Source organism: Panicum hallii, chromosome 5 (genome assembly GCF_002211085.1).
Source record: "Panicum hallii strain FIL2 chromosome 5, PHallii_v3.1, whole genome shotgun sequence".
Lineage (NCBI taxonomy): Eukaryota > Viridiplantae > Streptophyta > Magnoliopsida > Poales > Poaceae > Panicum > Panicum hallii.
The window spans coordinates 18945218-19017306 of record NC_038046.1 but is presented as its reverse complement, the minus strand read 5'-3'; the positions used below and the strand labels follow the sequence as shown (position 1 = coordinate 19017306).

The 72089-nt window shown below is 45.7% G+C and overlaps 1 long non-coding RNA gene across 2 annotated transcripts; it reads right to left on the bottom strand.

Moving 5' to 3' along the window:
- Positions 1 to 46538: 46538 nt before the first annotated feature.
- On the bottom strand, positions 46539 to 48732 carry LOC112894128. Of its 2 annotated transcripts, none has more exons than XR_003228955.1 (3): positions 48171 to 48732; positions 47548 to 48051; positions 46539 to 47107 (listed from the first exon to the last, which is right to left on the bottom strand). It is a non-coding gene; the product is annotated as an uncharacterized LOC112894128 (long non-coding RNA). The 2 variants fall into 2 exon arrangements; XR_003228956.1 differs by having other exon boundaries at positions 47548 to 47624; positions 48171 to 48727.
- Positions 48733 to 72089: the final 23357 nt, after the last annotated feature.

The window sequence follows — 72089 nt, the reverse complement described above, 5'->3', positions numbered from 1 at the left end:
TGGAAACCTCCAACGTCAGTCCATCGAATCCATAGTTTTCTTGGTCTAGCTGGCTATTATCGCCGTTTCATTCCTGACTTCTCCAGAATAGCCAAACCTCTGACCGTGCTACTAAAGAAAGGTGTTAAATTCTCCTAGGATCAAAAATACGAAGATGCATTCCACACTCTCAGAGACCATCTTACGACCGCCCCAGTTCTAGCTCAACCAGATGTATCAAAACCTTTCGACATATATTGTGATGCTTCAGGAATCGGACTTGGTTGTGTGCTTATGCAAGACAACCGAGTAATAGCATATGCATCCTGAGCACTCAGAGCTCATGAGCAGAACTACCCTACCCATGATCTTGAACTCACATCTGTCATCCATGCACTTAAGATCTGGATACATCATCTGATGGGTACGAAGTGCCATATCTATACTGACCATAAAAGCCTCAAGTACATCTTCACGCAAGCAAATCTGAATATGAGGCAAAGGCATTGGCTAGAGCTTATCAAAGACTATGATTTGGAAGTACACTACCATCCAGGCAAGGCCAACATCATTGCGGATGCACTTAGTTGCAAGGCACATTGTTCTTGCTTATTTGTAGAAGCTTTCAATGAGACTCTTTGTTGGGAAATAAGAAAACTTAATCTAGAAATCATTTCCCAAGGTGACTTGAACCATCTCTTAGTTGAAGCCACGCTTAAAGATAGCATTGTTCTAGCACAACAGCGCAATAAAGGGGTCAGGATCATTAAGCAGAAGATAACACAAGGAGAGGGAAAGTATAAGTGCTTTCGAGTGGATCGTGAAGGAGTTTTATGGTTCAAGAAACGTATCGTTGTACCTAAGGACCATAAGCTCCGTAAACAGATATTGGACGAGGCCCACCTATCCAAATTCTCTATGCACCCTGGCAGTACCAAGATGTACCAGGATATGAAACAGAACTTTTGGTGGACTCGTATGAAACGAGAAATTGCCAAGTATGTCTCAGAATGTGATATCTGCCAAAGAGTCAAAGCCAGTCATCTAAAAACTACTGGTATTCTTCAACCTCTATCTATTCCCTCTTGGAAGTGGGAGGATATCAGTATGGACTTTATTGTTGGCTTACCCAATACTTCTCTAAGGCATGACTCCATTTGGGTAATCGTTGATCGATTGACCAAGACTGCACATTTCCTTCCCATGAATACTATGTATAATGCCAAAAAGTATGCTGAGATCTATTTGGATCAAATCGTTCGTCTTCATGGGGTACCCAAAACAATTATTTCTGATCATTGAGCACAATTCGTCGCTCGGTTCTAGGAGCAACTTCAACATGCTCTTGGAACTAAACTAATCCGAAGCTCCGCGTATCATCCTCAGACAGACGGACAAACTGAAAGGGTAAATCAGATTCTGGAAGATATGCTTAGATCCTGTGTACTTCAGTATGACAAGAATTGGGACAAATGCTTATCATTGGCAGAATTCTCTTATAACAACAGCTATCAAACCAGTCTCAAGATGGCCCCGTTCAAAGCAATGTATGGTCGCCGATGCCGAACTCCTTTGAGTTGGTCACAAACCGGCGAGCATAAAATCTTTGGACCGGACCTTGTCACTGAAGCAGAGGATAAGGTGAAGACTATACAGACTAATTTAAAGACAGCCCAATCTCGACAGAAAAGCTACGCTGACATACGAAGAAGACCATTACAGTTTCAAGTCAGAGACTTCGTATACCTTCGAGTATCTCCTACCCGGGGTGTTCAAAGGTTCGGCGTAAAAGGGAAACTTGCTCCTCGATATATCGGACCCTTTGAAATTCTTAAAATCTGTGGACCCGTAGCTTACCGTCTTCAACTTCCTCCTCAACTAGCGGCCATCCATGACATCTTTCATGTATCTCAACTTAGGAAGTGTGTCAAAGTTCCTACTGAGGTCATCGATTCCCAAACCATCAAAATCGAACCTGATCTAACCTATACAGAACATCCAATTAGAGTATTAGACACCAAAGAAAGAAGTAGTAGAAGAGAAACCATCAGGATGTTCAAGATTCAGTGGAACCATCATACGGAAGAAGAAGCAACATGGGAAACCGAATCTTATCTTCAACATAATTTCCCAGACTTCCTTCAAGCCAACTTTCAAACCTGATCATCCAATTCCATCTTGTTCCGGAATCTCGGGACGAGATTCTTTTTAGGGGGAAGGCTGTGACACTCAGGTACTTAGTGTTGTTATACACTAGATTTTAGTATGAAGTTGTGTTCAAAATACGATGAAAGTGTGTTTAAAAATTTAAATGCTAAGAAAAAAGGGTGTTTATAAAGTTATAAATTAATAAAGGTCCTATAGTGTTAAATGAGTGAACATGGGAGGTAGAATCCAAATACATGAAGGTTATTTTGGCAAAAGTCAAAAACTTGTGTTTAAATCGCAAATGTAGGTGAAACTACACATAGGATGTATATGTAGTGTTTTTTTAAATAGGATTTATATAAAGTTTAGAGACTTTGCTAAGTTTTATATTAATTACAAATTCTTAGCTTTTCTGCAAATGAACCTTAAAACAAAGTTGTAGATTTTGGAAAACCCTACACTTTTGCTTTTGGGCCCATTTCCATTTGAGCCCTGGTTTGAAAGTTACTTATACATTTCAGTGAGGTCCCTGCATTTTTAGAAAATCACAAAACAGTCCTCCTTCTTCCTCCTCCAACCCCTTTCTCCTCTGTTTGTCTCTGCGCCGCGCCGCCACCGCTCCTGCCAGCCATGTGCCGTGCACCGCCGCCCCCGCGCTGCTCAGAGCCGAGCCACGTGCCGCCTCAGTCCAACGCCACCGCTCCCCCGAGCCGCGCTGGCTTCTCCCTGCCTTGCCACGCTGCCCGGCCATCTGCCGAGCCACCCTCCGCCGCCGCTCGCCGTTGCCGCAAACTGATCAGCGCCACCTCCTGTTTCCCGGCAAACCCCACGCGTCGCTCCCCGGCCCGCCGCCGCCTTAGCTCTCCCCGCTGCCTTCTTCTTTGCATGCTACGCTACCCCGTCCCTGCCCGAACCCCGTCCGTGGCCGCCATGCGCGCCGTCGACCCCCAGCACTGTCTCTCACCCACGGTGCGCTCCCTATTAACTTAAAGCATGCCTTGAGCTCCCAATGCACCTCTCTTTTGCTCCTGCATCCACAATTTTACTGCCATTTCTCGTTTCCGACCCTACGCCTCACCGGACCTCCGCCACCGCCACTGCCCACCGTCGTCAGCCGCCCACATTGTCTCTGAGCCCCGATCCGTTGCTACCAGAGCACCACCGTGACCCACTGGTACTCCTCAGCCCGTCCAATTTCATTTTCCCGCATCGTAGCACCACCCTCCGCAGCGCCGGTGAGCTCCTGTCCCGCCGCCGCTCGGCCTCACCGTCGCCCCACCGTTGCAGAGCCGCTTCACCCCAGCCAAGGGCACCAGCAGCACCACACTGACCCGTAGAAGCTCTCTAGCTACTCCTCCACCGCCCTCAAGCACCCTGACCAACAGATCACCGGCCACCATCACCGCCGGTGAAAGCCCGAGATCCAGCTCACCGTCGACTACCCCCTTTTGCCCCGTCTCCAACCAAATTGAGTACGGGAAATGCATCTCCACACTCCTGCGGTGCTCATGCGCGCCCTAGTGGTCCATGTTCGCCGGCCCCTCGCCGGGAACATGTGTGCGCCGTCATGGCCGCCGCCATCGATCATCGCCGGCCATGCTCCGTCGCTGCTCCTCGAGCACATCACCCACCCCTAGCCTCAGTAGGTCCTAGAGGTCGTATAGGACCAGCTCTTCCCCGGCCAAACCCTCGCCGCCGGCAAGAACACGCCGGGCAGATCCACCGGCTACCGTCGGGGAGAGTCAAGGGCATATCTGCGAATACTTTTCCTGTTCTAAGGGCCCCTGTGCAAAAACCTAAGGGTCCCTCTGTAAATGTCTTTGTTATTTCATGTGGGCAAGCTGCCAACTTGTAAAATTGATAGAAAATTGTAGGAAACTCCAAAAATTGTCAAACCAATTTTTTTGGAAACTAGAAGTCAAGCTCTACAACTTTGGTTAATAAAGTCTGGTTGGAAACTAAATAATTTCCAAGTTATTTAAAAGTTAAGGAAAAGGGTATCTTGGGCATAACTTTTGCCTGCAAGCTTATTTTCTTATGATGTTTGGTATGTAGCTGTCACACCCAATTTATAAGAACATAAATCGAGAAATTATATATGCGCCAGGATCAAGTCACGCATATATACAACATGATCATCAAGATATCACAACACACATCTCGAAAAAAAGCGTATAAATTGTAAATGAATATCTTTATTACAACTGAATCAAGAATCAGTTCAAGGAATGCGGAAGCGTAAATGAATACATGAAGAGCACGGCGCCATAGGGATGTCGGCTGGGAGACAAACGCCTAGAAATCGTCAAATCCGCTGATGTAGTCCTCCACGTCGCCTGGTACTGAGCAGCAGTCGAAGATATCCCAAAGAGGACAGAAAGGTAGAGAAAACAAGTGTGAGTACACAACTTGTACTCAATAAGTATAACACGAGTTATGAGGTTCTCCGATTAGCTGACTCAACTGCATTAGTTTTTAATCTTGGCAAATTTTATTTAAAGCTATTTACTACCAGTGGATGAATTACCATAACCCAAGTTGCATGATAATTAATCAAAATTAATCATGAGTCTACTGAAATCCAAACCAAACCACCAAGGATAAACTACACTAATTAGACGGAGGATCTGGGTCGCTCATGACCGTAAGCACGGCTAGTATACCAGTTTTACACTCTCGAGAGGTTGCACAACTTTACCCACAAGTCGTGAGCTACGCTAGTTGTTCATCGCACTTCCTTAGGTGAGATGACTAGCAAGCGCACTACGAGACCGTTACAAAGGATCACGTTAGTAAGGTGTAACCGCTAAAGTTTCTGGATCAGCGACGATGGGGCCCACCTCACGGGGGTACAAGCACACATGATAGACCAAGCCGGAGGAGCAGGGACCATTGAAGCTTACCACCCCTCTTGCCCCGCAGGTAAGTTACTCCCAAACCAAAATGACCTAATTAGTAAGTCAAGACCGTCCCATTCCAGTCTTGTGGTTGTACGGTTGTTCCAGGTTGCTGCTCTATAAACCGGTCCTTATGGAGAGTGGCCAACCAAGCACTAAGCACCATGCTGGCCCCCTAAACCATGTTTCTAATAAAAACATCTTTTAACGAGACTAGAGTCGCTCAAGCACATAGCACAGAGGACCACTCCCAGAATCAAGTTGCATATACCATGAATCATGTTTAAATAAAAAGGACCATTACATGTGAGAGTGCAGCACCTAGCACAACTAACCAAAATGCCACCCAAGGTATTATATAAAGGATAAAAGTGGCTAGGACATCCTTATAGGTATGCAGTATTAAAATGCAGTATGAAATTGTATTTAAAAGTGATAGGATATTCATGTTATACTTGCCTTCATCAAAGTTCTCCTGCTGCTGCTCAAAGGGCTCTGAAGGAGGTGGCTCCTGGTACTCCTCCGGTGGCTCAACGTCTACTCACAATCATAATGTCCAAGCAAGGTCCACACAGACACATTCATGCAAATAAGAGCAAAAGATAAGAAACAGTACAATAATACAATAAAACAGCACACAAAACTAAGGTAAAACTATTCTACGCGTTACAACAATCGTGTGAGCGCGAAAACCACCTAAAACGGAGCTAAGACGCGAAAATTGGGGCTAAAACAAGCTCTAGGGGCTTAACTGCGGGAAAAACCGAAGTTCCAGGGGGTTATGCACAAAAACTAAGGACTTATACACAATTAACCTATAGACTTTGGGGTTAGTCTGCAAAACTACACATCCAGGGATGGCGGACCCTATTTCTGGAAAGCTCAGGGGCTTCGGTGCAAAAACAGGGGCTTAACTGGCATTACTTTTGAACTAACGTGGACTGCGGGTTGATTCCAAAGAAACTCAGGGTCTCTTTAGCAAAGCTGCCAGAGCGAAGGGGTACCTTCTAATCTGGACCGTCGGATCTAGATCGGATGGTTCGGACGCGTTCCAGTTCGGATGGTCCGATCTGAACGGGGGGGGGGGGGGTCCAGACGGTCCGATCTGCACGGCAGATCTGATCCGCTGGATCTAGATCTAACAGCTCGGGTTGAAGGGGTACGCTGGATCTAATCTCGACTGCTAGCTTTGGATCGGACGGTTAGGGTTAAACGGGAGCGCTGCCGGCGGCGGAACTCACCGGCGACCTTGTTCCGCGGCGGAGCGCGGCTCCAGGCTCGCCGGAGTTCATCGAAATCGATGCTCCGGGGGTCAAATCTACCGGGTTTTGGGCTAGGAAGGTTCAGCGTGACACGTGTGATCGACCTAGGGCTAAGGCGGGGCTCGGGGGTGCTCTGGACTGTGCGCACGGCGGCGGAGGCGGTCCGGCACGGCGGCGCACACCGGCGTGCGGCGTTCCGGTCTAAGCAAGGGCCAAGATCTACGACATCTAGCACCAAAAGGACCAGGGGAACATGTTGATGCCCACTGAGGGCTTGGATTGACCGGAAAGGCAGCGCAAGGTGGTCGGCGATGAGGTCCGATCAGCGAAGACGGGCGGCGCTCGTGGGGAAGGCTGCTGCAGGGGTCCTCCGGGCTTCTGATCCCCACGGGTCGGCTCGGGTTGTTCCTGCGGAGGTAACACGGGGGTCAGGGGGATCTGGGGACTAACGGCGGTGAGGAATCGAGGTGGTAGAGCTTCTCACTGGTGGCGGGTCTCGGTCAAATTCCGGCCACTACTGGCGTAGAGGTCGAAGCTGGAGGCCACGGGAAGCTTCCTGGCATCAAGGGAAAACTACTGGGGGTTTGGCCGGGGCTGAGGTGCGGCGGAGTGGCCGGTCCACGGTGAGGCAGAAGGCTCGGAGTGGCGGAGCAAGGTGGTGACGGCGCTGGAGCTCGGTGGCGGCTGCGGGTCTTAGGGTTAGGGTCCCAGGAGGTCGGGGATCGTATTTGTAGGGCGGCGGGGTGTCCTCGACGTGCGGGCCTGGCGTGGAGGGCTTGCAGGAGATCTCGGGGGCTCGGGCGCAGCCGGTGATGCGAGGGAAGAAGAAAGGAAAGGGGAAAGGGGTACCGACGGGCGTGCCCGGCTGTCAGAGGAAGGGAGAAATGGGGCGCGGGAAAAGCTGGGCTGAGCGGCAGGCCGCGTGCAGGAGAGGGAAGGAGGGTGGGCCGTGGGAAGAAAAGGTGGGCCGCAGGTGGACTGGGCTGCTGGTTGAACTGCTACTCTATTTCCCTTTCCTTTTCCTTTTTCAAACCCAAACTCAAACCTATTGAATTCAAATAAATTTGAATCCAACCCTAACCACGCAATCAAATAAAACTTATACACCAGCATGAATGCACAAAACATGTTGAACCTAAAATAAATTTTAATTCTTTGTGTAATTTAATTAGATTAAATGCAAGCTAGGCAAAATAAATCCTTAGAAAATTAATGGAGCCAAATTAAATCCATTATAAATCTTGGAATTTTACATTAGGGTGTTACAAACCTACCCCCCTTACAGGAATCTCGTCCTGAGATTCAGATAGGCTAGCTAGCAAAGAGATCGGGGTATGTCTTCCTCAGCTCATCTTCTCGCTCCCAAGTAGCCTCATCCTCTGTGTGATGACTCCACTAAACACGGCACATCTTGATCTTCTTGTTCCTGGTAACTCTCTCAGACGTCTCCAGAATCTTCACCGGATGCTCGGTGTAGGTCAGATCCTCCTGCACTTCCAACCCTTCCAACGGTGCTTGCTCTTCCGGCACCCTCAAGCACTTCTTCAGCTGAGATACATGGAAGACATCATGCACTCCTGAGAGATTGGGAAGTAACTCCAAGCGGTATGCTACCTCACCCTTCCGTTCCAACACCTTGAACGGACCAATGTATCTAGGGGCTAACTTCCCCTTCACATTAAACCTGCGGATTCCTCTCATCGGTGAGACCTTCAGATACACATGATCATCCACCGCAAAGGTCAAATCCCGATGATGCACAACCGCATAGCTCTTCTGACGAGTCTGAGCGACCCTCAAGTTCTATCGTACCTGCTGTACCAGCTGTTCGGCATCCTCAATAATATCCGGACCGAACACCTACCTCTCGCCAATCTGATCCCAATATAGAGGAGTTCTGCACTTCCGACCATACAGGACCTCAAAAGGAGATTTCTTCAGACTGGCTTGATAGCTGTTGTTGTATGAAAACTCTGCAAATGGTAGGCATTTATCCCAGCTGGTACCATACTGAATAGCGCAGGCGCAAAGCATATCCTCCAACACTTGGTTGGTTCTCTCTGTCTGCCCATCTGTCTGAGGATGATAGGCGGTACTGAAGCGTAGCTTCATATCCAGCGAATCATGCAACTGCCCCAAGAACCGTGAAGTGAACTGGGATCCTTGATCAGATATGATCTTCTTCGGAACACCATGCAGACAGACAATTCTGGAGATGTACAACTCTACGAGTCTAGCACCGGAGTAAGTAGTGTTCACCGGAATGAAGTGGGCAACCTTCGTCAACCGATCCACTACTGCCCATATGGAGTTGTACCCTTTCTGAGTACGAGGCAATCCAACAATGAAGTCCGTAGTGATCTCCTCCCATTTCCACTCTAGAATCTTCAACGGCTGCAATAGACCTGCTGGCCTCTGATGCTCTGCCTTGACACGCTGACACGTGTCACAGATAGCCACGTACTCTGCAACGGAACGCTTCATTCCATACCACCAAAATCGTTCCTTGAGGTCATAGTACATCTTCGTGCTGCCCGGATGAATGGAATACGCTGTATCATGAGCCTCACTCAGAATCAGCTTCCTGAGATCCTTCACATCTGGCACACATATCCGACCCTTGTACCACAAGGTACCCTAATCATCCTCTCTGAAATGAGGTGCTTTGCCAATCTTGAGCAGTTCACGGATCTCCTACAGCTTCTTATCTTCTTTCTGATGCTGCCTAATCTCTGCTTCCAGAGTGGGTTCTGCCTCAAATGATGCACTCGAGGTGTGATGCAAGAAACCCAGACTCAACTGCTCAAACTCCTCGCATAACTCCTGAGGCATCTGGAAAGCCACGGCCATATTGACATAGCTCTTCCTACTCAGAGCATCTGCTACAACATTGGCCTTGCCCGGATGATAGTGAATCTCCAGGTCATAATCCTTGACCAACTCTAGTCATCTTCTCTGCCGCATGTTCAGCTTACTCTGAGTGAAAATGTACTTGAGGCTCTTGTGATCGGTGTAAATGTCACACCTCTTCCCAAACAAGTAATGCCTCTATATCTTCAGAGCATGCACAACTGCGGCTAACTCCATGTCATGAGTGGGATAATTCAGCTCGTGCTGGCGCAACTGCCGTGAAGCATAAGCTATAACTCTGCCTTCCTGCATCAAGACGCAACCAAGACCATCCATCAAAGCATCACAATACACTGTGAACCTCTTGCTCTAGTCTAGCAGAGTAAGGACTGGCGCCGTAGTTAACCTCTTCATCAGCTCCTCGAAGGCCATCTGACGCTCATCGGTCCAGGAGAAATCCACACCCTTCTCTAGCAAGGAAGTCAAAGGCTTCGCAATTTTGGAGAAATTCTCAATGAACCTCTGATAATATCCTGCTAAGCCCAGAAAGGAGCAAACTTCCTTCACTGTCTGCGGCACCACCCAGTCAAGCACATCGTTCACCTTGCCGGGGTCCACCGCAATACCACCCTTGGAGATGACATGACCGAGGAATGGAACCTCGTCAATCCAGAATTCGCACTTGCTGAGCTTGGCATACAGCTTGTGCTCTCTCAGCCTCTGCAACACAAGCTTCAGATGCTTCTCATGCTCTGCCTCTGACTTGGAAAATACTAGGATATCATCAATGAATATCACCACAAAGGTGTCCAGATAATCCATGAAAACCTTGTTCATCAGATGCATGAAGAAAGCCAGAGCATTGGTCAAGCCAAAGGACATGACCGTATACTCGTATAGCCCATACTTGCAGGTGAATGCCATCTTCGGGATATCCTCGGGACGAATCTTCAGGTGGTGATAACCCGAACGCAGATCAATCTTCGAGAATACACAAGCACCCTGAAGCTGATCAAAGAGATCCTCAATACGAGGCAATGCATGCTTATTCTTGATGGTGACTGCATTCAGATCCCGATAATCGACGCACATTCTCTTCGCGCCATCCTTCTTCTCTACAAGCAATACAGGAAAAGCCCAAGGAGAGAAACTGCGACGGATATAGCCCTTGGCTAGCAACTCGTCGACGGTCTTCTTAACTTCCTCATGCTCAACGGGCGCCATACGATAGGGCCGCTTAGCAATAGGAGCTGTGCCAGGTAAGAGATCAATAGAAAACTCAATGTCGCGATCGGGCGGCATACCTGGCAAATCATCCGGAAAAACATCCGGGAATTCAGACACCACGCGAATACCATCCGCAGGTCTAGCCTCCATCTGACAAAGAATTCCAGAGGGCTCCGAAGCACTAACTGTGACTTCCTGTCCATCCGGTGCTGACAAGTGGATAGTCCTCTGAGCACAATCAATCCTGACACCCCATCTAGCAAGGGTCTCCATCCCAAAATCACATCGATACCCTTGGTGTCTAGCACCATCAAATTTGCACTGAACTCTACCCCCCTTATGGCAACACTGACTCTGGGACAGAAAATATGAGACCTCAACTGCCCTCCCGGTGAAGATACTAACATGCACCTCTTTAATGTGCTAGTATGGATGCCATGATGCTCGACAAAAGATCAAGTAATGAAGGAATACGTAGCACCAGGATCGAAAAGCATTGTAGCAGGGTGGGTATTAACCATGAACGTACCAATAACCACGTTGGGAGCCTCGGCCGCCGACTCGGCCGTCACGTGGTTCACCCTGCCCTGTGATGGCGCCCTTGGGTTGAGCTGGGGGCCCCTGCTGTCCAGACTGCGCCTTCCGGGGATAAACGTTGGCGTAGTGTCCCTGCTCGCCGCAGATCTCGGGGGCTCGGGCGCGGCCGGTGATGCGAGGGAAGAAGAAAGGAAAGGGGAAAGGGGCGCCGACGGGCGGGCCCGGCTATCAGAGGAAGGGAGAAATGGGGCGCGGGAAAAGCTGGGCCGAGCGGCAGGCCGCGTGGAAGAGAGGGAAGGAGGGTGGGCCGCGGGAAGAAAAGGTGGGCCGCAGGTGGACTGGGCTGCTGGTTGAACTGCTACTCTATTTCCCTTTCCTTTTCCTTTTTCAAACCCAAACTCAAACCTATTGAATTCAAATAAATTTGAATCCAACCCTAACCACGCAATCAATAAAACTTATGCACCAGCATGAATGCACAAAACATGTTGAACCTAAAATAAATTTTAATTCTTTCTGTAATTTAATTAGATTAAATGCAAGCTAGGCAAAATAAATCCTTAGAAAATTAATGGAGCCAAATTAAATCCATTATAAATCTTGGAATTTTATATTAGGGTGCTACAGTAGCTTGTTTGGATCATGAGTAAGCTACTATAAAAATTTCATGCTTAGCATAGCTTTGTAATTTCAGTTCCTTTAACCTTTTGCAAATCAAATTAGGAAAGGTTTAGATTTAAATAAACATATTCCTAAGGCTCTTTTGCCTAGATCTTTTTACCATAACCTAATCTATTGATGAATAGTTCATAATTAAATTTTCAAGAATTTAAAGTTCTGTTTGCTCAAGATTTGAACTTAAACTTGAAATTTGAATTCAAATCAAATGCTTTAGTTTCTGTTTACAGAAAATTAAGAGAATTTCACAATAAGCTTATCTATTGAATATAAATTTGACCACCAAAAATTCAAGGTTAGAATCTTCATGGGTTTTAAAATAAAAATCAAACTTGTCAATTACTTCAAAGTAATTCCATGACTTAAGTGTGAATAGTAGTTTGGGATCAAACCTGTGGCAGAACCGCCTGAATTACACCGGCTCAAATACGCAAGACCTCATTCAAGGGCTCCAACATACTTCAAACGGTGTAACCCATTTGTCTGTTAGGTCTCCGCCCGATACAACCACGGTTCAACAGGATCGACGCAGGTTTTCCCTCGCACGAAGGCGAGTTTACAATTACAACACAACTCATCACATTTAATTTACACACATGTAAATATTATTACAAACCATGTTCAACTGCAATAAAATTTATACAAACGATGTTTAAACTGATAAGCTGGACGGCTTGCCTATGTTCGCAGCGGAAAGGAAATAAACACGCGACTATTCTCGTCGCAAAGGTGGACACCATGCTCAGCCCAAGGCCTGGTGTCACTCCGGAGGGTCACTGCCAGCCGGGGACGGATCCCATTCCACGGACCAGCCAAAAGGTACAGAAGTTGGCCATGCAGAGAGATCTGTGGGACTCTCGAAGGTTATACCTGCAAATGGTACTAGCAAGACTGAGTATTCTAATACTCAGCAAGGCTTACCCGGGGTTGGGTATACTTTAGCCCATAACTAGACTCATGAAGGCATTTCAAGAGTTCTGGGTTTACTTTCAGCCGAAAAGCAACAAAGAGTATAATCTACTTTCAAGTTTTAGCTTTCAGATTCTAGCTGGATTAGTCATTCTAGGTAAGCACCTATACTAAATAAGCAAGGTAGTGATTATCATCCATCAAGATTAACCATCATTTGTTACACTTCTTACTCTATGTGGCAGAAGGGATAAGCAGTCTCAATCTTTGTGAGAAGCGGACGATTCTGAATCGAATTTTAAACCTTGCAAGGTAAACCTAACACACACGCTTGGAACATCCATCGATAGTTCCGAAGCAACCGTTTGCCTCTCATTCCGGGTCGTGGATCAGGGCCACCACAAGCGACTGCAGGACCGTACGCACACCCAATGTGTACAGGACATACGTCTGTAGCGCGACTACAAAACCCGTATTCCTGTCTGCCATGCAGAACGTACTCCCACACGTCGGTGCGTGTGAACATAAAATAAAGATCGAGTAGTGGGAGGTATGTCCACTTGCTGGGCCGATTGGTTACTAGGCTTACCGCTTACCATATTTCGCGGCATGTGGCTAGTACTTTCAAACGCTTAGCCACCACTACCACACATTTCGACCTTAAAACTTTTATCAAAACAGAGAGGGTAAACTTCCAGGAAAAGACACAGCACATGACCCTGCCCGTCGTCCTTATAGTGGGTGCAGAATTGTAAACAAGCAACTCCTATATCGCGTGAGTGACAGGAAATCACCCAACTTTTACCGGTCCTATTTAGCAGATCATCTAAACGATAAGGACTCGGGTGCAATACATTGGATTCCTAAGATCTTATGCAACTAGGGTTTCATCTCAACTCCTAGACGTAATGCAAGATATATAATATAATAATGAAATTGTAATAACTTGAAATATTGGGATGTGCACCGAGGCTTGCCTTCTTGAGTGGGATTGGGGGAAGGAAGATCAGAGGCTTCCGAACTTGGGTTCGGGGCTTCAGTTAGTCCCTCGACGACTTGCGCTGGGTCTTCTAAAAAGCCTTGGTCTTGTCCTAAGACCAACTCGTAGTCCCCGCCGTCGAGCGTCGTTGGCTCTATATGAGATGCAATAAATTAAGTAAGGCAAGATTTAACTTTAGGACCTTATATTACAAAAGTTGTAATTCATCAAATTAACACACAAGAGTTCATAAAATAAAGAGAGTTTAGGTTTGAAACACTATTTATAAAGGAATCATAAAGATATTGCTGAGTTTGTTGCAAACGAGAACTAAAATATTTAAATTTGAATTTGAAAAGAACCACAATTTAATTTCAAAACTTTAAATAAAAGATCATAAGGTTTTGGAAATTTAATTATACATTAAACATTAAACAATATCACATTAGAGAATGACAATAGATCTTAATTAGAAAGGGTTATACAACAGGTTTAGTTAATATTTCAAATTTGAATGTCCAAATTAAAAGAAGTTAAGTTTAAAACAAATTTGAGTTTGAAATTTTACACCAGGCTACATATAGTTTATAGAACATACATGCCAAAAATTCATAAGCAAATAAGCAAGAAATATAAGAGTTAAACACAAACCACCCCTTAATCTTAGGTTTAAAATAGAGGTAAAAGTATTTTGTTTCAAACTAAACTTCATTAGCAAAAGTTATAGAGTTTGAAATCTAGTTTCTAACAAAACTAATTTTGCCATCTTTGGATTTTTCTGTGAATTGATACAAATTTTGTAAGACAGGACATTCACCCACATGAAATAACAGCTACCCTGTTACAAACTGGTCCCTAAGTTTTACAGATAACCCCCTGGAAAGAATTCAATCAACGCAATTGAGTCCAATGGCCATGGCCGGTGGTGGGGGCTCGGGTCCGGCCAAATTCCGGCCACAGGGCTCGCCGGCGGTGAGGGGCAAGGGGAGGGAGAGCACGAGGGGACCTTAGGCTACCCACCGGTGCTCTTGGAGGGGCTTGAGGTGGCCGGAGGAGGGCTGCCCACGGGAGACCGAGCCGGCGGCCGGAGGTGAGCAGCGGCGGCGGCGCTCCGACGTTAGGGGGAGGGAGAGGCCGGGCTGGGGAGATGTAGTGGGGGATGGGGAAGCTGAAGGTGCTACCGGTTTGAGGAGGGAGAGGGCGGAGGGGAGAGCTCCACGGTGGACCAAGCTTTACGGCGCTAATGGAGGGGCGGCGGCAGTAGGGCGCGCGCGAGCAGGTCTGGGTGGCGTTTTATAGGCAATTGGGGTGGAAGAGGAAAGCACGGCGAGCAGGGCCTCGGCTTGAAGTTGCTAGGGGGGGTGAACCAAAGAAGCTCGGCAGCGACAGAGGCACCGGCGGCGGTGCTGCAGTGCCGCAGGCATCGTGGCGCGTAGGCAAGGCGCCAGCAGGGGGGGCTAGAGCGGTGGAAGAGCAGTGAGACGACGCGTGGACGAGGGAGGAACAGGAGGTGGGCGCCGGCGACCAGGGGCGGTTCACTGTGCCGGCGGCAGAGGCGCTAGGAGGGCAGAGCAGAAGAGCAGAGGCGCAGGGAGGAAGAAGGGGGAAGAATAGAGCCAGGGACTGTTTTGCAAAATCAAAGAAACACAAGGACTTTACTGAAAAGAGCTTATAACTTTTAAACCAGTGCTCAAATGGAGATGGTCCAAAAAGCAAAAGTGCATAGTTTTTCAAACTCTACAACTTCTCTTTAAGGTTTATCTACAGTTGAGCAATAGTTTTGAAGATACTATAAACTTAGTAATATTTTCAAAATTTATGTAAATCCTATGGATAGAATTACTTTTACATATATACCCAAGGGTAATTTCTCATATTTTTGCAATTTAACCACAAGTTACCATCTTTTGCAAAAGAACCCTCATGTTTTTAAACTTTCCCTCCATTTCCACCCATTTTGCATAAAAGGACCTCTAGTTAAATTTAATTACATAAATATCACTTTTTCCTTAACATTGCACATATGAAGCACACCTTTGCCATACTTTACACATAAAAGCATATCAAAACTTTAGGGTGTGACCATGCTATTTACCTGAGTGTCACAAAACCCCCCTTACTTCATGAGTTTATGTTCATTAATTTATTGGATTGCAACTTTATCGTGAAGTGAAATCCTTAACTTGAGAACCATCTCACTCAAATCGTTGCATATCATGTAGAGTCAGCAACGCTCGACGACGGAGACTACGAGCTAGTCCTGGAACAAGACCAAGGGTTTTCTGAACACTCGATAAACGTCGCCAAGACTCTAACTGAAGCTCCGAACCAAAGTTCGGAAATCTTTGACACTCCTGCCCCCAACCCCACTCAAGAAGGCAAGCCCCGGTGCATAACCCAGTATTTAGTTTACTACAATGTTATACTTATATATATATATATAATATCTTGCATTAAGTCTAGGAGTTGGAATGGAACCCTAGATGCATCAATCCTAGGAATCCAATGTATTGTACCTGAGTCCTTATCGCATAGATGCTCTGCTAATAGGACCGGCGGAAGTCGGGTGATTTCCTGTCACTCACGCGATATAGGAGTTGAATGTTTACTATTTTGCAATCACTATAAGGATGATGGACAGGGTCATGTGCAATATCATGACTCGGAAAGACTACCCCGTCTGTGTTGATAAAAGTTGATAAGGTCGCAGTGTGTGGTAGTGGTGGCTAAGTGTTTGAAAGTACTAACCACATGCCACGAAATATGGTAAAGCGGTAAGCCTAGTACCCAATCGGCCCGAGGAGTGGACATACCTCCCACCACTCGTAATTTGGTTTTTCTCATGCACCGACGTGCGGGAGTACGTTCCATGTAGCGGACAGGAGTACGGTCATGTAGTCGTGCTACAGACGTATGTCCTGCACAATTGGTGTGCGTACGGTCCTACAGTCGCTTGTGGTGGTCCTGTTCCACGAGTCGGAATGAAAGGCAAACGGTTGCTTCGGAGCTATCGTTGGATGTTCCAAGCGTGTGAGTTAGGTTTGCCTTGCAAGGTTGTGAAATTCGATTCAGAATCGTCCATTTCTCGCAGAGATTGAGACTGCTTATTCCTTCTGCCACATAGAGTAAGAACAGTAATTATTATGGAATAATCTGGATGGATGTTAATCTCTACATTGATTATCTAGTATAGGTGCTAACCTAGAATGGTTAATGAAACTAGCACCTGACAGCTAAATTATGAGAAATTAGTTCATATTTTTGTTGCTTTTCAGCTTAAACTAAACCTAGAACCATTACAAGCCTTCATAAGTTTAGTTATGGGCAAAGTATACCCTAATCTCGGGTAAGCCTTGCTGAGTATTAGAATACTCAGTCTTGCTAGTAAAATTTTCAGGTACGACCTTCGAGAACCCCACGGATAGCTCTGCATGGCCAACTTCTGCTCCGTATGGCTGGTCCGTGGAGTAGGATCCGTCCCCGGCTGGCAGTGACCCTCCCGAGTGACACCAGGCCTTGGGCTGAGCATGGTGTCAACCGTTGCGACGTGTGTAGTCGCGTGTTTATTTTTCTTCCGCTGTGAGCCTGGACAAGCTGTTTAGCTTGTCACTTTAAACAATGTTTGTATAAGTTTACTCAAAGTTTGAAATAGTTTGTAACAATATTTAATATTATGTAATTAAAAGTTGGTGAGCTATTGTGTAGTTGTATACTCGCCTTTGTGCAAGTTAAACCTGCTTCGATCCTGTTGAACCGTGGTTGTATCGAACAGAGACCCGACAGACCAATGGGTTGTTCCGTTTGAAGTGCGTTGAGTTAGTATCGGCAGTGTAGCGATGACTAGCGCACTTGAGCCGGAATAATTCAGGCGGTTCTACCACATGACCCTCCTTCGCCGGGCTGTGCGGGCTCTGTTCCTGGGCCTTCATGCCTCACACTTGGTGTCATTTTTGTCATCGGCATTGGCTGTGGCCTCGTCTTCGGATATCATATCAAGTGCGTCGTTGGGTGAAATGCCATCATCCTCGCCCTCTTCTGCCATCAACACTTGGCGTGATATGAGCTCATCGGAGCTCGCTTCGACTAGCTTGGTCGATTCTTCTGCCATGGTGGCTAATGGCTTGCCCTCCTGAAAAGGCAAGGGCTTCAGGTGTGCCATGAGTCGGTCTTTGTCCTTGAGTAGATCAGAGAGTTTCATGCCCTTCTAATGCACGAAATGGCCTTCTGGAGTGGAGGTGATCATCAAGCCATTGTCACCAAGGCAACCCGTAGCCCCCCGACGTGCGGTGGCTTTGGGTTTTCTGATTTGGAGTAAATAGTCCAAGTCCTTTTCCAATGTGGAGAGGGACTCGGAATTGTTGGCCTCCTGATGTTCAGTGGCCAAATTGTGTAGACCGAGTCGTGATTGGTTACACAAGTTCTTAGATTGGAGCGAGTCCAATCCGGGCGTGGTTGTTGCAGCGCAGGGCAGAGTCGCGTTGAAAACAGACTCCTCCTCGGTCTTCCTAGTGGAGCCATGGGTCAACAAGTCATCGAGATTGTCGATGAACTCATCGAGCTCGCTATGAAAACTCGCTGCGAGAGTTTTCGGCTTCATGACATCGATGGTGAACTGATGAAAATCGCCCGCACCGTCTGCGACGCAGACCCACGAGCCAAAAATGAATGTCATGCCCTGGGGGGTCATGACACTGGTGAACTTGAACAAAGCCATCGAGTTCGCAGGTGGATCTTCGATGCGCACCCCTACCTGGCGTGCCAGCTGTCGGTGTTTTACCGCCTGCCCACCGAGGGGTATACCCGAGGTGGTAAGTTTTAGGTAGGGTGACGCCGAGATCAGGAACTCGAAGGTGCAAGTAACACAAGGTTTAGACAGGTTTGGGCCGCGATGTGCGTAATACCCTGCGTCCTGTTTGGTGGTTTGTATTGCCTTGGGTGTTGATGTGTTTTGAGGGGGTCCCTGCCCGCCCTTATATATCCGGGTGGACAGGGTTACATAAATTCTAGTCCGACACTAGCCTAGGAATCGTACTCGAGTACAACTCGAATAGCTTCCTTCTGTATCAGCTAGTCGTACTTCGCATGCGAGTAGAATACAACATAGATAAGGTATAGGACATATCCTATCCCCTATTCCTGTATGAACTATGTTATGTACGCAGTCCCGTAGTCCCGGGTCTAACATAGAGTACTAGTTGGAAACTAGTAAACGGAGCATTACTGGAAGTATGGGAGCAAGGCCCCTTTAGTAACAGAGACTACTAGTCAGAAACTAGTAAACTGAGCGTTACTGGAAGTATGGGAGCGAGGCCCCTTCAATAACTTAGAGTACTAGTCGGGAACTAGTAAATGGAGCATTACTGGAAGTATGGGAGCGAGGCCCCTTTAGTAACATAGAGTACTAGTCAGGAACTAGTAAACTGAGCGTTACTGGAAGTATGCGAGCTAGGCCAATAACATAGAGTACTAGTCGGGAACTAGTAAACAGAGTGTTACTGGAAGTATAGATAATCACGTAGATGCTTTATTTGGTAAGTAACAGGTTCCACTAGTCACTTCCAAACAAGGCGAACACTTTTGGCAGTGGCATGGCTCGGCTGTGACAGGGTTCTCTGAGGTTAGCCTTGAAAAAATTGAATCGTTTTCTTCTTTCCTGAGCCCATCCCCGCTGATCTTATCCTTAGCCCAAGAGCGTTGGTAAAAAAGGCTCGTGACATGAGGAATAGGTGACAAGAGATTGGCTGGAAAAAGGTTGCACTAATTAAGCTGGACATTCATTAGGCATGTCTGAGAGTAGTATAGCAAGGAAGTCATGATTAACCTGAAAAATAAACATAAATGGTGACCCTAACTAAGTGGTAAAAGGGGTGCTTTTAGGTTTATGGAACCCCTTGTTTCAAGATATAGTCCCAAAATAATGGTTGAACAAACGAAGCACCTAAAAGACTCAGAAAACCTCCTTGAATTGGGTACTTAATTTATGAATAAATCATTATTCGGGAAGTTTCGTCGCCTTTCTTCGTAGTCTTTGTTGAGTGGCGGAGCTCCCAAGGCCCTCCGAAGGGTTTGACATTTGAAGATGGAATGCTTGCTCTTCGGGTGCCATGAGCATCACTTGTGGAGAACCTCCTCGAATCGTTCCTTGGAGCTGAGGGTTTTCTTTCTTCGGGCTGGTTGTTTCCTGACTTCTGGCTTGCATTTCCAAGTTGTACCCAGGTCGTCGAGGGGGACATGATAGTTGGTGGGGCTGTAGGCTTCCACCTCATCGCTCTCCTGCTGCCTGGCGATGATGACATTGCGAGCGTCCCGGCTGGAGTAGAGGTTGCCAGGCTGATGTTGGTGTTGTTTTGGTACGTGCTGCTTGCATGCGGCACGCTTGGTGTTCCTGAGCTTATGTCGCTCTTTTTGGATGTCATATTCATCTTCGATCTTCACGGTTCCCATAGTGTCGAGAGCATGTACAAGTAGATCATGATGGGCAAATGCCCCTGCTGCGTCTGGGTCTAGACCAGGTGTGTCGGAGATGTAGTCGTCATTGTTGATATAGTAGTCGTCCAATTGAACGTACTCCGATCCTTCACTATCTTTGTTGATATGAATAAGGAATACCTCACAATCTGGTGCGAAGCGTTTGGTAATCGCAACCCAACCTTGTTCATCGTTGGAAGAAGTGAGAGGTCTGCCTTCTTGGAACGGGAGTCCACCAGAATCGATAATGGATCGTAGTGGGCTTGATTCGAGAAATTTGGAGGGCTTTCTGCCCTTCCAACGCTCGAGCCTACTCGACCGAGTTGATCCTCTTGCCAGATTCTGGCGGCTGCCTATTATAGGTATTGCGTGAGTAGCTGAATCCGAATGGTTGTCATAAATGGTAACTGATGAGGACATCACTTATTTGGATGTACACAACACTCCTCTGCTGGACATTCAAGTTCTAATCACTAGAGCTCGTGCACGACAATTGAATTTAGAGGTGAGCTCGTTCCTAAGCACTTCAACTTATGATTTTGAGAATAGATTGCTACCTAATGATTATATTGTGATTAGGAACCAAGGAGAGGACCAGGAGATGCATGTAGAAGGGCTTGGAGGTGTGGAGGTACAGCAAGGGAGTGCAAGCCAAGTTGGAGATCCAATCCAAGTCGACTTCGAGTCCACCTCGGAGTCCAGGAGCAGTCTGCCTTGAATTGGACGCCCAGGCCACATAAGGAGTCGGATTTGGATGTTCTATATATGGTTGGAACCATAATTTCATAAGGCTTGCAATGGCACCATATCCGCCTCAAAATTCCTTCTGAGTCGATGAAAATCATCAAAATAAGTGGACATCCAGAATCTATCAGGGTGCAGCATCGCATTCTTTTGGGCCGCTGGCCCGTGTATTATGTTGGAGCCCGTTAGGGTTGCGTCCAGGGGACTTGCATGCCCATAACTCCTTTTTATTTAGTAGCCATCACCACTTTAGGGTTTGGGTTTTAGTTAGATTCAATCTATCATCGAACAGTGTCATCATTCATCGGTTTGTGAGACCCCAACTTGTGAGTTTAATCATTCATCTGCAAATTGGTTGCATTCTTTCTTTTTCTTGCTTGTGTTCTTCAATTCGCAGGCACGGATTAGCCTTCTTAGTGAGGTTGACCGAGCACCGCCGGTCGATAACCAGAGGAGACGTTGTGCTGCGATAGCGGCATTCAGAACGTGTTGTTCGGAAGCCGGATCGAATTGTGTAGCGACTCCACCAAATCAAGAGCTATCAGAATCTTTTGGAAATGGTATCCATAGATAGGTTTACCATCAGGTTCATCTTACCCTTGTTAGATTTATTTTTCCTTCATCCTAGAGTCCACAAAAAAGCCAAAAAATTTTATATCCTTCCTACACCGTGTTTAGCCGTTTGCATAATTCTGTTTCCGAGTTCATAGTGTTGAGTTTGTGTCCTAGTTCGTGTCTTTGTTGCTGGTTTAGTTCATGTTTTGGTTCATGATGGGAACCCGCTAGGGTTTGTTCCTAATTTTTCGATGAGAGGTGTGGGATAACTCAATTGATGGAGGAGACGACGTTCACGGCCAGACTATAGCCTTCCAAAGATGTGGCGCCTTAGCAACCGATACACCACCTCCTATGGTCGCCGCGATCTTGTGGAGCACGACACCCGGCCACTAGGTCACTCGTCCTGCAAGAAATCAAAGAACTAACAAGAACAAGTAGAACAAGTACTGAAAATATGAGATGTAATTGAAGGTCTCAAACTGAATCTCAATTATGGTGGGGTTTCGGAAACAAGTAGACGGGTGGCTGGATCAACACTCGCGCCTACGAGGAAGTAGCAAAAGCTAAACTTGCATCTAACAAAACCCGATTGCTCTTGGCGGTGGCTAAAGGTTATAAAGAAGTGGGAGAACAACCACAGGGGTGCTGGGGTTATGTTCCAACCCTAGAACGCGTCCGAATTAGACTCAACTTGATATACGGCCCGTTGGACCAAAATAGGGTGACGCAGCACCATGGCTGAAAAGGACTCTATAGTAAATCGATGATTGCGGTTGACTCCCAACAGATATGGAGGTGATTCTGGATTCTTTGGAAAGTAGATTTGATAAGCTTTCCAGGAAGTACTTGAACGACCAAACTGGAGTCCGGATGAAGTCGTGGCAGCCGTCACAAGTTGTGTCAAAACTGCACATGTCTCCATTATCTAAATATGATGAACCTGAGTTTAAGAGTGAACTTACTTGATGGGTAAGCCAACGAGCACAAGCGCGAGTAATAGGACCAAGTGGTATTGTCAAAATAGATAATGGTGTAGGTGTGGATGTATCGTTGGTGGCGATGTCCTCACATCCTCCCCTTCTTGCATTTGAGTTGTCCTCGACTCAAGCTCATCGTCCTCTCCTAAGTATGGTTTCAAATCTGCAATGTTAAATGTGGGACTAACCCCAAAGTCTACAGGCAGGTCCAGCTTATATACATTATCATTAATTCAGTCTAGCACTTTAAACGGTCCATCAGCTTGAGGCATCAATTTAGACTTTCGCAAAGCAGGAAACCTATCTTTTCTCAAGTGCAACCAAACCAATTCACCAGGTTCAAAATTCAATTGCTTTCTACCTTTATCACCAGCAAGCTGATACTTAGAATTTATGCGCTCTATGTTTTCTTTACTTGTTTCATGCAATTTTAACATCAGTTCAGCACGTTGCTTAGCATCAAAGTTCAATTTTTCAGAAGTGGGCAAAGGCATTAAATTAATAGGAGAACGAGGTATCAAGCCATAAACAACCTCAAAGGGGCACATCTTTGTAGTAGAATGCATGGAACAGTTATAAGCAAACTCAACATGAGGCAAACATTCTTCCCACAACTTAATATTCTTCTTTAAAACAGCCCTTAACATGGTAGACAAGGTTCGATTAACAACTTCAGTTTTACCATCAGCTTGGGATGACAAGTGGTAGAAAATAGAAGCTTAGTTCCCAATTGTGCCCATAAAGTTCTCCAAAAGTGGCTAAGAAATTTGGCATCACAATCAGAAATAATTGTGTTTGGCATACCGTGCAAACGAACAATTTCTCAAAAGAACAAAATAAGCAACATGTGTAGCATCATCAGCTTTATGACATGGTATAAAGTGTGCTATCTTAGAAAATCTATCCACAACCACAAAAACACTATCACGTCCCTTCCTAGTTCTAGGCAATCCCAACACGAAATCCATAGAAATATCCTCCCAAGGAGCACTAGAAACTGGTAAAGGCATATACAAACCATGCGAATTTAAACGTGACTTAGCTTTTTGACAAGTAGTGCAGCGTGCAACAAATCGCTCCACATCTCTTTTGATTTTTTGCCAAAAGAAATGACCAGCAAGTACATCATCTGTCTTCTTTGCTCCAAAATGCCCCATCGAGCCACCTCCATGCGCTTCCTGTAACAACAACAAACGAACGGAGCTAGCTGGAATGCATAGCTTGTTAGCTCGAAACACAAACCCGTCATTGATGATGAATTTGTTCCATGCTTTTCCATCCTTACAATGCAGCAAAACATCCTTAAAAATCAGCATCATTCACATATTGTGTTTTAGTTGTGTCCAAACCAAAAATCTTGCAATCAAGTGGTGTCAACAAAGTATATCGCCTAGACAAAGCATCAACAATTACGTTTGTTTGATGACATAAAGAAAAGATTCAATAAATTCAACCCACTTAGCATGTCTACGGTTCTGTTTTCCTTGACTACGAATATGTTTCAAAGATTCATGATCAGAATGTGTAACAAACTCTTTGGGCCACAAATAATGCTGCCATGTTTCTAATATATGCACAAGAGCATACAATTCCTTATCATAAGTAGAATAATTCAGAACAGGTCCGCTCAATTTCTCACTAAGATATGCAACAGGTTTACCATCTTGTAAGAAAACACCATCCAAATCAATTCCACTAGCATCACATTCAAGCTCAAAGGTCTTATTAAAATCAGGAAGTTGGAGGAGAGGTGCATGTGTTAACTTATCTTTCAACATGGTGAACGCATTCTCTTGTGTGGTGCCCCAAGAAAAAGGCACCCCCTTCTTCGTAAGCGCATTCAACGATGCCGCAATGGTGCTGAAATCCTTCACGAAGCGATGATAGAACTTAGCAAGTCCTAGAAAACTCTGCACCTGTGTGATGGTCTTTGGTACAGGCCATCCCTGAAAAGCTTCCACCTTCGCTTGATCAACTTCAATTCCCTGTGGAGTAACGACATAGCCAAGAAAAGATACTCGATCTGTGCAAAATACGCACTTCTCAAGGTTACCAAATAAACGTGCATCACGTAAAGCATTAAAAACAGCACGTAAATGATCAAGATGTGCCTCCATGGATTTGATGTAAATCAATATATCATCAAAGTAGATAACAATAAATTTTGCAATGAAAGCACGCAGAACCTCGTTCATTAATCGCATGAAGGTACTAGGTGCATTAGTTAATCCAAAAGGCATGACTAGCCACTCATATAATCCGAACTTAGTTTGAAAGCAATTTTCCATTCATCTCCCAATTTCATGCGAATCTGGTGGTACCCACTACGCAAATCAACTTTGCTAAACACAACAGCACCATTCAATTCATCAACCATATCATCCAAACGTGGAATAGGATGTCAATATCGAATTGTGATATTATTAATAGCTCTACAATCGACACACATACACCACGTTCCATCTTTCTTGGGGACTAAAATAACCTGAACAACACAAGGACTAAGGGACTCACGTCCATAACCTTTGTCAAGTAGTTCTTGCACTTGTCGTTGAATCTCTTTCATTTCTTCCGGATTGGTCCTCTACGGTGCACGGTTGGGCAATGATGCACCTGGAATTAGATCAATTTGGTGCTCAATCCCTCGTATTGGTGGCAGCCCCGCTGGTATTTCACTTGAAAACACATCAGTAAGCAAATTTTGGACGAGGCCCATCTATCCAAATTCTCTATGCACCCTGGCAGTACCAAGATGTACCAAGATTTGAAATAGAACTTTTGGTGGACTCGTATGAAGCGAGAAATTGCAAAGTATGTCTCGGAGTGTGATATTTGCCAAAGAGTTAAGGCCAGTCATCTCAAAACTGCTGGTATTCTTCAACCTTTACCCATTCTCTCCTGGAAGTGGGAGGATATCAGCATGGATTTTATCGTTGCCTTACCCAACACTTCCTAAAGGTATGACTCTATTTGGGTAATCGTTGATCGATTAACCAAACCTGCCCATTTCCTTCCAGTGCATAATACTTACAACGCCAAAAAGTATGCTGAAATCTATTTAGATCAAATCGTTCATCTCCATGGAGTGCCTAAGACAATCATTTCTGATCGTGGAGCACAATTCATTGCTCGGTTCTGGGAGCAACTTCAATATGCTCTTGAACTAAGCGAATCCGAAGCGCATATCATCCTCATACAGATGGGCAAATGGAAAGAATAAATTAGATTTTAGAAGATATGCTTAGAGCCTGCGTACTTCAGTATGACCAGAATTGGGATAAATGCTTGTCGCTGGCAGAATTTTCCTACAACAATAGTTATCAGACAAGTCTCAAGATGGCCCCGTTCGAAGCATTATACGGTCGCCGATGCCAAACTCCTTTGAGTTGGTCACAAACCGGCGAGCGTAAAATTTTTGGACCCGACCTTTTCACTAAAGCAGAGGCAAAAGTAAAGACTATTCATAATAATCTAAAAGCAGCCCAATCTCGATAGAAAAGCTACGCTAACATCCAAAGGAGACCATTACAATTCCAGGTTGGAAACTTCGTATACCTTCGAGTATCTCCTACTCGGGGTATTCAACGGTTTGGTATAAAAGGGAAGCTTGCTCCTCGATATATTGGACCCTTTGAAATCATCGAAGTTTGTGGACCCGTAGCTTATCATCTTCAACTTCCTCCTCAACTAGCGGCTATTCATGATATCTTCCATGTGTCTCAACTTAGGAAGTGTGTCAAAGTTCCTACTGAGATCATCGATCCCCAAGCCATCAAAATCGAACCAGATCTAACTTATACCGAACATCCGATCCGAGTGTTAGATACCAAAGAGAGAAGTACTAGAAGAGAAACCATCAAGATGTTCAAAATTCAGTGGCATCATCATACTGAAGAAAAAGCGACTTGGGAAACTGAATCATATCTTCAGAAAAACTTTCTAGACTTCCTTCAAACCAACTCCTAAATCTGATCGATCAATTCCATCCTATTCCGGAATCTCGGGACAACATTCTTTTTAGGGGGGAAGGCTGTGACATTTAGGTATTTAGGGTTAAAACACACTAGATTCTAGTATAAAGTGTGTATGTTTGATTTTATGTATGTGTGTTAAAACTTTAATGCAAAGGCAAAAGGATCTTTTTATAATTCTGGAAAATTTTGGTCCTTTGGTACAAAATGGGTGAGAATGGGAGCTAAAATCAAAACATATGAAGGTTGCTTTGCAGAAAGTCAAGAACTTACTTTTAAACCACAAATAGAGGTGAAACTACCCAAAGGATGCAAGTGTAGTGTAGATTTTAAACAGAATTTCTTTAAAGTTTAAAACTTTGCCAAGTTTTAAGTTAAATTCAAATCAGCTCCCGGTCTTCCTCGCCACCGGCAGCCGGAGCACACTGCTTGAAGCCGACCTCCTGTCCGGCGAAGCAACACAGATTTTTCTCGCAGTCTTGTGCCGCATGTTGAACCCGACTTGCTTTGTAAACGATGAACGACCTGACTAGAAAGCATCATCGGATACTAAGGGATCTAACACCACAAGAACCAGAGCCCCCAGACCACCGGATGATGATGAACCCCGAGGGGAAACAAAACCATCACGGAAGGTGGGACACAAATCCCAACCTTGGTAAGCAAACCTCCCCACCGGCAGCTCTAACCCTACGCCACCGGGAGGAATAGACCTTGTAGAAGGTCTAGAACTCTCACCTCTAAAGAATGCCAAAATCTGCCTGGAGGAGACCTATTCTCCTTCGATCTTCGCCGGAGAAGCGAAGAGGAACATCTAACCCTAACCAGCGATATAAAAGTTGCCGGCGGGACATATTGAGCTTCTGATGAGGACATCCCTATCATTGTTACAACCACGCCTACTACGTAGCAAGGACCAATTCCTCAAGCACGAGCACGACAACTAAATTATCAGGTAAAGTCGTTCCTTGCTATCCAAATAAGTTATTCACCGAATGGGGTGATACTAAAGCCTTGTGATGACTTTCTTATGATTAGGAACTTGAAAGCCGAATCATATTGGAGAAAGGACTACAATGACAACAAACAAGTGGAAGGAGGCATGAGGAAACGAAGGATCAGACCAAAGAATAAGACTGCAAGTTCGAATAGCCTGTTCGGACCTCCTGGAACTGACAACTTCCACAGGACATAATTCTTTGCTCCGAAGGGTGTTGGAGGCTCATGAGCACTTAATGGGAAGCCCTTGAAGCCTACTTTCAGATGGATTAAGAAACACTGCCAGATTCCATCGGAGTCGCCCAGCAACTGCAGAGAGATGTTTGGACCTCCAGTCTTGGGCTAACAGCCTTGTATCAAGTGAAGCCCACTAGGGGGGCCATTCTATGTTAGGGTTTCCACCCTCCCACGCCTCCTGGCTGTCTTCATGTATAAATACATGCTCCAGCAGCTAGGAGAAGCTTGAGTTTTGTTTTGTTGTAAGTTTAGCTTCAGCTACTTCCTGGTGAGCGCGTGTGTCGATTAGACCACCCGTTTGCTTGATTCAAGACCCCAACTCATGATCCAGTTTCAACTTTTGGCTTGATTTTTGTGAGTTATTTGCTTGTTCATCTTGTTCTTGCTTGTTCTTGGTTGCTAGCAAGTTCAAAGGTGTTCTTGGCACAGCAAGAACATCACAATCGGAGACGGTGTACCTGTTGCTAAGGCGCAGCCCTTGTGGGGGTTGTAGTGGGACAGCCAATGTCGAATCCACCACCAAATCGAGTTATCCCCAGCTCTCATCGAAGATCGGGAACATACCCTAGCAGGTTCTATCATGTGGTAATCAGAGCAAGATTTTCAGTGAGAGTTTCTACCCATACTTTACATTACCTACAGTCCAAAATCTCAAAAACAGGTTAGATCCGAAAATCCCAACAACTAGTTTGAGCCTCTGCTGTTCTATGTAGTTTTTTGCTTGTTGAGTTTTCAATTGCATTGTTTGGACTAGTTGCTGGTTCCTAGTGGTTATTCTTTAGAGTTTTGAGTTCTGGTCATATTTTTAGTCACCACGAAATCCACCAGAAGCATTCATATTTCCGCTGCCATTTTGCCACCACGAATCCATCTTCCCCAATTAAGCACCAGAAGAAAATAGCCATATATTTTGTGTATGATGTCCAATTCAAGAGTTTAAATACAATCTAGAAAGCCTATCTTGTGGTCTTTCCAACGGATCTAACCTCGTCCCCAAATTCCTTTTGAGCGCTTCACAATAGCGCTGGATATTTGTGATCTGCTGTGTGAAACTAGATATGTCAATCTGATTCCAAAGGGCTGTGTGTAGCAATCCCCTTATTTTGGTTGTTGCAATACTGAACAGAAGAGTTTAGGCTTCTGAAGAAAAAGAAAGAAAGAAAGAAAGAAAGAAAGAAAGAAAAAAGAGTAAAGCTATTGTTTCGTTGCACTCATTTGCTACTTTGGTGTGTGACAACGCTTGCGTTCAGGTTCATGTCTCTAGCATGATTTAGCCCTAGGACCAGCATAGGACCATCAATGAATGCTTACTCAACATGCATTGACTAACGTGGTTCTAGCTGTACCTTGATTCGTTTTCCTTGCAGTGACCTTGTCACACCCGATTTATAAGAACATAAATCGAGCAATCATATATGCGCCAGGATCAAGTCTCGCATATATACAACAGATTATCAAGATATCACAACACATGTCGCGAATAAAAGCGTATAAATTATAAAATGAATGTCTTTATTACAACTGAATCAAGAATCAGTTCAAGGAATGCGGAAGCGTAAAATGAATACATGAAGAGCTGGGCGCCACAGGGACGTCGACTGGGAGACAAACGTCTAGAAGTCGTCGAAGCCGCTGACGTAGTCCTCCACGTTGCCGGGCACTGAGCAGCAGTCGAAGATATCCGAAATAGAACAGGAAAGTAGAGAGGCAAGTGTGAGTACAAACTAGTACTCAACAAGTATAACACGAGTATGAGGCTCTAAGGTTAGCTGACTCAACTGCATTAGCTTTTAATCTTAGCAAATTTTTATTAAAGCTAATTACTACAAGTGGATGAGTTACCGTAATCCAAATTGCATAAGAATTAATCAATATTAATTAAGAACTACTGAGAACCATCCAAACCAAAACCACCCGGGGAATCTCCCTCGTCGAAGGTTGATAACCCCACTAATCAGACGGAGGATCTGGGCCGCTCATGACTGTGAGCACAGCTGATATATCAGTTTTACACTCTCGAGAGGTTGCACAACTTTACCCACAAGTCGTGAGCTACGCTAGTTATTCATCACACTTCCTTAGGTGAGATGGCTAGCAAGCACACTACGAGACCGTTACAAAGAATCACGTTGGTAAGGTGTAACCGCTAAGGATTCTGGATCAGCGACGATGGGGCCCACCTCCGGGGGTACAAGACACACAGCACAGACCAAGCCGGAGGAGCAGGGACCATAGAAGCTTACCACCCCTCTTGCCCACGCAGGTAAGTTACTCCCGAACCAACACGACCTAATTAGTAACTCAAGACCGTCCCATTCCAGTCTTGTGGTTGCGCGGTTGTCCCAGGTTGTCGCTCTATGAACCGGTCCTTATGGAGAGTGGCCAACCAAGCACTAAGCACCGTGCTGGCCCCCTAAACCATGTTTCTAACAAAAACATCTTTTAAGGACGCACAAACCACTCAAGCACACAGCACAGAGGGTCGGCTCCAGAATTAAGTTGCATAGGACCATTAATCCAATTAATTAAAAAGGACCAAGATTTGTTATAGCGTAGCAACCTAGCACAACTAACCAAAATGCAACCCAAAGGATATATGTAAAGGATATAAAGGTGGCTAGGAAATCCTTATAGGTATACAGAATTAAAATGCAGTATGAAATTGTATTTACAAGTGATAGGAGGTTCATGTTATACTTGCCTTCCTCGTACTCTCCCGGCTGCTGCTCGAACTGCTCGAAAGACGGCTGTTCCTGGTACTGGTCCAAAGGCTCCGTGTCTACTCACGATCGTAACAGCAATACATGTCCACACATGCACACACATGCAAACAATAGCAAAATATAAGAAAACAGTACATCATTACATAGAAACAGCACACAAAACTAGTCTAAAGCTATTCTACGCATTACAACGATCGCGTGGATATAAAGAATACCTAAAACGGAGCTAAAACGCGAAAACTGCGCTCGAAACAAGATCCAGGGACTTATTTGTAAGAAAAACAGGGCAACCAGGGGCTTCTGCACAAAAACTGAGGACCTAAATGTAATTAAACCCTAGACGCAAGGGCTAACTCGCTAAAAACCTTAGACTGGACTGCGGGTTCAATTTCCAGAGAAGCTAGGGGGTCAAACGGGAAGAAAAGGACCTATCTGTAAATATTGTTGACTCACGGGTGAACTGCGGGTTTATTCGAGGAAACCTTAGGGGCTCTTTAGAAAAATTTCCCGGCTGAACCGGTATGGGTGGATCTGATCCGCCGGATCGGAGTTCAAGGGCCAGGATGGGGCGGCTCGGATCTAATCGGTTCGGCTTGGCTCACGACAGCGGCAGCTCACTCGCGGCTCGGTTTACTTCCCGTGGAACGGCTGCGGTCACCGGGGCTCTGCCTCCGCGGCGGCGCCTCGCCGGCGCGGGGAGTCCCCGCCTCGGGGTGGCCCTAAGGCGCACAAGGGCTAGCGCAGGAGGAAGAGGGGATCAAGGGGCTGCTCACCTAGGGCCTGGATGGGTCGGGGCGACGCGGAGGGCGGTCGTCCACGACGACGGGCGGCGGAAACAGCCGGTGCTCGCGGGGGTGGACATCGGGGTGCGCCCTGGGCGTCCTGGCACCGTGAGAAGCTGCGCAATTGGGCCGTGAAGAGAAGACCGGGGTTAAAGAAGCCGATGATGCTTTGTAGGCGAATGGATTCCGGCGGCCCGCAAGCTTACCGTGGAGGCGTTTCCGGTGAAATTGGCCGGACTGCCACGGCCAATGTGGGGTAGCGAGGTGTGGTCGTGAGCGGGGTGTGGCGGCGAGACTCCAGACCCCCTTGGCGGCCGGTGAGCGGCGCTGGGGCGGTGGAACACGGGCGGCGCAGGGCCTCTGCCTCGGCGGCGCAGAGGGGGTGCGCTAGGGTTGAAGGCGGCGCGCTTGGGATGAGGGGAGTACGGAGAGGATCTGCGGCCACTTAAGGGTGGGGGATCGAGGCCCCGGCGTGCGGGCCCAGAGGGGAAACTCGCCGGCATCTTCGGAGGCCGTTGAGCGCCGGAGGAAAACAGAGGAAGGGGAGAGAAAGAAGGGGGAAGGAGCTGACCAGTGGCCCCGGTTGGCAGAGAAAGAAAAGGAGAGGGGCGCACGTGGGCCGGCCTGGCTGTGGGAGAGAGAGGGGAAAGGAAAAGAGGGTGGAGCTCGGGCTGGGAAGGAGATGGGCCTCGGGCGGCTTTGGGCCGGGGAAAGAAAAAGGGGAAGAGAGGGCCCGTGGGTGAGGGAGAGAAGGGAGAGGGGATCTGGGTTGGGCCAAGGAGAGGGTTTGGGCTGCCTACTTTTGCTCTTTTCCCTTTCCTTTTCTTTTTCTATACTCCACTAATTCAAACAATCTAATAGAATTCAAAATACAATTTGAATTCAAATCTATAAATTCAACACAATTAAAACAATGCTGCGGCATGAATGCACAAACACTTTAATCATATGATAAATTTTATTTTCTTGCATTATAAATTACTTTAAATGCCACCAAAAATTAAAGAAAAGCCTGGAAAATTTATTCAAGCCCAAATAAATTCATTAAAATTTAAGGAAATTACCTTAGGGTGTTACAAAGCTACCCCCCTTACAGGAATCTCGTCCCGAGATTCGGATAGGCTAGCTAGCAAAGAGATCGGGATATGTCTTCCTCAGCTCGTCTTCTCGCTCCCAAGTAGCCTCATCCTCCGTATGATGACTCCACTGAATACGGCACATCTTGATCTTCTTGTTTCTAGTAACTCTCTCAGACGTCTCCAGAATCTTCACCGGATGCTCAATATAGGTCAGATCCTCCTGCACATCCAACCCTTCTATCGGTGCTTGCTCTTCTGGCACTCTCAAGCACTTCTTCAGTTGAGACACGTGGAACACATCGTGCACTCCCGAGAGATTGAGTGGCAACTCCAAACGATATGCCACCTCACCTTTCCGTTCCAGCACCCTGAACGGACCAATGTATCGAGGTGCTAGCTTCCCTCGTACATTAAACCTGCGGATTCCTCTCATCGGCGAGACCTTCAGGTATACATGATCACCCACTGCGAAGGTCAAATCCCGACGACGAACATCCGCATAGCTCTTCTGACGAGTCTGAGCGACCCTCAGGTTCTCTCGCACCTGTTGTACCAACTGTTCGGCCTCCTCAACAATATCCGGACCAAACACCTGCCTCTCGCCAATCTGATCCCAATACAATGGGGTCCTGCACTTCCGACCATACAGAGCCTCGAAAGGAGACTTCTTCAGACTGGCTTGATAGCTGTTATTATAAGAAAACTCTGCATACGGCAAGCATTTATCCTAGCTGGTACCATACTGAATAGCACAGGCTCGAAGCATATCCTCCAACACTTGGTTGGTCCTTTCTATCTGCCCATCTGTCTGAGGATGATAAGCAGTACTGAAGCGCAGCTTCGTATCCAACGAATCATGCAACTGCTCCCAGAACCGTGAGGTGAACTGAGATCCTCGATCAGATATAATCTTCTTAGGAACACCATGCAGACAGACAATCCTGTAGATGTACAACTCTGCGAGTCTAGTACCGGAGTAAGTAGTGTTCACCGGAATGAAGTGAGCAACCTTCGTCAACCGATCCACTACTACCCATATGGAGTTGTACCCTTTCTGAGTACGAGGCAAGCCAACAATGAAGTCCATAGTGATTTCCTCCCATTTCCACTCTGGAATCTTCAACGGCTGCAATAATCCTGCCGGCCTCTGATGCTCTGCCTTGACGCGCTGACAAGTGTCACAGATAGCCACGTACTCCGCAACGGAACGCTTCATTCCATACCACCAGAATCGTTCCTTTAGATCGTAATACATCTTCGTGCTGCCAGGGTGGATAGAATACGCTGTATCATGAGCCTCACTCAGAATCAGCTTCCTGAGATCATTCACATCCGGCACACATATACGACCCTTGTACCACAGGGTACCCTGATCATCTTCTCTAAAATGAGGAGCCTTGCCAATCTTGAGCAACTCACGAATCTCCTGCAGCTTCTTATCTTCCTTCTGATGCTGCCTGATCTCTGCCTCTAGAGTGGGTTCTGCCTCGAATGATGCACTCGAGGTATGATGCAAGAAACCCAGACTCAACTGCTCAAACTCTTCACACAACTCCTGAGGCATCTGAAAAGCCACGGCCATGTTAACATAGCTCTTCCTGCTCAGAGCATCTGCTACGACATTAGCCTTGCCCGGATGATAGTGAATCTCTAGGTCATAATCCTTGACCAACTCTAGCCATCTCCTCTGCCGCATATTCAGCTCACTCTGAGTGAAAATATACTTGAGGCTCTTGTGATCGGTGTAAATATCACACCTCTGCCCAAACAAGTAATGCCTCCATATCTTCAGAGCATGCACAACCGCGGCTAACTCCAGATCATGAGTGGGATAATTTAACTCATGCCGGCGCAACTGCCGCGAGGCATAAGCTATCACTCTGCCTTCCTGCATCAGGACGCAACCAAGACCATCCCTCGAAGCATCACAATACACTGTGAACCTCTTGCTCTCGTCTGGCAGCGTAAGGACTGGCGCCGTAGTCAACCTCTTCTTCAGCTCCTCAAAGGCACTCTGACGCTCATCAGTCCAAGAGAAATCCACACCCTTCTCCAGCAAGAAAGTCAAAGGCTTCGCAATCTTAGAGAAATTCTCGATGAACCTCCGATAATAACCTGCTAAGCCCAGAAAAGAGCGGACTTCCTTCACCGTCTGCGGTACAACCCAGTCAAGCACATCCTTCACCTTTCCGGGGTCCACAGCAATACCTCCCTTGAAGATAACATGACCGAGGAATGGGACCTCGTCAATCCAGAACTCGCACTTGCTGAGCTTGGCATACAGCTTGTGCTCTCTGAGCCTCTGCAACACAAGCCTCAGATGCTTCTCATGCTCCGCTTCTGACTTGGAATATATCAGGATATCATCAATAAATATCACCACGAAGGTGTCCAGATAATCCATGAAAACCTTGTTCATCAGATGCATGAAGAAATCCGGAGCATTGGTCAAGCCAAAGGACATGACCGTATACTCGTATAACCCATACTTGCAGGTGAATGCCGTCTTCGGAATATCCTCAGAACGAATCCTCAGCTGATGATAGCCCGAACGCAGATCAATCTTCGAGAATACACAAGCACCCTGAAGCTGATCGAAAAGATCCTCAATACGGGGCAATGGATGCTTGTTCTTGATAGTGACCGCATTCAGATCCCGATAATCGACGCACATCCTCTTCGCGCCATCCTTCTTCTCCACAAGCAATACAGGAAAAGCCCAAGGAGAGAAACTGCGACGGATATAACCCTTAGCTAGCAGCTCGTCGACAGTCTTCTTAACCTCCTCATGCTCGACAGGAGCCATACGATAGGGCCTCTTAGCAATAGGAGCTGTGCCAGGCAAGAGATCAATAGAAAACTCAATGTCGCGATCAGGCGGCATACCTGGCAAATCATCCGGAAAGACATCCGGGAATTCAGACACCACGCGAATACCATCCGTGGGTTTAGCCTCCATCTGATGAAGAAATCCAGAAGGCTCTGTGGCACCAACCGTGACCTCCTGACCATCCGGTGCTGACAGAAGAACCGTCCTCTGAGCACAATCTATCCGGACTCCCCACTTTGCAAGAGTCTCCATCCCGAGGATCACATCAATGCCTTTGGAGTCTAGCACCATCAGATTCGCACTGAAATCTACCCCCCTTATAGCCACACTGACTCTGGGATAGAAGACATGAGACCTCAACTGCCCTCCCGGTGAAGATACTAACATGCACCTCTTTAATGTGCTAGTAGGAATGCCATGATGCTCAACAAAAGACTGGGTGATGAAAGAATGCGTAGCACCAGTATCGAAAAGCACTGTAGCAGGATGGGCATTAACCATGAACGTACCAATAACCACGTTAGGAGCCTCGGCCGCTGACTCGGCCGTCACGTGGTTCACCCTGCCCTGAGCTGGGGCCTTGGGCTGTGCTGCACGCCCCTGCTGTCCTGCCTGCGCCTTCCGAGGACAGACGTTGGCGTAGTGCCCCGGCTCGCCGCAGTGGAAGCACACTCGCGGAAATGCAGCGGCCTGCTGCCCAGGAGGAGGAGTGGGCGCTCCCTGCCTCTGAGCTGGTGGAGCCGGAGGCGCCGGAAGCCTCTGGCCCTGTCCCGCCTGCTGCTGTTGCTGAGGACGAGGCGGGTACTGCTGCCGCTGCTGGTACTGCTGGGGCGGCCTCTGCTGCTGCTGCGGCGGTGGATGCTGATATCGGGGACGAGTGTTGCTGCCCGAAGAGGATGGAGCCATCTTCCTCTTCTTATCCTCAATCTCCCGGCGCTTGCGCTCGGTGTTGAGAGCAGCATCAACCAGCTGGTTGAAGTTGTCGAAGCGGTGGTTCAGCAGCGCATACTGGATGTGATCGTCCAGTCCCTCCTTGAAGTACTCCTGCTTATCGCTATCACGAGCGACGTCGGCAGGGGCATAGCGGGCAAGCTGAAGGAAACGGTCATGATACTCTGTCACCGTCATCGATCCCTGAAATGACAACCACAGATAACAAGGATAGAAGTCGCTCGATACGGTCAGGTTTACGAAAGAGATCAAGGATAGATCAAGTTCAAAGAGATTGCGGAGAATTCCATCCAAATTTACCTGCTTAAGGGCACGGAACTCCTTCTGCTTCATCTTCATAATGCCCTCAGGAATATGATGGTTCCTGAAACGCTCACGGAACTGGTCCCACGTGAGAGCATCACGATCCCGAGCTGGGTAGGACTCCCACCAGTCAAGAGCGGAGCCTCGCAGCTGCCCTGCTGCGTACAGAACCCGCTCTCGGTCGTCGCACTGCGCAACAACCAACTGGCGCTCCACCGAACGAAGCCAGTCGTCCGCCTGGAGTGGGTCCGTGGCGTGAGAGAAGGTCGGAAGGTGACCTCTCAGGAAATCCGCACGCCGATCACGGGGCTGAGGCGGTGGAGGAGGCGGTGGCTGAGCATGGATTTGCTGTAGAGCCTGAACGGTGTTGTTCAGGGTCGCCATCATCTGCATCTGGAGCTGGAAGAACTGCTCCGGGGTCAGTGGTGGCGGCATCGGTAGCGGCTGACCAGTACCCTGGTTGTTCTGCTCCTGCTGGTCAGAACCGGAACCGGTGCGCCTGGTGTTCACCATCTGATTGCAACAAATGAAATTTATGAGAATAAGATATTGTGCAGCTGCGGAAATGAAACTTCGGAAAGATATGACAGAAAGAAAGGAATATAGGTTTTTTTTTACCCCCAACGTTCTAACTAAATTTTATTATTTAGCTCAAGTTGGGTTGGGTCGATTTGCATGAACAAGTTTAACACCACTAGCCTATGCAATCAACCAAAAATCCAAATCAAACATTTGCACAATAACAAACATTCAATATTCACAACTTAGTCGAGTTTTCCACACTACTCGACTAACATCCTCGTTCTAGCGTATTTTTATCGGGACAACCTAACTTATAGCTTATAGGGTTAGACACTCAGGCCAACGTCTACGGAAAACTCAAACTATATCTCAAAAAGATAGGTGAGATAGCAAATCAAGCGCTTAAGACTCAAGGAATAGAAGCAAAAACAATGATGGTTGACGATTTGCGGGGGCAAAGCAAGAGAAAAGAAATCCTAAACTCGACCAATTCTACCTAGGCTTCGTCCTACAGTCGACACGGCTCTGATACCAATCTGTCACACCCGATTTATAAGAACATAAATCGAGCAATCATATATGCGCCAGGATCAAGTCTCGCATATATACAACAGATTATCAAGATATCACAACACATGTCGCGAATAAAAGCGTATAAATTATAAAATGAATGTCTTTATTACAACTGAATCAAGAATCAGTTCAAGGAATGCGGAAGCGTAAAATGAATACATGAAGAGCTGGGCGCCACAGGGACGTCGACTGGGAGACAAACGTCTAGAAGTCGTCGAAGCCGCTGACGTAGTCCTCCACGTTGCCGGGCACTGAGCAGCAGTCGAAGATATCCGAAATAGAACAGGAAAGTAGAGAGGAAAGTGTGAGTACAAACTAGTACTCAACAAGTATAACACGAGTATGAGGCTCTAAGGTTAGCTGACTCAACTGCATTAGCTTTTAATCTTGGCAAATTTTTATTAAAGCTAATTACTACAAGTGGATGAGTTACCGTAATCCAAATTGCATAAGAATTAATCAATATTAATTAAGAACTACTGAGAACCATCCAAACCAAAACCACCCGGGGAATCTCCCTCGTCGAAGGTTGATAACCCCACTAATCAGACGGAGGATCTGGGCCGCTCATGACTGTGAGCACAGCTGATATATCAGTTTTACACTCTCGAGAGGTTGCACAACTTTACCCACAAGTCGTGAGCTACGCTAGTTATTCATCACACTTCCTTAGGTGAGATGGCTAGCAAGCACACTACGAGACCGTTACAAAGAATCACGTTGATAAGGTGTAACCGCTAAGGATTCTGGATCAGCAACGATGGGGCCCACCTCCGGGGGTACAAGACACACAGCACAGACCAAGCCGGAGGAGCAGGGACTATAGAAGCTTACCACCCCTCTTGCCCACGCAGGTAAGTTACTCCCGAACCAACACGACCTAATTAGTAAGTCAAGACCGTCCCATTCCAGTCTTGTGGTTGCGCGGTTGTCCCAGGTTGTCGCTCTATGAACCGGTCCTTATGGAGAGTGGCCAACCAAGCACTAAGCACCGTGCTGGCCCCCTAAACCATGTTTCTAACAAAAACATCTTTTAAGGACGCACAAACCACTCAAGCACACAGCACAGAGGGTCGGCTCCAGAATTAAGTTGCATAGGACCATTAATCCAATTAATTAAAAAGGACCAAGATTTGTTATAGCGCAGCAACCTAGCATAACTAACCAAAATGCAACCCAAAGGATATATGTAAAGGATATAAAGGTGGCTAGGAAATCCTTATAGGTATACAGAATTAAAATGCAGTATGAAATTGTATTTACAAGTGATAGGAGGTTCATGTTATACTTGCCTTCCTCGTACTCTCCCGGCTGCTGCTCGAACTGCTCGGAAGACGGCTGTTCCTGGTACTGGTCCAAAGGCTCCGTGTCTACTCACGATCGTAACAGCAATACATGTCCACACATGCACACACATGCAAACAATAGCAAAATATAAGAAAACAGTACATCATTACATAGAAACAGCACACAAAACTAGTCTAAAGCTATTCTACGCGTTACAACGATCGCGTGGATATAAAGAATACCTAAAACGGAGCTAAAACGCGAAAACTGCGCTCGAAACAAGATCCAGGGACTTATTTGTAAGAAAACAGGGCAACCAGGGGCTTCTGCACAAAAACTGAGGACCTAAACGTAATTAAACCCTAGACGCAAGGGCTAACTCGCTAAAAACCTTAGACTGGACTGCGGGTTCAATTTCCAGAGAAGCCAGGGGGTCAAACGGGAAGAAAAGGACCTATCTGTAAATATTGTTGACTCACGGGTGAACTGCGGGTTTATTCGAGGAAACCTTAGGGGTTCTTTAGAAAAATTCCCGGCTGAACCGGTATGGGTGGATCTGATCCGCCGGATCGGAGTTCAAGGGCCAGGATGGGGCGGCTCGGATCTAATCGGTTCGGCTTGGCTCACGACAGCGGCAGCTCACTCGCGGCTCGGTTTACTTCCCGTGGAACGGCTGCGGTCACCGGGGCTCTGCCTCCGTGGCGGCGCCTCGCCGGCGCGGGGAGTCCCCGCCTCGGGGTGGCCCTAAGGCGCACAAGGGCTAGCGCAGGAGGAAGAGGGGATCAAGGGGCTGCTCACCTAGGGCCTGGATGGGTCGGGGCGACGCGGAGGGCGGTCGTCCACGACGACGGGCGGCGGAAACAGCCGGTGCTCGCGGGGGGTGGACGTCGGGGTGCGCCCTGGGCGTCCTGGCACCGTGAGAAGCTGCGCAATTGGGCCGTGAAGAGAAGACCGGGGTTAAAGAAGCCGATGATGTTTTGTAGGCGAATGGATTCCGGCGGCCCGCAAGCTTACCGTGGAGGCGTTTCCGGTGAAATTGGCCGGACTGCCACGGCCAATGTGGGGTAGCGAGGTGTGGTCGTGAGCGGGGTGTGGCGGCGAGACTCCAGACCCCCTTGGCGGCCGGTGAGCGGCGCTGGGGCGGTGGAACACGGGCGGCGCAGGGCCTCTGCCTCGGCGGCGCAGAGGGGGTGCGCTAGGGTTGAAGGCGGCGCGCTTGGGATGAGGGGAGTACGGAGAGGATCTGCGGCCACTTAAGGGTGGGGGATCGAGGCCCCGGCGTGCGGGCCCAGAGGGGAAACTCGCCGGCATCTTCGGAGGCCGTTGAGCGCCGGAGGAAAACAGAGGAAGGGGAGAGAAAGAAGGGGGAAGGAGCTGACCAGTGGCCCCGGTTGGCAGAGAAAGAAAAGGAGAGGGGCGCACGTGGGCCGGCCTGGCTGTGGGAGAGAGAGGGGAAAGGAAAAGAGGGTGGAGCTCGGGCTGGGAAGGAGATGGGCCTCGGGCGGCTTTGGGCCGGGGAAAGAAAAAGGGGAAGAGAGGGCCCGTGGGTGAGGGAGAGAAGGGAGAGGGGATCTGGGCTGGGCCAAGGAGAGGGTTTGGGCTGCCTACTTTTGCTCTTTTCCCTTTCCTTTTCTTTTTCTATACTCCACTAATTCAAACAATCTAATAGAATTCAAAATACAATTTGAATTCAAATCTATAAATTCAACACAATTAAAACAATGCTGCGGCATGAATGCACAAACACTTTAATCATATGATAAATTTTATTTTCTTGCGTTATAAATTACTTTAAATGCCACCAAAAATTAAAGAAAAGCCTGGAAAATTTATTCAAGCCCAAATAAATTCATTAAAATTTAAGGAAATTACCTTAGGGTGTTACAGACCTATAGCTCCACAAATTATCTACTACATCATAGGGCTATGCTTGTGTAACCGTTTGTGTTGTTCTTGCTGACTGCCAACACCTTTTGCTTTGCATGGTAAGAACATGTAAGAACATGATTGTGCAAGATTGAGAGGATGGAGTTTGCCGTCACCTAATTCCACTAGTTGATCCCATATATTTTCTTGTGAATTTCTTGTTGCATACTAACCATGATAGGAGAAGATGAAAGGACCCCTCCCCAATCACCACGATCAAAGGCCTTGTTGCAATACTTTGAGCGCAAAGTGAGGCTGCATACTGAACACCTAGATGATGATGTTTGAGTCACCAATGATCGCATTGGTGAGATGGAAACAGCCCAAGTCGACACCAACACTAGACTGGCCACACTAGAGAGGTCTATTGGGGATGTGAACACTTTTCTTACAGCCATTTTGGACAGATTAGAGAAGATGGAACTGAATCAACGTGATGGCTCGGGGCAGTGCAATCACAATAGCAACAACACCAGGGGCAGCACTGCTGGTCAAGACGAAGAAGAATATTCAGCAGACACTGAGCTTGAAGAGGAGGTGAGTGGTCATCGTCGCACCGAACAGCGCCGTCACCGCCATGAGACAGGTCCTCGCCCACCACGGTGAGAGGTACATGCTGATGACTCTCTAGGCAAGATCAAATTCACTATGCCTTCTTTTGATGGAAAATACAGCCCTGATGCATACCTTACTTGGGAACTAGTTGTTGATCAGAAATTTAGTTGCCATGATTTTCCTAAGGACAAACGTGTTAGGGCTGCCACTAGTGAGTTTACTAACTTTGCCTCTATTTGGTGGTCTGAATACCATCGTAAGAACACAAATAGCACACCAAATTGGGATACCTTAAAAGGGATTATGCGTGCTAGATTTGTTCCTTCTTATTATGCCCGTGATTTGTTACATAAATTGCAGCAACTAAAACAAGGAACTAAATCTGTTGAAGAGTACTACCAAGAGTTGCAAATGGGCATGCTTAGATGTGGTTTAGAGGAAAGTGAGGATGGTGCTATTGCAAGATTTATGGGTGGGCTGGATCGGGAAATTCAGGATATTTTAGCTTACAAGGAATACAATTCTGTTACTCGTTTATTTCATCTTGCTTGTAAAGCTGAAAGGAAAGTGAAGGGATGTCGAGTTAGCATGAGAACTAACATTTCTGCAGGTCGTGCTAGCCCATGGCCACCATCCAACACTGCTGCACCACCATCACGAGCAACCCCACAACTTTCCTCGGGCAGCAAACCACGTCTTACAACGAATTCTGCAGCATGCCCGATTGAACCAACAAGAGGAGTAGCGGCTGGACCTTCCAAGAGCTCATCCTCCGTAGCATCCACGAGAAGAACAAGGGATAGTCAGTGCCTATGCTACAAGGGCTATGGCCACGTCCGCAAGGACTACCCAAGCACACGAGTGATGGTTGTGCGAGCTGATGGTGGGTATTCCTCTGCTAGTGATTTAGATGAAGAAACATATGCTTTGCTTGCTGCTAACAATGTAGAGGAAGGAGAAGTCTCCCACCAAGATGAAGAGCACATTGGGGCTGAGGCTATTGAACACTATGAGAGCCTCATGGTGCAACGTGTGCTAAGTGCACAAATGGAGAAGGCTGAACAAAATCAGCGCCACACTCTTTTCCAAATGAAGTGTATGATCAAGGAACGCTCTTATCGTGTGATCATAGATGGGGGAAGCTGCAACAACTTAGCAAGTGCTGAAGTGGTGGACAAGCTTGCATTATGCACAAAGCCGCATCCACAGCCCTACTACATTCAATGGCTTAAGAAGAGCGGTAAAGTGAAGTTAACACGGATGGTGAGAGTTAATTTTTTGATTGGTTCCTGTCATGATTCTATTGACTATGATGTTGTGCCTATGCAAGCATGCTCGATGCTGTTAGGTAGACCATGGCGATACAACATTGATTCTTTGCACCATGGTAGAACAAATCAATATTCTTTTGTGCATATTGGCAAGAAACTTGTTTTGCATCCAATGTCTCCTGAAGCTATTTTAAAAGATGAACTTGCTAGAGCTAGCAAACTAAAGGACCAAGAGCAAGCTAAGAGTGAAAATCAGAAGGTGGCTAATGACTTTGGAAAGCATAAAAAGAAAAACACCAAATCTACTCATGATAATAAAAATAAGATTAAGCTGAAAGGGTCATGTTTCATTGCTACCAAATCTAATTTGGATGATATTGATGCTAGAACTACTGTTTGCTATGCTTTAGTTTGCAAAGAAACTTTGTTCTCGCTTGAAGATACGTCTATTCTTTGCCTCTTGCTGTCACTAATCTTTTGCAGGAGTACACCAATGTTTTTCCAAAGGAGGTGCCACCTGTGGTGCCACCAATTCGAGGGATTGAGCACCAAATTGGCCTCATTCCTGGGGCCTCCTTGCCTAATCGTGCACCATACAGGACCAACGCAGAAGAGACAAAAGAGATTCAACGGCAAGTGCAAGAATTACTCGACAAAGATTATGTGCGTGAGTCCCTTAGCCCTTGTGATGTTCCCGTGCTTTTAGTTCCTAAGAAAGATGGGTCGTAGCGCATGTGTGTGGATTGTAGAGCGATAAACAACATCACAATCAGATATCGCCATCCTATTCCTAGGTTAGATGATATGCTTGATGAATTGAGTGGCTCAATTGTGTTCCCTAAAATTAATTTGCTTAGCGGTTACCACCAGATTCGCATAAAGCTAGGAGATGAATGGAAAACAACGTTTAAAACTAAGTTTGGCTTGTATGAATGGTTAGTCATGCCATTTGGGCTCATTAATGCACCCAGCACTTTCATGAGATTGATGAATGAAATTTTACATGCTTTTATTGGCAGATTTGCGGTAGTATATTTTGATGATATTTTGATCTATAGCAAATCACTAGAAGACCATCTTGATCATTTGCGTGCTGTTTTTGATGCTCTACATGATGCACGCTTGTTTGGTAACCTTGAGAAGTGCAACTTTTGCACAGATCGAGTTTCTTTTCCTGGCTATGTTGTGACACCGCAGGAAATTGAAGTTGATCAAGCCAAGGTTGATGCCATTCATAGTTGGTCGTTTCCTGCAACAGTCACCCAAGTGTGAAGCTTTCTAGGACTTGCTGAGTTTTACCATCTCTTTGTGTAGAACTTCAGCACCATTGCAACTCCGCTGCATGAACTCACCAAGAAGAGTGCAACATTCACTTGGGCTGCACCACATCAGAATGCTTTCGACATGCTAAAAGATAAGTTAACACATGCCCCATTACTCCAACTTCCAGATTTCAGCAAAACCTTTGAGCTTAAATGTGATGCTAGTGGAATTGGTTTGGGTGGTGTGCTGCTACAAGAGGGCAAACCTGTAGCGTATTTCAGCAAGAAATTGACTGGGCCTACTTTGAACTATTCAACTTATGATAAGGAATTACTTGCTCTAGTTCGAACTTTGGAAACATGGCAGCATTATTTATGGCCCAAAGAATTTGTTATACATTGTGATCATGAGTCCTTAAAACACATTCGAAGTCAAGCAAAATGGGTTGAATTCATTGAGTCTTTCTCTTGTCTCATAAAACACAAGAAGGGTAAAGAAAATATCATTGCTGATGCTTTATCTAGACATTACACCATACAATCCCAACTTGATTTCAAAATATTTGGCTTGGAAACAATTAAAGCACAATATGCTCATGATGATGATTTCAAGGATGCGTTGCTGAATTGCAAGGAGGGAAAAACTTGGAACAAATTTTTCCTAGCTGATGGGTTTGTTTTTAGAGGTAACAAGCTATGCATTCCAGCTAGCTTCGTTCGTTCGTTATTGCTGCAGGAAGCACATGAAGGAGGGCTGATAGGATTTGGAGTGAAGAAGACTGAGGACATCCTTGCTGGTTAGTTCTTTTGGCCCAAGATGAGGAGAGATGTGGAGAGGTTCGTTGCTCGCTGCACAACATGCTAAAAAGCTAAGTCACACCTTAATCCTCATGGTTTATACATGCCTCTTCCTATTCCAAGTGCACCTTGGGAAGATATTTCTATGGACTTTGTTTTAGGACTGCGTAGAACAAAGAAGGGGAGGGATAGTGTCTTTGTTATAGTGGACACGTTTTCTAAGATGGCTCATTTCATACCATGTCATAAGAGTGATGATGCTATAAATGTTGCTGATTTGTTCTTTCTTGAGATTGTTAGCTTGCATGGTATACCAAATACCATTGTTTCTGATCGTGATGCAAAATTTCTTAGCCATTTTTAGAGAACTTTGTGGGCTAAGTTGGGTACTAAGCTTTTATTTTCCACTACATGTCATCCATAAACTGATGGGCAAACTAAAGTTGTGAATAGAACTTTATATACCATGCTTAGGGCTATTTTAAAAAAGAACATTAAAATGTGAGAAGAGTGTTTGCCTCATGTTGAGTTTGCTTATAACCGTTCGCTACATTCTACTACTAAGACATGTGCGACTGTGTACGGTTTTATCCCTCATGCTCCTATTGATCTTTTACCTCTTCCAACTTCGGAGAGGATGAATTTTGATGTTGGACAACGTGCTGAAATGATCCTAAAACTGCATGAGACCACTAAAGAAAAAATAGAGAGTATGAATGCCAAATATAAATTTGCTAGCGAAGGGAAGAAACATGTCACATTTGAACCAGGCGATTTTGTTTGGTTGCATTTGATAAAGTATAGATTTTTTGATTTGAGAAAGTCTAAATTGCTTCCTAGAGCTGATGGTCAATTTAAAGTGTTAGAAAGGATCAATGAAAATGCATATAAACAGTTGCGTGCAGATTTTGGGGTTAGCCCACATTTAACATTGCAGATTTGAAACCATATTTGGGAGAAGAGATAAACTTGAGTCGAGGATGACTCAAATACAAGAAGGAGAGGATGATGAGGACATCCCTATCATTGGTACAACCACGCCTACTACGCAGCAAGGACCAATTACTGTGAGTACGAGCATGACAACTAAATTATCATGTAAAGTCGTTTCTTACTGTCCCAAGTTATTCTCCGAATAGGTGCTACTAAAGCCTTGTGATGACTTTCTTATGATTAGGAACTTGAAAGCCGAATTATATTAGAGAAAGGACTACAATGACAACAAACAAGTGGAAGGAATCATAAGGAAATGAAGGATCGGACCAAAGAATAAGACTGCAAGTTCGGACAACCTTGTGTCAAATGAAGCCCACTAGGGGCCCATTCTATGTTAGGGTTTCCACCCTCCCACGCCTCTAGGCTGTCTCCCATGTATAAATACATGCTCCAGCAGCCAGGAGAAGATTGGGTTTGTTTTGTTGTAAGTTTAGCTTCAGCTACTATGTGGTGAACCCGTGTGATGATTAGACCACCCGTTTGCTTGATTCAAGACCCCAACTCGTGATTCAGTTTTAGCTTTTGGCTTGATTTTCTTGAGCTATTTGCTTGTTTATCTTGTTCTTGCTTGTTCTCGGTTGCTAGCATGTTTAAAGGTGTTCTTAGCACAGCAAGAACATCACAATCGGAGATGGTGTACCTATTGATAAGGCGCAGCCCTTGTGAGGGTTGTAGTCTGACAGCGTCGAATCCACCACCAAATCGAGTTATCCCCGGCTCTCGTCGAAGATCGGGAACATATCATAGCGGGTGCTATCTGCTTCTTATGGAGCGAAACCACCACGAAAGCAATTATTAGCACTAACCTCCATGAGTCACCGCTGATGACACCGTCGGGGATGCCAACTCCGGTTCCAGCACCTCCATCAGTGCCAATGCCGACGCCATCACGGAGAAGCAAAAGAACCGGTGCACATCTCACCGCCGCCACCGGGAAGACCAATCCACTGCCGATTCGTCTGATTCCCCTCCTCCGACATCGACGAGGGCACCAAAGGCGAGGAGCGGTCGAATCAGGAGACAAGAAATCGCCCTTGAGTTGCCGCTGGGAACTGTAGCAAGGGCAAAGAAGACTCGAGAGGTGCAGTCTTTCAATCATATTATATTAAATCTGAGTCCAAATCAAAATAATATATTTAATTGTTAACAAAGCCCAATATTTTTTTCAAAGCCCACTCCATTTGGGCCTTATTGCTCAATTTTCAAATGGGTCTAAGTCAAATTTTCAAGTGGGCCTTAACTATTTGTACAACCGAGCCATTTCAGCCCATAACAGCAGATTCATTCAAAACAGCAGGTCACTTCACAGAATATGCAAGGTAGCAACATCACAACCTATTTACAGGCTCACAGCACATTACATTCAAAATAGCTAGTAATACAGGCATAATATAGATCACATTCATGAATCTGTAAGGTAGCCATAACAAATAAGGAACAACCTACTCCTTGTTGAGGCACAACAAACAACGAAGAAGGGTATTTGTCTCCTCTCCTTGGTTCTTCAATTCTTCAATCTCTCCAAGCTGTTTCTTCCTTGCTTGTTCCAACTCCCCAAACTTCAACTTCAAGACCTCCAACTCATATTGCTGCATATCGAATTTTTCTTTTAGTGATGCAGAACATTGCTTCTCCGACTCAACCTCAGTTTCAAGTTCTTGTGCGCATGCAGAAACAGTGGACTTGGCGCTCCACTTTGGAGCTGCTGACTCAAGACCGACATTTTTAAGAAATTTTGATGTTGGCAAAACTTTAGCAACAGCTTCAGCAAGAGTCTTTGGTACGTGGCCTTCCTTTGTAGGTTCAGCGACTATAGCTTCCATTTGAGCCTAGCAATAAAAAAAATAGTTTGCATTAGTATTCAGATATAATTTCAAGCTATGGCTCAAATATCATGAAAGCATACTGCTTAGAGAATTCTAGATTATGAGAATTTGTAGGTAGTATCAAGGTTAATATAGTTAAGTGGCTCCAGATTTTAGGTCAATTGTTCACATGTTACTGAAAATTGACATATATGGATAACATGTAAAATCATCTGCTGATTTAACACGCATAAATAAATTGGATATGAACTGAATCGATTGCCTCACAAAGAAAGAAGAGACAACATGAATAAATGATTTAACATCCAACAAGAGGACATGTTTCAAAGCTACAAGCTGTTGCATTCGTGCAGTACAGAGAAAAGAACCAGTAGGCCAAACTAAGCCAATATTTTTCCTCTATCCTAGAAACAGAACGCATTAGTTTTGGAGAGAATGTATACCTCATCAAGCTTGTTGAAAAGAAACAGCAAATGTTCCAAGCATTGTGCATCCATTCATGATCGACCATTACTTTTTTCTGTAATTAAATGGTAAGAAAGGCAACAATTATAAGTACCATAACACAACAATTAACCAAATATCAGACATACATATGTTTGTAACTTCTAGTCACACAAGTGCACATGCTAAGTTACAGTATTTGCTTTGGTTATAAGTACCATTCCTGCAAAGCAATCAAGCATAACAAACTCAAAGAAAAAGACAGTAGTAAGTTGACCAAGTGTTAACGTTTCCTTGCCGGCAGCCACCGCCACCACTGGTTAACGTTTCCTTGGTGGCACCTTCCCACTAGGACGGACCATCCGTCGGTGGCGCCGCTGGCTGGTTGACCCTGTCGTTGCCTGTCGCAACAACGACGGCCCCGCCAGCAGTGCGGTGCCGGAGGCCATGGCGGCTTCTGGCTCTCCTGCGCGCCGCCCTCGGATCCGCACCCCGGCCCTTGGCTGCGGACACGAGCGCCCCCCGACGCGTCAGTCCTTAGATCCACGCCGCCGGCCCTTGGCTACCGACGCAAGGGTGGCTCGGGAGGGGAGGGGAGGGGAGGGGAGGGGAGGGGCGGTACCTTCGCCACTGCGCCAGGACAGGCTGTGGGAGGCCGGAGGTCTCCTGGGTGCTTCCAGTCATCGTGGTCCAAATCAGCAGCGTGGAGGTTAAGTGTTGAAGGCCGCCTCCATCGCCCCCACACCGGCCTCCGCGACAGCGGAATCTACGGGCTAGAGTGGGTTCGCGGGGGTGAGGGAGGCGGTGGCCGGCGCCAGCAGCGAGGGCCCACGGCGGCGAGACGAGGCTTGGTGGTGTCTGAGGGCCCCTGTGCGCCCTTTCCTCGCTGCTCGCTGCCCGCTGCCCGCCGCGCCCGCAGCCTCACGTGCCGTCGGGAGCCCAGCCGCAGCCACGCGTGCCGCCGGTTGCCTAAGCCCCACGTGCCGGGAGCTGTCGCCCGCGCTAGATCTGGCCGTGATGCGGCCCCGCGCGCCGCCGGCCGGCCGCAGCCCCGCGCATCGCCGGCTGGAGTCAGCGTCGCGCGCCTGGAGCCGCCGCCCACGCCAATCCAGCCGGCCGGCCGCAGCCTCGCGAGCCGCCGCCCCGCGCGCCGGGGTCTGCCGCCGGCGCCAGCCGCAGCTTCCCGTGCCTATGGTACTGCATAGAGAAGGGTAGGGTTCGGCAAGGGTTTTTCAAGGCGCAGGTTGGGCCGGGAAAATTGTTGGGCCTTTGGGCTTATTGGACCAGTAACAGCCCTTTGCGTTTTTTTTCATTTTCATCTAACAAAGACATCAATGGTTAGGGTCTTGCACGATGGACGTTGAACACTGCATCTACGTGGCTAACGGGCTAAGTCCCACAATGACCGAAACTGAACATTAATGTTCCCAACTACATAACGTAAGCATAAATATGTCGTAGGAGGCATAAAGGCCTGGTTGCCGCCATGGTTAGGGTCCTCACTGTGGTCGTGGGTTCGATCCTGCACCCGGCGGGTAATTTTGCCCCGGATGTTTGAATTTCTTCCAAAAAATAAAAATGAAAAAGATAGGTGGGCCTCACATGTCCGAATTTCTTCCAAGAAATAAAACAAAAAATATGGATCCCACCTTGACATGTGGCCCAGCTCTGCAATATTTTCTATATTTTTTAATAAAAAAGCGGACTTCAACTTATGACAAATTTTGATTTGTCACAGATTATTGACGACAGCTGGTGCAATGCTATGACAATAAAGAAAACGTCACGGTGAAGCAGCCAGATAGTTTATGATGATTTTCATTCAATGCTAGTGACGAACACTCTCTGATTGTCATTAAAATGTGCCTGGCCCTAAAAAAGGTCATAAACCGAAGTGAGGTAATGATGAAAATCTCTTTCGTCGTGACGAAAACGTCATAAAAGCCCAACTTTCGTGTAGTGCCAGTAAGAATCTTGGGGACACAAACCTGACTTCAAGCTCTTTCTCGACGGTTGCCTTGGCGACTTCGGCGCCAGCAGGAGCTGAGATCTTGGGCGGCCTCGATGACTCGATGGCAACCATTGTCGCCAGCACTTCATCAAGTACTGCAGCATCAGATGCCTTCTCTGGCTCAGGGGCTAAAGCTTACGCAGTATCGCTAGGTTGCTCCAAGCCCAGAGCAGAGGACGGCCTATGCACAGAAAACAGTAAGGAGAGTTGTTACCTACAACCATAAACCTACAAATGGAAAATTACTTGAATACCCACAGCGCACATTTCTTTAAAGATAACTTCTTTGTTTTAAGTGCTCTAGGTGCTAGGGCAGCACCTAAAGCACTCATCGATGTTGATTTGCCAGTCAAGGGCGGTGTTTGGCCTGATGTGGCATGCGCAACGGTCACCATAGCTATTGGGCCAGCCGACGGCGTTGCTTGCCCCGGCGTGACCCCTGCAGAACCTGACGGCGGGTCCATTCTGACGGAGGCCACATCTTGCTCTCTCACAGTATCATCTCCGAAAGCTTCACCGACCCTTTGCCTCGAGTGCTTGGGGTTCGGGGAGCTAGCATTGAAGAATCAAGAAAAAAGGGAGAATTCAATCAGAATCATCAGAAAGTGACCAAAAGCACTTGCAAAATAAGGTAGGGCACTTGGGTGTTTAATCTTCATCACCACCCGGTGAGGCGCTAGCCTTGCACTTCCAGGTGCTGTCCCTTGGCTTTGTTGGGTGATTTGGCAAAAGATCACCACTAGGAGAATTTGTGCCTTCCTGGGAGGTTTTCACTTTCTTGCTTTTCATCACCTCCGCTATGCTGCGGTCATCATCGGTACCCTCATCTTCCTCCCCACTAACTGGATCGATAGTGGCTCAAGAGATTTTGGGCGCCCTGAACGCCAATGGCATCATGTGACTCGGACGATCAATGTCCAGCATCAGAGGCATGCTTCTGTAGACATTCACATCATCCGGCAGCAAGATTTCAAGATCTGTCAGTATAAAATCAGATTAAAGGATATCAAAAGTACCTGATAGAAGGATACGGCTACTTACCCCTACCTGTTTGGGAGGATTCTTCATTGAATACAGGCTCAGCACGTTTGGCACGGTCTCAGCACCCATGACTACCCGGCTTACTCGCAACATGGCTTCATTTTTCTCAATGCGCTCTGCAGAAAATCGAGACGGATCTAAGACGTCAAGGTACTCGAGCCAAATTGCGCGCGCTGCCGGTGTTTAACCTCCAAGCCCACCGAGGGATATCCCCGGGGTGGTAGATTGTAGGTGGGGTGTTGCCGAGATCAGGAACATGAAGGTGCAAGGAATACAAGTTTTAGATAGGTTCGGGCCATCGAGAGCATAGTGCCCTACGTCCTGTGTGGTGGTTTGTATTGCCTTAGGTGTTGATGTGTTTCGAGGGGGTCCCTATCCGTCCTTATATAGTCTGGAGGGATAGGGTTATATGGAAATCCTAGCCAGATACGAGCTTAGAGTCCTGCCCAAGTACTACTCGGGTAGTTTCCTTCTGTTCTGACTAGTCCTACTACGGTACGAGTAGTTACAAATGATGTAAGGTGTGGACCATATCCCATCCCTTATCCTAGAATATGTACGCCATGTGCGCAGTCCTATGGCCCCGGGTCATCATGACCTCTCGATCGGGTCTGTTGGACCCTAAATGATGGTGCTTTGATCTGGTATCTTGATGGATGGGTGATGCAGCTCGTGGACAAAAACTTCTAGTGGGACATTTTCTCGATTGGAGCCCAGCTTCGAGAGCACATCCACCCCCACATTGTTGTCCCGAATCACATGATGAATTTCCAGGCTCAAGAACTTGTTCTCGAGCTTGTGTATCTCTGCAACGTACGCGTCCATGGAGTCCTTGTTGATATCCCACTCCTTGTTGACTTGTTGGACCACCAGCAAGGAGTCGTCGTAGACAATAGTCGCTTGATGCCTAGAGAGACTGCCAGGCATAGCCCATGTAGTAGTGCCTCGTACTCGGCTTCGTTGTTTGAGATCTCAAATATTATCTAGAATACATATTTGAGTTGTTCTCCTGTTGGACTGATGAAGAGTACTCCGGCGCCACCGCCTCCGAGCTTGAGTGAGCTATCAAAGTACATGACCCAATGCTCTAGCAGGTTGGCTGGAGCTTCCACTTGGTTTTCTCGCCATTCTGCTATGAAATCAACTAGTGCTTGCGACTTGATGGCGGTGCGAGGCTTGAAGTTGAGAGTAAGAGCCTCCAGTTCCACTGCCCACTTGGAGATACATCCAGTGACATCCTGATTGTGGAGTATATCCGCCAATGGGAAATTAGTGACAACTCAAGTCTTATATGCGTCGAAGTAGTGGCGAAGCTTCCTGCATGTGATGAGTATAGCGTAGAGTAGTTTATGAATTGATGGGTAATAGATCTTGGATTCAGAAAGCACTTTGCTAACAAAGTAGACTGGCCGCTGTACACCGAAGGCATGACCTTCCTCCTAGCGTTCCACCACGACTGCCGTGCTGATGACGTGAGTAGTCGCGGTGATATAGAGTAGCAGGTTCTCGCCTGGTTGTAGAGCTGTGAGGATGGGGGGTGACTGCAGATGATGCTTAAGGTCTTCCAGCACCTGCTCCGCCTCCTTGGTCCACTAGAAGTTGTCCTGTCGTTTTAGCAACTTGAAAAAGGGTAATCCCCATTCTCCAAGTCGTGGGATGAATCCATACTCCAACTTCTTGTAACACCCTAATTTTGAAATTAGAAACCTAAATAAATTTTGCTAGATTTCTTTTAGGACCCATAAGATTTTTATTCCAATATTTTGATTTTAGAGCATTTTCCGTGAATTAATAGTAAGTTACTTAACCATAAAAAGAAATATAAGAAAATATAGGTTTTGTGCATTTCATGTCATATTGCATTGTTTTATTGTTTGTCTTCCATTTGAATTTAAATTTTAAATTCAAATTTAAATGCATTTGAATACAATTATTTTTCTCTCTCTCTCTTTTCTCCTTTTTGGCTCGGCCCATCTTCTTTCTCCTCTTTTCTTTTTCTCCCACACGGCCCAGCCCAACTTGGCCTTTCCCTCCCCTTCTTTCCCTCCTTGCAGCCTAGCGCAGCTGGCCTTCTTTCCCTCCTCTCCCTCCATCACGCGCGGCCTGCTCGCCCCCTCCTTGGCCCAACGGCCCGCATGCGCCAGCTCCCTCTCCCCTCCCTCTTCTCACGCTGACAGGCGGGGCCCGCCCGTCAGGGTCGTCCCCGACCTCCAGCACGAGTCCGGTTTAGACTCGCATCCGAGTCTGGCCGCGTCTCGGCCTTTTCCCGTCGTGCGGAGCCCTAGGCCCGCATGCCAAGGCCCGCGGCTGCCCTATAAAACGCCGCCCCGTGCCCTAGGACCCGACAAACCCGCAGCTGCCGCCTCTCGCCCTCGAAGCCCTAGCCGCTGCCGCTATTGACGCCACGTTTCGGTTGCCGTTGCAGCCGCCGCCTCGCCGCTTCGCTGCTGCCTCAAGCTGCTGCCGGAGCTCCGCCTTAGGGTGAGGATCCTCGCTGGCCCTTTTCCCCTCTATTTTCCATCCTCCCGCGGACACGATTGCTCGCTGGAGCTTCGCCACCGCGCCTCACCATAGCCCGCCTTCCCCGGCCACCAGCGCTTCATCTTAACCCCGTAGACGCGTTCTCCTCCTCACTCTCTTTCTCCCAGGCCAAACCCGAGTCAAATCCGTGGTTGGAATCGTGTTTACGCAGATCTCCGACGAGCAACCGCCGCCCACCGCCGTGGAATCCTGCCGTCCTGCCACGCCAGCCGCTTCGCAGTCGTCAGATCTAGCCCTTGGTTTATTTGTTCAGAGCCCTTCTAGTTTCAAATCTTCTACAAATAAGCCCCTAGAATCATGTTTTAGCCATAACTTCTCCGTTTTAACTCCGTTTTCATCGATTCTCGCGTTCACGCGACCCTTGCGATATATACAGTAGCTTCATAATGTTGTTTTGCTTTGTTTACATTGTTTGGTGTACTATTTATTATTTATTGTATTTGTTTATTTGTATGTACTTGTGTATTACGATAGACGGTGCGCAGTTCGAGGGTCCGCAAGAGCAAAGCTTTGAAGACGTTCCCGAGCAGCAGCAGTTCTTTGATGGAGGCAAGTGGTCCTTGATCATACTCCAGTCCCAATAACTTTATAAATACACAAATTTACTTTATATGCATGCATGTGTCTAGAATATGATGGATCCCAAACTAAGGATGTACCTAGTTTCTTTTGAACTTTCTTGATTAAACCTGAGTTGTTATATTTATGTTGTTGCTACGCTTGTTGCTTTTACTAGACTTTGGTTGGATAACCTGAAATCATGCTACACTAGTTTACTCATGTTCTGGAATACTTTTATGGTTATAATTAAGATCATTGCATTAATTGGAACATGGAGAACCACCCAGGAAAATGGTGCAACCACAATACTATATGGCTCCGGTCTTGGCTAATTAATTAGAAACTATAGCATGTAATGGTCTTACTGAAAGGGCAAGAGGGGAGTGCGTTGATGGGGTATAGCTCGGTCCTCTTGGAGGATTTGTTTATGGTCCTTGGCTAAGGTACCGCCTCATTAGGGAGGGTTATGACCACTGCGGCCTGAAACCTTAGCGGACCGTTACAAGTTAGGGAATCTTTGTAAAGGCCTCATAGTGAATTCCTGCCACTCACCTCAGAAGTGTTTAAGGGCCTTGCAAACCTAGGCATCAAGGGAAACACGAATTATGGGTAAAGTGTACAACCTCTGCAGAGTGAAAACTGATATATCAGCCGTGCTCACGGTTAAGAGCGGCTTGGACCCTGACATGATAATTGAACTTAAAGCTGATGGACTTAATCATTTCCAGAAGCATAGGGTGCAGCGGCTGCGCAGCTTGGAGGAAGCTGAGGCCAAATATCTCGAGATGCTGAGAAAGGCATGCCCGGATCTGGCGGATAAGGTTCACCACACCAAGAAAAGGGAGTCGCGCCCTCCTAAGAAAGTGTGGCATCCTAAGCCAATAAGAGCCTATGCGAAGACATTGGCTGATGCGCATATGATGTTTGTACTCCCTGCGGAGTTCTACGACCAAAACCGTGAAGAGTTACCAGTAGCCCAGCTTGACTTGGGGTCGCGGCCAGTCATATTCGAGAAGCCCTGAGGAAAGAATTATAAGCATCTGAAGGCTCTATACCTCAAGGGTTACATCAACAGCTAGCCTATCAACAAAATGTTGGTCAACACCAGTGCAGCGATCAACATAATGCCATACTCAGTGCTGCGCGGTTGGGGCGTTCTACTAGAGATTTAATCAAGACCAACGTCACGTTGAGTGACTTCAATGGCCAAACATCAGAGGCATAAGGTGTCCTTAATGTTGATCTGACCGTGGGAAGCAAGACGGTCCCCACCTCTTTCTTCATCATCAACAGCAAGAGTACTTACACCGTCCTACTTGGGAGGGATTGGATTCACGCCAACTGCTGCATTCCTTCCACGATGCACCAATGTCTGATTCAGTGGGATGGAGACGAAGTAGAGGTGGTTCATGCGGATCATTCGATCGAGATTTCATACGCCGCCATGAGCATTTGGGACGCAGAAGATCAAGAGCCAATTTCAAGAATCAGTTTGGAAGGCTGTGATCGTGTGGAAGCTACAAAAAACGGGGTGAGGCTGGTCTTATCCACTAGCCTTACAGAGTAGATGAAACATCAAGAGTGAGTTATTCCGACGTACTTGGCAAGGCCAATCCCTGCGATCGGCCCCAAAAAATAAAATGTAAACTCCTGATGACAAGTGTAGAGACAACTCTTTCTCACAAGAGGTGTAGGCCAAACCCGATACAGCGATATCGATACCTCCTTTTCAGCTGCTATTCGAGTTCAGCCATATGTACAGAACAGCCAAACACACCAACCTAATGGTTTTTAAATCAAAATCAACACCATGGAAGCTGAATAGTGTACGGAATACTACTTAGAATACAGCATGAATGGCAAGGTACCTTATCGGTGATGTAGCAAAGGTGATCAAAGAACATATATCACAATGGAAGATCGATAACTGATGGGAACAAGTAGATTGAACAAGAATGGTGATCGGCAGCAAGTAGGATTGCTCAGATATTGCTCGGCATACATGGCACTTGGCCTCCGAAGGTGCAAACTTGATTTAGAGTTCTAGACACAAGAAACAACACTTGCACAGGCTTTTCAGAACAGATGCCCACAGCTAAGTGCCTAAGGGTAAAGGATTGAACAAAGTGTCCTGTAAACATTGTGAGTTGGAAAAAGAAAAAGCACAAGTGGATGGTATATTCAAGCAAACTGAAGGGGGGAAACACCCTACAGAGATGCCTAAAGTTCCAATCTGTGAACTCTCTCGGACCAAAAGTGCCTACCCTGCCAACTCAATTCATGTTATCTACTTGTTTCATTTGGTTTGCAATTCTACTTTGTATCTGCTAATGCATCCAATGACTGAAAGAGTTTAGAGAGGAAACTTTTCGTTTGGTTTGCAATTCTACTTTGTATCTGCTAATGCATCCAATGACTGAAAGAGTTTAGAGAGGAAACTTGCGCTTCGTCAATTGTCTTTGAAAATCAGTGCTTAGGTATCAAGTAAAATTACCCATTAATCTGCATAAATGGAATTGAAAGGATCGTGGCCTAAGAAGGAGGGGACGAATTGGGTCTTTTTCAATTTCTATCAAATCCTTAACCTACAACTAGTGTTGCCCAATCTATGAATTTTGAACCTATCAATTAGAGCATACTAACATTGACATCATAGGTAGGTAAACACAATAGCATGCTCATATTACCTAGTGAAAATCACACTATCAAGTATATGGCCTAAACAAGAGAGCACACTAGCAATAGATGATCCTACTCAACAAGCAAGCAAACAAGAAAACAACAAGTAAAACCAAAGTAAATGCTTGAATGTAAAGAGAGGGACACGAGACAAAGACAACTGGATTTTTTCCCGTGGTATCGAGGAGTTGACGCTCCCCCAAATCCACGTTGGAGCACCCACTAAGGGTTGAACTCCCTTGCATCACCAAGAAGCAAGTGTTTAATAAGAATGCTCCTTCTCCATCTCTGGAGCGGTGAGCTTCAAATCGATTACAGTTTTCTCTTCTTGGGGCTCCCACAAATTCCAAGAGCTCACCAAGAGCCTCTGGGTAACCAAAACCGTCTAGGTGTCGTCAAACACTAAGAGTAACAAGTCCCTAAGCCTTCACTTGACCTACACTAAGCTGACCCTAAGCTCAAGCACACTTGCACTCTCAAATGGATGATTTCATTGGGTTTTAGATCAACTCTCAAGCTCAAGATCTTCTTCTCATGGCTTCAAGTCTTTCTCTTCTGCTCTGGAGTGGCCTCAGGTATTCAGGGTGTCAAAAGGCAGCTCAGGTGACCCAGGGGAAGTTGTTATATAGGCTAGAGAGCCAGCCATAACTGTTGCTAACAACTTTCCCGAAAAGCATAAAGTGTCGGTTAAACCGATCTTATGCGTCGGTTCAACCGGTCACATTGAGCTATGAATGGTAGTCGTTAGATCCTAACTGCCTCTGGTGCTGATGTCATTGCACCAACGGTTTACACCGACGTGCGTTGGTTGAACCGGTGCTGAATGAATTCTCTGAGACAGAACACTACAACTCCAAATTCGGTACTATATCAATAAACTACCAATGCACCAGCGGCTCTGATGGTACCGTCGGTTTAACCGGTGTTGAAGCCTGTTTTGATCTGAACCTTCTAGCGCTTCTGTGTAGATAGTCATTGCAATTTACCATTGCACCAATGCCTTCAATGAAAACATCGGTTAAAGTGGTGACTACCGTCAGTTTAACCTGTCTTGTAGACTTTTCTTCATTTGATCGTCATCTCAACTTCCCAATGCACCGATAGTTCAAAATCAGGGGCGTCGGTTTAACCTGTCGCCTGTTTTCTGCACCAACTTGATTGACTGACTTGGAGTTGAGTTTTTCTTCGTGTTTTTCTTCTTACAAGTGTTGCTTTGAGCTGTCTAGTACTAAGCTTGAGCAACTGTGCATGATTTAAAGGCTAAACTACACTAGGTCAAGCTACTAACTTAAGAACACCTCTTAATAGTACGATCAAAGACTAAAAACTATAAAATCTGAACTAAATCAAGTGTCCATCTCCTTGTGACACTTGATACTAGAAAGATCCTTAATCTTCATGTCCGAGTCCTTGACATGCATTTCCATGCAAATTGATAATTCCTTCAAAATACACGTTATTCACATATGGTTGTCATTAATCACAAAAACTTACCATATGCATCTATTAGCCTATATGCTTCAGGAATGCTAAAACATTTCAGGCTTTCCTATGATATGATATTGTCATCAATCATACATGAAGAGAAGCATACAAATCAAACTACTGTTCCAAGAGAATAATTTAAAGGGTGAACATATGCTCCTCAAACCCCCCAACACAGAAACTCGACCTTTGATCCAAACAATACTTCAACTGAATACATTATTCTTGAATCCTAATGTCTAAATACAAATATCATCCCAGCAGGTGATCACATCTTTTGAACTCATCCACACCGACCTCTAACCAGTCAGGATGTATTTCCTGGACATTATCCTCACAAGTATGAAACTAAACTTTTAGCTGCACAATTTTACTACCCTTACCATCTCCAGATTCAAGCATCCCCTTTTCTCCTCTTCTCCAAGCATACACCTAAAAATGGTAGAAAATGCAAAACAGAGTACATGTGAAAGGGATTAGTGGAACTCAATTACTCAAACCAACCTTGAGTCAGTAGAACTTTGGTTGACAGTGTACATGGTCCATGCATGTGAAAAGTACATACAATGAAAATTAAATCATCAGATTTACTAACAATCATATCGCAAGATCTGAGGCATAGATTCATCAAAAAATTAAATATATGATTGCTTCTATAAGAGTAAAAATGGATCCAAGTAATATAGTCCTTGTAAGAGTACTAAGAATTCCTTACTGCTATAGAAGCAATTGCTTCTATTTCACCTGCTGCCCCTATATACATTCTTAGTAAAATGAACTGCTTGTCCCCATCGTTTTGTTGCTAGTAAATTGAGCTGATCATCAAACACAAGTATGTCTTAAAGAAGTTAAATATTAGCTCATTTCATTTTTCTTCTAAATTAGCAAAATACATTATCTGTCCAAATGTAGTACCTAGATGAAACTAGGCAAGATGGATGGGGAGGAGAGGGCCAGTCCTGCTGGACGTAACAGAACCAACAATTGATCTGTTTAATCCATATACGTTTCGGTGCTCGGGTATGATACTCCATTCCGTGCCTTCCTTTGTCTCATCAGGGCGTGGGTTCACTTCTATTATTGGAAAACAAAGAAAGTGATGTTATATTCTTCAAGCTTGGTTCGTGCTCAAATGTTAAAGATAGGGCCTGGTTGCAGCTGTACAATATTAGTTGAGTTATTACAGATTGAATACTGAAGTCACAAACATGCTAGGAGGAGATTCGTGTTAGGACAATCAGTGTTGGAGAATCATAACTAAATAAGTTGCAAATCAAAGTGTCGAACAACATGCTAGTGAGCACAAGATACCTTTTGCCCTTTGTTGATACCACCGGCAGCAAACATATTATTGAGCTTGATCTACAACACTCCTTTGACTTGCATATATATGCTCAATCAGAATATTTTTTTAGAAAAAGTTCATTTTACTCCCCTCACCAATTCACTTTGTCTGCTTAACCCTCTAATAAACTTTAGGCTACATTTACTTTTCCAAACTATTTTTCTCGGTCTAATATACCCTCTACTGAGATTTCTCTTTTTTATTTGTCCACCTACAATTGGAATTTTAACTTCAAATCTTGAGCATCGTGACTTAGAATATGATGCCCTGTGCTAGAAAAATACATTATGATTTTTCTATGATTACTATTCATTCAGAGTTGTATCTCTATTATAAATTTCATATTAAATCACTACTACAAAAATGATTTGCTGGGACGCCCTATTTTTTTTAGGGGCAGCCTAAAATATAACCCGCTCCATACAAATGGAGCGGGGTTACTGTAGCAATTCACCCGCTACTGGAAATGCAATTTTAGGGGCGGGTGATGGCATCACTCGTTCCTGAAAAAGGTCACCATTTTTAGGGGCGGGTGACGCCATCACCCGCCCGTAGAAATATATTTTTAGGGGGTGGGTGACGCCATCACCCGCCCCTATAAATAGTCACACGCAAAAAAATCATAACTTTTTTATATGATCTCGGATGAAATCAAACTTTATATAAAAATTGTAGAGATTGACAAGGCCTACAATTTTATAGTTGATAACTTTTTCATTTAAGGTCATTCAATAGTTTAGAAAATTATTATAAGTTTTCTAATAGTTATAACTATATAGTATCTCATACAACTCAAATTATACTTTAAAATTTTCACAATTTTAACCTTTATATGCACTGAAATATACTCGGCATATTTTTTTCTACAATTTACAATAACCATAGCGTAGAAATTTCACTTTTTTATTTGTTTTGGTATATGTAAAAATTTAATGAATTTTTGAAATAAAGTAGAAAAAATACTTTTAGGGGTAGGTGATGGCATCACCCCCACTATAACTAAAATGAATTTCAGAGTTAATATAAAAGAATAGCATATCCCATAGAGTCACAAGCGACTGTGTAGTATGGTGGAGAGGAAGGTACGCGCTTGAGGTATGCGGTTCGAACCCCGAGTGATTGCAAGTTTGTATATTTCATCAAAAAAATATACCTCGATAGTACAGGGGCCTGTGGTTGTGGCTGCTGGCTGCAATATTATTTTCTTTTTATTTTGGTGTTTTAGATTTTTTTCATTTTTGGGAAATCGATTTATAGTGATCCGTCCCCTAGAAATTATTTTCAGGGGCGGGCGCATTACTCGCCCCTAAAAATAGCATTTCTAACTGCAAGAAGTAGGGGCAGATATCGTACCCACCCCTAAAAATATATTTTTACCCGCCCCGAAAAACTTTTTTTATAGTGAATCTTCCTAAACTATGAAAATAACCATGAAAAATTTTTAACCAATTTTTTTTAACATAAGTCATCATGTTCTCCATCCACCATAAAATTTGAAATTAAAATTCAATTTGTACGTGATGAAATAAAAAAAGAAATATCAATAGGGATAGATTGGACTAATTGAAATTGTTTTGGGGAGTAAATCGAGTCTAAATTATGCTTATGGGGTTAGGTGGACAAATTGGATTAGTGAGGAGAGTAAAATAAACATTTTCCTTTGTTTTTATGGAACAAGAGGGCAGTGATCCCCTACTGGTTATATATTAGAAGAAGTAAAGAGCGTTTAAGGTACAAGAAAGAGCAAATGAAAAAACAAAAGACAAAAGACTATGACAAACTATCTAGCCATGTTTTGATACTTGGAAGATTTTTTTCCCCTATGGATAACCATGGCAAATTCATGAACAAAGGTAGCTTTCGTATTCTGGACAGATGGCTGCATTCTTCCGTTGAAAATGAGATTGGTCCTTGTGGCCCAAATACTCTAGGCCATAATCATGATTATCTCCAGAAAAAAAGATTGTTATCTGCTGCTTGAGCTGTTTAAGAGCTATTGACCATGTTGGGATGACATTCAGGTTGATAGAACTCTAGCATTGACTTGCAAAAGGACATTCTAGGAACAAGTGTTTAACAGTTTCATCATTTGGGCTTGTGCAAAAAACACAATTCTATCCATGAAAATAACAAATTATATTTTACGATGCAAAATACTACCATTATTATGGCGCATAATACTACCATTATTATAGCGCACAATACTACCATTACTATCTAAAAATGACTCGTATGTAAACATCGTACGGTCGAGATTTATTCTATGCTACTGAAATGTTGATCAGTAGTATGAGGTAGTATAGCTAGGTAGTATAAGTAGTATAAGGGTAATATGAGAAATATTATTATCCCTATTTCTTTTTAATTATCATTCTCTTTTCATAATTTATTTTTCATCTCTTCATTTCTCATGTTCTCCTCAGCATTTGCTTCTCTTATCCCCTTCTCCTTTCTGTACGAGGAAGCGACGGCGCCTACGGTTTCCAGCACCTGCGCGCCGGACTCACCGTCGGGGAAGCATCCCACGCTAGCCGCCGCCGTGAAGTCGGCCCCGCACGCTGCCGCGTTTAGCCGCCGAGGAGTCAGCCTGCGCACGCCCCGCCACTCACCCCTCGAGAATCGGATCCAGCCCCCGCTCGGCCGCCATCGACTCCTTGGCAGCGGCGGCCCTCGCAACCATGGCTTCCGGCGGGAATGGCTGCGCTCGGCTCGTGGATCTGTGAAGTTGGCCCCCGCACGCCGCCACCTCTCACCACCGGGAGAAGGTGCGGGTGAAGGTGAGATCTAGATCCGGGGTCCCAGATCCATCGTCGGCGGCCGCCATAAACCCGACGCGGCCTGCGCTAGTGTCGTTCCGTAGCCGAACCAACGAGTTCTGCACCGCCATCGAGAGCGCGTGCCGCCACGCCGTCCCTTCCTCCGCCAAGGTGGCGAGCAGCAACGGGAGCAGCGACGCCGACCCCCTCTACGGATTGATCGCGACCACATCCGCACGCTCAGAGTTCAACAACCGCGCGTCTTGGATCGGCTCGGGATCCACCAGACCTCCCAGAAGCTAGCCCGCTTCGCCAAATGTATGCTCCGCCTCCTGCTCCCCCTGGTACCTCCTGATTCTCGCGTCGTTGCATATAAGTTGAATTGGTAGAGTGCTACATCCGTGAGATCTCCAGATGCGATAGTTAGTTACGAGTAGTGATTTACTTTGTGGTTGCAGATGATGATACGTGTCTTTGCTTGAGGTTGTCCGCGAGAGTGTTCGTTCTCGCTTCTTAGTGTTTCCGTGATGTTTGACTCTTTGGTGTAGATGTCTGATGTAACCTGGTTGATCCTCTGGGTGCTCATTTGCCTATTAGTACCCACTTGTGCTATTTTCTATGAATACTTTCCGGGGTTCTGTTATCTTACAGTATAGTTATGGATACGGTGGCGAGATGTTAAACTCCGTGCTTTTGACAAGGTAAAGTACCGGACATATGTTGATCTTAATGTAATAACTGTCAAATGCTTGATTTTGTCTTCAACCGAAGACTAAAGTAAAAACGGTAATGCTACGGCTAGAACGTCCAATGTCCATAGAAATATCGGACGCTACGTGGCTGCTTCGTGCCCACGTGATCTACCGATGTAAAATAATATATTTCTTGAGTAGATCCTTTCATTTTCTTCCCCGCCGCAGAACACTTTCACCCATCACAACTGTCTTCCTCCTCGCAACCACTGCGACACTCCTGGCTCCCAGCGACGGTCCCGACAAATTAGGGGACCGGGGAAAGATTTAATACAGGGACCCTTATTTTAATAATATATATAATACATGTTGCTAATAAACATTTAAAAATATATCAAAAAATTATTCATCATATGAAAAAAATATAAATATATGATTACCTTAAAATTGTCTTCTAACATGTCTCGAAGCGAAGTCATTGATGATAGCATCAGTATCAATTTTATCCAATAATATTTTCTCGATGCATAAAATAGCCAAACCATTTAGTCTTTCTTGAGACATTTTGGACCTCAAATAATTCTTCAGCAACTTCAACTTTGAAAAACTTCTTTCAGCTGACGCAACGGTCACGGGCACAGTAAATAAAAGTCGATAAGCAATAGAAGTATTAGGATAAGAATCAACTTCTCTAACATACTCAAAAATATCCATGGCAGACATTGGTTTATCTGATAAAGTCAACTGCAAAACACTAAGATCTGAAATTAGATCATTTAGATCAACATCTGATGAGCTATCAAAAGAGAAAGTGTTTGCAAATTTGGTGCAACATTCTCTTAGTTCAATAGTATCCAATGACTTCAAGGTTATGGAGTCCATCAAAAATCCAAATATGTCTTTGAATGATTGGAGTTCTTCAAATCTACTTTTTAATGAACTAATTGCAATATCAACTATGGCCAAAAAATAATTAACTTCAAAAGCTTTTTCAGCTTTAAGATTTGCTTCCTCACAATCAGTTTCATCATATTGTTTCTTCCTCTTAGCACGACGTTTCACTGGTAATGATGGCTCTACACCCAATTCAGATGCGATCTCTTTGGCAATGATCAAACTAGAAGCAAATCCATTATTTCTATAGTTCTGAAAGTAACTCATTGTATCTTCTATTCTCATTAATGTAGCATCAATGCACATGGATGGGGATTGCAACTGCTTGCTCACTTTGTTTACTGTAAATAAAATATCATACCAAATAACCATACCAAGTATAAAATCAAAGGTACCAAGAAGATCAAATAAATTTTTTGCATCACTCCTATCCTTTGATTCGGTATCCTTATCGGTACTCAACTGAAGCAAAGCTGACCTTATCTGAGGAGCTTGAAATCTTATTGCTTTGACACTTTTGATCCGACTCTCCCAACGAGTATTGCACCATGACTTCACAGTTAAACTTTCAACATGATATTTCAAAACATCCCATCTTTTAGTAGAACTAGAGAACAATGTATATATTCGTTGCACAATTCCAAAAAATGAAATAGCTTTTCCACAAGATTTAGCCATATCACAAAGTGTAAGATTAAGACTATGACAAGCACATGGCATAAACAAAGCTCTTGGATTTATATCAAGCAGTCGTCTTCGCACACCCTTGTGCTTTCCTTTCATGTTAGATCCATTATCATAACCTTGACCCCTAACATCTTCAATATTTAGGCCAAAGGACTTAATGGAATCAAGTAATGAATTAAAAAGTCCCTCACCAGATGTATCATCTACCTTCATGAAACCCAAAAAATACTCCTCAACTTTACCAGTAGACATATTAACACATCGGATCAACAAACTCATTTGTTCTTGATGACTGACATCAGGGGTACAATCAAGGATAACTGAAAAATATTTGGCCTCTTTAACAATGTTTATGATAGATTTAGTGATGTCAGAAGCCAAAAGAGAAATCAACTCATTCTGAATTTTATGACAAAGATAGTGATAATGAATCTCATTGTTTTGAATACGTCTGAGGTGATCTTGCATAACCAAATCAAATTCAGCAATCATCTCAACACAAGCTAAGAAATTACCATTTTGATCATTGTAAAGTTGCTTACTTGGTCCTCTAAAAGCTAAATTCCGCTTACCAAGAAATTTCACAACAGCAATCCAAGTGAGCAACTTTACAATGATCAAAATGGTAATTTCTTAGCTTGTGTTGAGATGATTGCTGAATTTGATTTGGTTATGCAAGATCACCTTAGACGTAATCAAAACAATGAGATTCATTATCACTATCTTAGTCATAAAATTCAGAATGAGTTGATTTCTCTTTTGGCTTCTGACATCACTAAATCTATCATAAACATTGTTAAAGAGGCCAAATATTTTTCAGTTATCCTTGATTGTACCCCTGATGTCAGTCATCAAGAACAAATGAGTTTGTTGATCCGATGTGTTAATATGTCTACTGGTAAAGTTGAGGAGTATTTTTTGGGTTTCATGAAGGTAGATGATACATCTGGTGAGGGACTTTTTAATTCATTACTTGATTCCATTAAGTCCTTTGGCCTAAATATTGAAGATGTTAGGGGTCAAGGTTATGATAATGGATCTAACATGAAAGGAAAGCACAAGGGCGTGCAAAGACGACTGCTTGATATAAATCCAAGAGCTTTGTTTATGCCATGTGCTTGTCATAGTCTTAATCTTACACTTTGTGACATGGCTAAATCTTGTGGAAAAGCTATTTCATTTTTTGGAATTGTGCAACGAATATATACATTGTTCTCTAGTTCTACTAAAAGATGGGATGTTTTGAAATATCATGTTGAAAGTTTAACTGTGAAGTCATGGTGCAATACTCGTTGGGAGAGTCGGATCAAAAGTGTCAAAGCAATAAGATTTCAAGCTCCTCAGATAAGGTCAGCTTTGCTTCAGTTGAGTACCGATAAGGATACCGAATCAAAGGATAGGAGTGATGCAAAAAATTTATTTGATCTTCTTGGTACCTTTGATTTTATACTTGGTCACTACACCAAAATAGCTTAATTTCGTCGGCCAGATGTAATTTCGTCGGCTAAAATAAAGCTGACGAAAATAAATAGTTTATTTCGTCGGCCAGTACAGGCCGACGAAATTAGAACTTATTTTCGTCGGCCAGTCAAAAACCGACGAAAAATGATCCATATTTTCGTCGGCTAGACGCTGGCCGACGAAATAAAAAGACTATTTTCGTCGGCCTGCACTGAACCGACGAAACTATATCTATTTTCGTCGGCCCAGTTGGCCCACGAAAATAGACGAACCCTAATAAACCAACCTTCGATCGGATCTAAGGCCCGGCCATCACTTGCGTACTCTCCCCCGCGCGAGACCCCGCCCCCCCCCCCCGGCGCCGCCGCCCCCGCCCACCCCCCACGCCGCGGCCCCGCCGTCACCGCCGCCGCCCCGCGCCGCCCCGCGGCCCCCGCCGCCGCCCCGCGCGGCCACCCGCCGCCGCCCCGGGGGCCCCCGCCGCCCCGCGCGGCCCCCCTCCGCCGGCCCCGCTGCGCCGCCCCGCGCGGCCCCGTGCGGCTCGGCCCCGCGGCCCACGCCGCTGCCCCGCGCGGCCGCCCCGAGGCCCCCGCCGCCCCGCGCGGCCCCCCTCCGCCGGCCCCGCTGCGCCGCCCCGCGCGGCCCCGTGCGGCTCGGCCCCGCGGCCCACGCCGCTGCCCCGCGCGGCCGCCCCGAGGCCCCCGCCGCCCGCGCGGCCCCCCTCCGCCGGCCCCGCTGCGCCGCCCCGCGGCCCCCGCCGCCCCGCGCGGCCCCGTGCGGCTCGGCCCCGCGGCCCACGCCGCCACCCCGCGCGGCCGCCCCGAGGCCCTCGCCGCCGCGCCGTGGCCCCGAGGCACCCCCCTCCGCCGGCGCCGCCCCGCGCGGCCACCCGCCGCCGCCCCGGGGGCCCCCGCCGCCCCGCGCAGCCCCTCTCCGCCGGCTCCGCTGCGCCGCCCCGCGCGGCCACCCGCCGCTGCCCCGTAGTGTTCTTATCGGTAGAACTGTGACAGCATGGGGTCTTTATCACTGATTTGTTGGTTGCTATTCTTTTGTTTGTAGATCAGAAGATGGTTGGATGAGACTGACTGCCTCTGCATCTGCATTTGTACCGGAGGATCCAACCGAGTGTCTCTATGACAACAGTTCTTTCTAAGTATGCCTGTCATCTTGTTTGTGTTCATACCCTGTTGTTCTCAATGCGTTATATAACTTTTGTGCCTTAATAAAACTAATTCTCCTCTAAAAACATCAAAATTTCTTTGTGTAGGCTGACAAGCTGCGCTGGTGGTCAATATATCGGGAACCTGAGCATGAATTTGTGGGTCGCATACAACTATATATCCACTATACCACTGCTGCTGATGAGAACAACATGAAGGTACAGATGCTGCCAATTCAGCTCTCTGAATATGTTACATATTTATCTAATGTAATTTGTTGGCCTCAGTTCATGGTAGACTGTAACTAGCTCACATGCTATTACTATATTCGTTTATTGGTGGTTAATTTACTAGAGATGTAAATGTCACAGTAGTTTAAGGCTCGCAAGCTGCTGTTTTGATTCTTATTAACCCTGGGCCGACGAAAATAAGATCTTGAACCTTCTTTAACCACGAGCACCAGATATTTGAGACTACATTGAAAATCTTGTTTCTTGCAATAATTCTGACAGAGAAACAATTGAGCTTGTTGTGATTATGCATTATTACAATTAGCTTGCAATAATTCTGTTTTTTTTTACTTCTCTATGGCAGCAGTTCTTTCTATTTGAAAAGCAACTGTTTCAACCAGTTCTGGAAGCAACGTTGTGATTGGAATTGTGCATGAATGTCCTGTATGATTGTCTTGTTATTCTGATTTTTGCACGTTTTGACTAATGATTTGTCGCTTTGTTCAGGCTATCTTTGGTTATCCGCTTTTCCTATCGGGACTGAGGTTTGTTCCCATCCCTACCTTTTATTTTGTATTGTGTATGTTAGTGGTGCGCACTTGGACATAGCATACAGCTTAAACTGTGCACTTTGCCTTACTTTTAAAAATTTATATAACTTGGCTTTGTCATCTGCAGTGGGAAAACATTGATAAGATAAAGGAGTTCAACTGGAACTTGGAAAATTTAGATAGCAGGCATCTTCAAGAACCACCAAGTCTGCAATTAGTACACCATCCAGGTGAATCCGTCAGTGGTTTATACCTACGAATGATTGACATTTCCTGCAATTGACCTCCTAATATTGCTATCTTTGTGCAGTATTTGTATCAAACAAAGACAGGGTATTAATCTGTCTTACTCTAAATGTGTTTAGAACTAAACTGATAGATAATTGTGCCATTTGTATAAACCATTAGACATGTGATTTTGATCCACGTCACAAGATATACCTATTTATAAGAGAATTCTTTTGTACTCCTATGGTCTATTGCACTCCTATGGTCTGCATTCCAGTTATTCTTCACTTTGTTCCCAAAGACATCGAGGTGTCTTTGCAGTCATTTAAATCCCAACTGGAAGGAAGATCAGAGATTGTAATGGATGAGTGACTTTCGTAACAGCATAAATGCTGTTTTTTTTTGCAGGAGGCCAAGTATTTTCGTCGGCCACCTGGCCGACGAAAATACTGTTCATTGCCGACGAAAATATTTACCTATTTTCGTCGGCTGTTGTGGCCGACGAAAATACTGTGTTATTTTCGTCGGCTCACGTGGCCGACGAAAATACGTATATTTTCGTCGGCAGCCGACGAAAATACTGTGTTATTTTCGTCGGCTCACGTGGCCGACGAAAATACGTGTATTTTCGTCGGCAGCCGACGAAAATAAGCCTATTTTCGTCGCCTTTATTTCGTCGGCCTATTTTCGTCGGGGGACCGACGAAAATAGCTATTTTCGTCGGCATTTGGCCTATTTTCGTCGGCTTCTGGCCGACGAAAATAGCCTATTTTCCTGTAGTGGGTATGGTTATTTGGTATGATATTTTATTTACAGTAAATAAAGTGAGCAAGCAGTTGCAATCCCCATCCATGTGCATTGATGCTACATTAATGAGAATAGAAGATACAATGAGTTACTTTCAGAACTATAGAAATAATGGATTTGCTTCTAGTTTGATCATTGCCAAAGAGATCGCATCTGAATTGGGTGTAGAGCCATCATTACCAGTGAAACGTCATGCTAAGAGGAAGAAACAATATGATGAAACTGATTGTGAGGAAGCAAATCTTGAAGCTGAAAAAGCTTTTGAAGTTAATTATTTTTTGGCCATGGTTGATATTGCAATTAGTTCATTAAAAAGTAGATTTAAAGAACTCCAATCATTCAAAGACATATTTGGATTTTTGATGGACTCCATAACCTTGAAGTCATTGGATACTATTGAACTAAGAGAATGTTGCACCAAATTTGCAAATACTTTTTCTTTTGATGGCTCATCAGATGTTGATCTAAATGATCTAATTTCAGAGCTTAGTGTTTTGCAGTTGACTTTATCAGATAAACTAATGTCTGCCATGGATATTTTTGAGTATGTTAGAGAAGTTGATTCTTATCCTAATACTTCTATTGCTTATCGACTTTTATTTACTGTGCCCGTGACCGTTGCGTCAGCTGAAAGAAGTTTTTCAAAGTTGAAGTTGCTGAAGAATTATTTGAGGTCCAAAATATCTCAAGAAAGACTAAATGGTTTGGCTATTTTATGCATCGAGAAAATATTATTGGATAAAATTGATACTGATGTTATCATCAATGACTTCGCTTCGAGACATGTTAGAAGACAATTTTAAGGTAATCACATATTTATATTTTTTTCTTATGATGAATAATTTTTTGATATATTTTTAAATGTTTATTAGCAACATGTATTATATATATATTATTAAAATAAGGGTCTCTATATTAAATCTTGCCCCGGGCCCCTAATTTGTCAGGACCGTCGCTGCCTGTACGTACGTGATCGTAACGGACTCGAGTCACGTACACACAGCTAACAGGAAACAACTAGCTAATCTGAAACAACACCACGACACGCCTAGACTAAACAACATGGAAGGGAGGAGGGGGCGCTTGCAGATGCACTGGAAGTACAGGCGATCGGCGCTCATGACATGCACGACGGGAGGGGCGGACGGACGGGCGACGGCGTGGAAGGGAGAATGTGCACACGGATTGATGGGGCTAAATTGCAAAAAAAATCTCCTCAATTTATATTAAGCTAATAATGATAATCCTACCATTTTTAATGGACTCTTGGATCTTTTCTATATTATACATACTACCAAGTGGTAGTGCTTGCACCGTAAAAAAACTCTTATCGTGACAGCCTGGTCGATGATCCTTGCCGGCATTTTATCAAGCTTGTGGTGAGCATGCAGGGAGCAGTTGGTGGCAGTGAAGCCATTGAGTTGCAGCTTACCCACGAATTGGGAGGTATCTCCACCAAATGTCATTCTAGCGGAGGAGAGGACAACTGGTGTTTCGGCCGGGCCGGGGCACCTCATGGCCGGAGGTCGATGTCCTCGAAGTTGATGCTCCTGTTCTGGTGGTTCGTGGTGGTCCTCGATGAAAGAATTTGAGGTAACGTGATCGCTTATCTCAGCACATCACGGTTCCATGTTATATAGGGGCAATAGCCAAGAGTTACAACTCGTTCCATGTTATCAGAGAAAGCATTTAGCAAATTTGATTTGGATTGCTCAAACCGAAGCCCAATATCCAGCGTATGTTTAACAAACCTTAAGATCCTTTTCACAGCTGTCCAATGATCAGTGGTAGGGGCATGCAAAAACTAGCAGACCTTATTAACAGAAAATGCAAGATCATGTCTAGTCAGTGTAAGATACTGAAGAGCACCGACCACACTTCTATATCTTGTGCTGTCATCTGGACCAAGCAAAACTCCAACATGGCTGGACAATTTTTCTGATGCTGAAAGTGGCGTCGCAGAGGGCTTGCAATTGTTCATCTTGACCCGGGTAAGTATATCTTGTGCGTATTTCCCTTGTGAAAGCAATAAACCACTTCTATCTCTTTGTACTTCAATACCCAAGAAATAATGTAGATCTCCAAGATCTTTGATAGCAAAATCCTTCTACAAGTCAAGTAGCAGGGCTCACGGCTTCACTGGAAGAGCTTGTGACAATTATATCATCAACATATATAAGCATATAAATATCAATTCTTGACTGTTTATAAATAAACAAGGAAGTATCTGATTTGGAAGCTTCAAAACCAAGATCAATAAGCTTAGAACTCAACTGTGAATACCAGGCTCTTGGAGCTTGCTTTAGACCATATACCGCTTTATCAAGTCTACATACCAGAAGACACCGTCCCTTTGTCACCGCAATAGAGAGCACCAGCCGTAGTGTAGCAATTTGACAACGGGACTAAACATATCCTCGTAGTCTATCCCATAGCTTTGTCTAAATCCTTTTGCTACTAGCTGTGCTCTGTATCTGTCTATTGTTCCATCAGCTTTCTTCTTAACCTTGTAAACCCATCTGCAATGAATCAGGTTCATCCCCTATACTTCTCTTGAACAAGATGCCAGGTTTGATTCCTCATTAGAGCATGAACCTCATCTTGCATAGCTTGCCTCCACTTGGGATCATCTAGTGCCTCCAGTAAACTTTCTGGCTCTCCTGTTAAACGGAAATTACCATATCTAATAGTACCGTCAGTGTACTTCTTAGGTTTAACATATACCATGCTGAAGTCTGGTTGTTCTTCTTGATGGTGCAGGAACTTGTTGTAGCGCTGGGGCAGACACAGCTGATCCAAATTCAACAGTAGAAGATCCTCCATGGTTATTGGCGGGCAGTTCCGTTTCTGTCGGCGACAGGCCCCCACGTGGTGGAGCTGGATTGGAAGAACCAGACCCGCGCGAGGTCGAATTTGGCGCGGAATTGGAGGTGGTCACCTCGGTCGAAGCCGCACGACATGTCCCCCACGCGGCGCTCTAGGAGAGGCCACACCCGGAGTTAGCCAGGCAGCTGGGCAGCTGTCGCAGAAGGCAAATCTGCGCCGGGATTTGAGCCCTACACCGCTGCCAGATCATCTCCAGATCCCACGCTGTAACGCCCGCGTTTTTATCGCGTTTTTATCGTATTCAAATTGCAGTACCAATCACTTGCTAAAAATAATTTTCAAAACTTTTTCGTCGTTGAGCTCAACTTGTTCCTAAATCTTTTACCGTCCGAGCTCCTAATCGCCCAAAACGTTTCCTGACGTTTCGCCGTCTGGCATCCAAAATTAACCGCCATCCTTTCTCTGTTCCTCAACCCGCGTGCCGTGCCGCGTGCTCAACCCCGCGCTCGCGACAGTCGCCGCGAATTCCGCCGACGCACCCCCCTCCCTTCCTTTTCCCCCTGTTTCTCTTTTCCCCTTTTCCCAT